We start from the raw sequence: 72089 nt of genomic DNA on the forward strand, positions 1-72089 counted from the left end.
ACTTAATCTGTTAATATTTATAAAGCAAAAGAAACAATTTATTGAAACTAAAGCAAAACAGAATCTGACACATAATACATTGTATATGACACATAATACATTGTATATAAATATTTGATTAAAAAATGAATAAGATCCTTTTCCAGCAAGAATGGTATAACTTGCACCATAATTCTCCTGCAAGTAACACCTATAAAGTCTGGAAAAATAGTAAAACAAACAAAGAAAAACAAAATGAAACAAACAAAAACACTAGTTACAGGTAGTGGAGAATAATCCAAAGCAGGCAGAAACTCAGAAAGTGGAAGGAATCCACTCTTGAAAGAAGGGATTTGCACCACATGGCATTTAAGTATGAACAACTTTTTGTAAGTGGGGCACCCCTGTTCATGGACAACTTGGAGTCTCTACAACTCAAAACCAAAGGTGTAATCTTATTGGCATGAACAGTCACAGAATGTATGTCAGGGTTATAAAAGCATCTAGAATGTGATGTAGACGAAAGCAAGAAATAGAAGGCCCAGAGAACTGAGCAGACATTTCAGCTACTGCCACGTCAAAAAGACAGCAGAGTTAGCAGCCTTTTAAAATGAGAGTGAAAATCAACACTCTTCAGAGGAAGGTAAAGGCGGGGTATCTACAATGTAACATCCACAAGTCAAGCAAAAAATGGGAAAATGTGCCCTAGAGTGAAGAGTCAAAGAGTAAAAGCAAATAATAGACACAGACTCTAAGGTGACTTATATGTTAAATAATCAGACTAGGATGTTAATGGGCTCCCCTGGTAACTCAGATAGTAAAAATCTGCGTGCAATGCAGGAGACCTGGGTTCAATCCCTGAGTCCGGAAGATCCCCTGGAGGAGGGCATTGCAACCCACCCCAGTATTCCTGCCTGGTGAATCCCATGGACAGAGGGGCCTGGCTGGCAGAGTCTGACACGACTGAAGTGACTTAGCACGCATGCACATACACATACCATGCTGAAAGTAACCCTACTAATCACAGTTCAAAATTTAATTTGCCCTCTTTTGGCAGTAGTGCACGCTTCAGTCAGTTCAGTTCAGTTCAGTCGCTCAGTCGTGCTTAACAATTCTTAAATTACCTTCACTATATTTTAGGCTTGAATAAAAATATGGAAGGTCATGGGATTCAGGTTTCTCACTACTGAGAAATACTGTTGCCATATATTAAAAAAAAAAAAAAAAAAGAAGAAGACTTGAATGTATCTTGGAGTATTGGACTGGAATTGAAAGTATTGATATAAATTTAAACAGTTTAGTAAAAGAGCCAAGAAACAGTGACATACCAGTAGCAATGGGCATATCTAGCACCTTGACTTTGCTTTCTAAATACCGACCTTTACTAAAAGGATCCAGAGCTTTTAGTAGCAATTACTGATTGGCTTCCCTCATAGCTCAGTTGGTAAAGAATCCGCCTGCAATGCAGGAGACCGGGGTTGATTCCTGAGTCGGGAAGATCCCCTGGAGACTGGATAGGCTACCCACTCCAGTGTTCTTGGGCTTCCCTTGTAGCTCAGCTGGTAGAGAATCTGCCGGCAATATGGGAGATCTGGGTTCGATCCCTGGGTTGGGAAGATCCTCTGGAGAAGGGAAAAGCTACCCACTCCAGTATTCTGGCCTGGAGAATTCCATGGACTGTCCATGGGGTCGCAAAGAGTCGGACTCGACTGAGTGACTTTCACTTTCTTTCACTTTCACTGATTTTTCCGGGGCATGGTAGGAAAAATACAAGATGAATGTAGAATATCCTTTTGCACTACAGTCTAGTAAATACTCAAAGAAATATGGGTATATCAGAATACAGAGCTTAACCTGGGGAAATGTGAACATCAAAATAAATGATGGTATTTATGGGTTATAATTGATTAAAGAAAATAATCCATCAGTCTATGCTGTAGAATGTGAACAACCAACTGATTAGGATTTACAACTTTCAATTATTAAATATGTATTATAGGCTAGGGATCATATGTATTACTTCATTTGGTATTTTTATGGTGATGTTTCAAGTTATGCATAATTATTCTTTTTCTACATATGAAAGCTAGAGAGTGACGATTCTATGTAAATTGTCTCCGAATATATATCTAACACTAGCCAATCCAGGATTTATATCCCACTATGAAACCCATTTTTCTCTGCTCTGTACTATTGTTTCTCTCAAGTAAACAGCTATCTAAATCATTGTTTCATTGAATTCACTTGATTTGAAGTAATTTTATTTTGATTAAAGTATAAATGTAAGCAAACTTTTTAAAAATAAATGACATAAAATGTGAAACACTCTACTTTTTCATCTAAAGAAAACAATTTTAAAAGGTATAAAAGTACTCCCTATCCTGGGTATATTTTAATAACAAAAAAACCCTGAGCATTTTGGAAGATTTAAAAATTTTTCTATGATCTCCTAGTTATTAAGATACCTAGAGTAATCAACATCACATGCACCCCCCCCCATATACACACATGCATACCTCACATATCCATGCTTTAACTTCTTGCCTTTTAATGAAATAATTGTAGATATCACTCATTTTGAAACACAGATAACTGTTAAGTCCTCTTCTTTTAGTGAGTCCTCTTTTTACGTTTTCAGGTAATTTCTTTATTGAATGGAAAATACAAACTGGCTGCCCTAAATTTGCCTGCCTAGAACCCATGTATTTTAAAAGTTGTCCCAAACAATCTGATTTATAACTGACCTCAACTGGATCTATTTGGAATTGCTAAAATAATATAATTTGTAGCAAATTAAAATTCTAAGAGAGACGACAGCCTAGGGACTCTGCAGGACTCTCAATATGTTTAGAGGTCCAATAAACACAGTTTCATATAAACAAAATATTTTTGGTGCTAAGATAAAAATTCAAGGTTTGAATTACTTTTAAATAAAATTAAAATAAACCAATTATAAAATACATTGTTTTGCTAACAAGTCTCTTTTTAGGTTAAATGCAAATGATAAAACATTTGGCATTTCTATTTTCTTATTGATATAATATATGCAAAATTGCTTTTGATTTCTATTTGTCCTTTACCTGTTTTAATAACCAATCATATTTGTGATTACTCAGATCTAATAGATGCCTTCAAAAAGTTGTGTTTTTGATTTACAGCCATCTTTATTTTTAAACAATACAAACCATTGAACAAGGAAAGGGAAATTTTTGAAATAAACAAGCTAGATGCAAAAAAAAACCCCTCTGGATAATAACCATTGAATATTTTGTGCATATAATTAGACAAAAATGAGAATGTAACCATTTCACTTATAAAATTGGCCCTTACCATTTCAAATATTTTGTGGAAACCCAGCTCTAATCTGCCATCTCCTAAAAGTTCCTAATTTGGACAATTGAACAAGACCAAAAACTGGTATCTTTCCTTCCTAACGCATTTCTCAACTATATACAACTGAGCATTCCAGTCAGAAGCCTTAAAATTTAGGTTTAAAAAACATTCTCATTTGACTCTTTACAGTAAGATACTGTTTCCTGATCACCTAATCTTATTAGTATTGATTTCAAGAATATAGCCTTGTGTCTAGGGGTACAAGGAGTGTGTGTGTGAGAAGTGAGTATTATTTAATCAGATCAAAGTGATATGAAAAAAAAGTCTAGAGTAAATCTGTTTCTTTTCTAAAACTTGCTTGTCTCTAAATTTTAAGTGGCAGTTAGTTAGATCTAAAATGTTTTAATAAATAAACCATGCTTGAAACACTAGAATTTCAATATTCCTAAGATTTAAAATGAAACATTTTTACACTGAAGTTTCAAGCTCCTGATACAGTCTTTATAAGTGTGGATCAGGTAGTGATTTCTAAATTGAAGAAAATGATTAAGACCAAACTACTGTAAAAGAATTCTGTTCAGAAAGTACAGCCATCTGGTTGTGTACGTGTAACTCACACCCCTTGTCTAGATGTGTTCCTTCCTCCTGCCAGGCAAAACTGTTTACTTATCAGCTTGAACTCGACTAGAAATAATAAAGGAGAAAACAGATACATTTCCCCCCAAAATATGGTCTTTGTTACTTCATTTTATTAGCATACAGTAATATTTATATTTCTGAATACAATTTTCAAAAACTCACAAAACAAATGTGTATCAGATACTGTTGATATTGATGTCCCTCTCAATATTTTTGACCATCTGTATGAGGTTTCAGCAGAGAACATTTTCTAGCATGGTGAACACCTTCATTCAAAGCACCAGCAAAAGAAAATCACCAATACAGTATACTAACGCATATATATGGAATTTAGAAAGATGGTAACGATAACCCTGTATGTGAGACAGCAAAAGAGACACAGATGTATTGAACAGTCTTTTGGACTCTGTGGGAGAAGGCAAGGTCGGGATGATAAGGGAGAATGGCATTGAAACATGTAAATTATCATATGTGAAACGAATCGCCAGTCCAGGTTCGATGCATGAGACAGGGCGCTCAGGGCTGGTGCACTGGGATGACCCAGAGGAATGGGATGGGGAGGGAGGTGGGAGGGAGGGTCAGGATGGGGAACACATGTACACCCATGGCGGATTCATGTCAATGTATGGCAAAACCACTACAATATTGTAAAGTAAAATAAATTAATTAATTAAAAAAAAAAAGAAACTCACATTAAACATAAACACAGGGCTTCCCTGGTGGTCCAGTGGTTAAGAATCTGTCTGCCAATGCAGGGGATGCAGGTTGGATCCCTGGTCCGGGAAGATTCCACATGCTGCAGGGCAACTAAGCCTGCGCACCACTATTACTGACCCTGCAAGATAGACCCCACAAACCACAAAAAAAAAAAAAAAAAAAAAGCACCAGCATCTATTTTTTCTTCTCCATTTAAAGATTTTTTTTCCAGAACTATCAGCTTGCTCAGTTGTAAGCTGATTCTGCACTGTATCTAAGCTCATGCACCTCTCTCCATATAACTTTCAATTAGTGAGGGATGAGAACCAGTAAGTAAATGATCCCAGCTGCCCCAGACACCCTAGCTAGCAGGGAGGCAGTCCCATTGTTCTTTGGTAACTTACAGCGATCCCTTTCTGGGGGACCCAGTTGCTCTCAGCAAAAGCTACTCATTATCACCACCCCCCTCCCTGTTTTGATTTTGTCCTATTTTTTTTCTTCTATCTTCCTCCCTCATTTTGTTTCCTTAGATCACCTCTCAAATAAATGACTTAAAACTCAAATCTTTGTCTTGGCCTTTCCTTTTGAAAGAACCCAACCTAGCAAAATGATTACTCAGTTAGAGAAACAATGTAATACTGGCTATGATGCTTTCATGGAAAAAGAGTGTAAGATATCATTTGTAGTATAGCTTCAATCACCATTACCAATTCTTTGACTGCTATACATGCCCTTTTCTCTTTGCCTTGCTGTGCATAAGGGATGCCTTGCTTATCTGTGAAGTTTGATCCAGTGCTTCAAAACCTCTATGATATACTCTCCTGTAGTAATGCTAGACTCATGCTGAAAATATTAAACATTTCTATTTCTTAAATAGAAGCCTTTGTAGCAAGTTTTCCCAAAGATTAATATAGTTCACAGCCCTAAGAGATTTCTGTAGGTAATACTAAAAGAGCTTGTAGTAAAGAGAACAGTAAAGACCTATTAGGGGGTGCACATTAGAAAGCTCTAAATAACATTTATCACTACATTCCTGAGCCTGGATTTACATGTATTATCTAATTTCTTCATGATTTGACATTTAGCCATTTCTTAAAAAAAAAAAATCAATCACCTTACCAGGGAATACATCTTGATAAATGGAAAGTTAAATTTATCTAAAATCTTTTCAGGCTCTTCACTACACAGAGGGCCTTCCAACATGAGTCAAATCACTGGCCAGTGGTCACTTTCTATGGAATACAGGGCTCCATCTCCTAACAACCAAGTGGCTGGGTCATTCCTGTTTGTGATACAATTTGTCATGTAACTTTCATTGCCTGCTTGGCTTTTGACTAAAGCTGATTTGATAACTCATTTAAATGAAGCAAGAGAATCTCTTGCCACTGCCATATTTTCTGTGTCCTTCTTGTCCATTTTCACTTCCTAGTCATTATGTGTATATTTATGTTTGGGCAACTTGCACAAGGACTTCCTTGTATCAATAATACTCTGTTCTTCACAGTAAGATCTCTAAGATCTAACTTATCAGACAGCATATCCCATTCTCCCTGTCACTCTTATCTAGTCTATTGCATTCAAGGAAATATGCATCTGTCAGATCTTGCTTGTCAGATATTGCAACACCTTGAATGTTTTGCTCTTCTATTAGAAACTTAAGACTATTGCCTGTAGATCGAAGTGATGTGTTTAAACACTGTTAGTGTCAAATCTTTTCTGCATTGAATATTATCCTCTGCATTTCCTACATTGCAATCAATTATTTCTGGCCCACAGACTGTTTCAGACTATCTCGGTTTAAGCATCTTACTAATCAGTCACACCAAGAAAGTTTTACCACAATATGAGGGTCTATACTACTGGATGCCTCTAACATGTGTGATACTAACCTTTTTGCTTCTCTTCTCTGAAGGAAATATAGGCATATTCTGAAAAATGTTTCCTCCTAATAACAATTTGGTGGTGAATATCTGTTTTTAATCCTCCAAATTGTCAGAATGTATTTTTACATTCCACAGTATGTCTAGCCAATGTTTATATATGATTTTTATTCTACAAATGCATTTGAGAAAAGTGATCATAAGGTCTTGAATTACAGCCCCAATTCAATTGGTACAACAGAAGAATCATGGGGAAAGATTTTCAAATGTGTACCAAGTGTCAACAAGGGCAAGGGTTTTCTGTTTTGTTTGATATTGCTCTATCACCAGTCCCTAACCTAAAATATGTTTTCAAGTTAATTGATTTAAAATTGGTTAATGGGCTCGAAAATCTTTCATGTCCTATTCACCCTGAAAAGTTGATTTCTTCCAATATGTCTTATAAATTAGATTGATAATTTCCACATTTCAGCTTAAATCTTGCCTTTATTCTAAAATAGCATGGCCCGTATTACTGCTGCATCATAGCTCTCAAGTTAATCTGTGAGTTTGTTTGCTAGTATGTATATGATATAGTGACCAGTAATAGCATTGTAATATTAAAAAGAAAATCATAACTGAAAAAAGAGTTCAGAGAGGTGCTGAAAATTTTGTGAATGTGGTGCCTGCAATCAAGTTCTTTGATCAGTACCAGCACATGGCTGCTAGATGCCACATCTTTTTGGTGTCTGGAGCTCTCTTGGAATTTTCCCAGCCGTCTTCATGAATCCTAGTTTTCTGTTTTATGAACACTGCTCTTAATCTCTGACATACCAGAAGAGAGATAAATAATGCACAAATGATTAAAATAAACACTATGTAATTTGAAAGTGTGTTTCACGTTTATCTACTTCCATGTTTGATAAAGTATGTTGTAATGTGAATGTGCTGTGTTTACCCACAGGATGCCCTGAAACCCAGTGCAAAGGCAGTGTTATGTCCCATGGTTCAAATTTGTAGAACATTATTGGACCATCTCACTTTATACCAGTATTGACTTTTACCCTCTTTTCAATTTCTAAGTCTCCCACAATTTAACCATCATAGCTTGATTTCTGCTACTTGCTTGTTGTTAGCTGCTTTGGGTGATGACTGGTTCAGCTTTTCTTGTTTTGATTCTCAATGCTTCTTTGCATTTAGTGCCTGAATCTTCCTCCTTCCAGCCACTGATCCTGGCAGCTGCTACACAAAGACAAGTGTAAGTCCCCAAAGGAGAGGGAACCCCCCCCCATCCACCCACACACACACACACACACACACAATGTAATTACCTCAATTCTTTTCTTTACCTACACAGTTATTTTTCAAACAAAATATTATGCATAATTTTGATTCCTAAAAAAATAGTAAGTTCAAAATGGTAATCTCTGTCAGTTTAGGTTCTCCTAGAAGCAGACACTAAGACAGAACTAGAGGTGCGAGTGATTTATTAGAGGATATACCTGTGAAGGAAGAAGTGGCAAGGGGGCAAGAGTAGGAGTAGAGAGACATAGACCATGAATCCTGTCTGATACCACAGAAGGGAAAGTGGAAAGGAAAGAAGATGAGGCAAGAAGGCCTGAGACTATATTTATATTTCAGGGCTTTATATTGCTCACTAAAGGAGTCATGTATTGGGCAAGAATGGGCATACTATAGTTCCCTGGTTAAGGTCAGTCACTGGCTAGAAGCAGTCCTGGGGGGAGCTTGCCCTCAGGGTAAATGTGGTGAATCCCAAAGCTGTGGCGTCTGGAGACCATCAGCTAACTTCACTCCTTGTAGCTTCCACATATTTTTACATTGCACCATTTATTTATTGAATATTTTGGAAGTATATAAAACATGTGGTTCTAGGCACTAGGGAAGCAGCAGTGAATAAAACAGATGAGGTCTGCTATCCTTACTCTCTGGGTGCTTACACTATGGTGAGGTGAATAGATATTAAACAAATGAATAAATATATTCATTGTATGACAGATGCTGACAAACGATATTAAAAAAAACCATGAAACAGGTTAGTAGGAATGAAGATATAGTTGACTATCTTACATAGGATATCGAGGAAAGCCCTTTTGGATAAAGCTGCATGTGAGCAGAAACATATAAAGATCTATGGAATCATTCACAGAAATATCTGAAGGAAGATCATTCTTGGCAGAGGAAACAATAGTTTCTCAGACCCCTGAGACCATAATATGCAGCGTAAATTGAAGGAACAGTAGACAGACTTCTGTACCTGGAGCCTGGTGACTGACTGAAGAAAAAAATAATGTGAGATAAAGTCAAAGAGGTGGAGGAAGGTGGGGTTGTAGATCATATAGAGTTTTGCAAGTCATGGTAAGGACTCTGGATTTTGCCCTGAGTGAGATGAGAAAACATTGAAAGATTCTGTGCAGAACAATGGTCTGATCAGAGTATGATTTAAAAAGGTTGGTAGAGAGGAGATTAGGTTGTGAGAAGGTAAGATTAGAAAAAGAATGACAGTTTAGATGGCTTTTAAAATAATGCAGAAGGCATAAGATATATAAGGTATTTTTTTTCTGCTGTGACAGGCAAAAGATTGGATGGGTTTTTTTTATTTTTTACTTTTTTGAAAGTAAAACCAGCAGAGTTAGTTATTTGATATGAGTTGTCAGGGAAGGAGAAGAGTCAAGAATGGTTCTCATATTTGGCTTGAGCAACTGGTAGTGTAGAAATTCACATTCTCTGAGATGTGGAAGATTGTAGAAGGAATAGGTTTTAGTCTTCAAAATCAAGAGTTATGTTTCTGATATGTTAAGTTAAAATGTTTACTTACTTTATCACTTCAGTGAATAAGACTACTTTGATATAAAGATACAAATGAAAGCAGTAAGGCATAAAGACAAATTATTTTAAATGGATGTCTTTAACTTAGTATTTTGGTATGATACCAGTATTATCATCACATCCATTTTTGTATTTTTTAGCTATACATAATTAAGAAATTCCTGAATCTCACAAATATATAGGTTTGCTTATATTTCCAGAAATTTGAAGATGGAACTTTTACAGACCTAAACGAACAACAAAAAGAGAATGATGGATGCAATTTTCTTCATCAAAAGATCTTTTCAGCTTCATCATCAGAAAATATGCTAGGGAAAGTTTTTATTTAAAGATATTTTATCCATTCAGTGATATTAACAGATACACTGATAGTTTATTGCCAAATTTGTAATATTTAAATTTTCTTGAGGCATTAGAATTGAAGAGTATCATCAGGAAGTAAGTATCCTTTAATTTTTACTGTTTGCTCCTACTCCTGATTACAATAGAACAGGAATGGATTAAAATTTAAAAGTCTCAATTCATGTGTTCAGTCTTTAGTGAATAATGTAGGTCTAGGTTTATAGTATCTCAAGTGGGATAGTGACTCTGAGTCATTTCTAAGCATCTGGAATTTTAGCTTTAAGGACGCTCCAGTTTACTAGTCACTAGATCATGATGTCCTTCAATATAGGACCGGTAGTTTGTTCCTCTTACTCCAGTACCTACCCCGGGAACTTGTCTACCCAAAATTCAAAGAATAAATTCTTTTAAAATTACCTATTTTTCTTATTTATGAACTTGCACTTATTTTTTATTAGCCACTATTTCATTTCCTGCCAGTTTTGGTAACCTCTCTTAGTTCCTTTATATTGCTTCTTTCCTTAGCAATTTTACACACAGTTTCTTGATCCTTTCACTTTGAAGTTTAATTAAATGTTGTTATCCTCTTTTTCAGATTGTTAACAAAAATATTAAGATCAGGTAGAACAGCATTTAGTCAGGACTCTCCTGAGTGAGCAGCCTCTAGACTGCAGATAGCATGTTCATTTAAGTTACTCTGTTAGTGTTCATTTCAAATTACCTTCAGTGTATTTGGAGTAGAATTTTCATTTTAGACCAAGTTGTTCTAATTATCATGTTAACATATGACTTTAAGCATTTAATTCACATCATAACCTGGCACTTTCTAAGGATTATAATTAAGGACTAAAAATTACCCTGACAGTGTTTGTTGAGTTAGCATCAATATTGGCAAAGTTTAGAGTAGGAAATAGATCCTAATGCATGGGCTAATATAATAATAAAATATATAAAATAGGCAAAACATAAATACATAGATAATTTATAAAGAATGGTGAAGAACATCTTACTGTCATTCTTCTCCAGGGGATATTCCCAATCCAGGGATCGAACTTGCATTTCCAGCATTGGCAGGTGGATTCTTTACCACTAAGCCACCAGGGAAGTCCCTTTTGTGTTACATTTATGTCACCAATAAATGCTTGCATATTTATGAACCACAATGGAAAGAAATATAAATTAGGTCGCTGGTGTTATATTCTTTGCTCAAAAATGTAATATAGTGAAATAAAGATATATGAGTTTTTAAATAATTTATGAAGAACACATAAAATAAATATAATAAATGTTACAACATAGGAAGAAGAATACATCAAGATGAATAACTCACAAATTTATTTGTATTAGGATAATGAAGACTTACTTTTTTTAGACGAGAAGGAAGGAGATTCAGAAGCCAAATTAACATCTTAGTAGCTCTTGAAAAAGATATTTATGAAATTTTAAGAAATATAAAAACAAAAACAAAGAAGAACATTGCATGAAGCAATTTCACGTGTAGTGTAGAAACAAACACATCAACCAACCAACTAAAACTCTAATATACTAAAGGCATCGAGGTATGTGATACAATATGATAACATAAAAATAGAGTTATTTCAGTGATGTTTAGAAAGTAAAATAAAAACACTGTTTAAAGGGTGAAATGGTTTAATGTTACCAGGGTCCTGAAAGAATAAAAAGGCGAGAAACCTGGGTTTGATCCCTGGGTTGGGGAGATCCCCTGGAGGAAGGCGTGGCTACCCACTCCAGTATTCTTGACTGGAGAATCCCCATGGACAGAGGAGCCTGGCCGGCTACAGTCCATGGGGTTGCAAACTGTTGGACGTGACTGAGCGACTAAGCCCAGCACTACACATCTCCCATGTCCTCCCATCTTCTCTGTCACAGAAAATAGAAGATACCAGTAAGAGGACATTGATTTCCAAAATAATCAAGGCATAGAGATTGCTAAAAGCTATCTAGATTTTTTTTAAATGTAAAAAACTATAAGTTGGTAAGACTGATATTAATCTAAAATATAAATATACAGTAGATTATTAAAGAGATTGTCAACATTTAAACATATAGGAAGTAATCCCAAGGATGTAAGATATAATCAATAAGAATAATGAAAGTGAAAGTAAATATATTTGTTGACTTTAAAATATTTTCTATATCAAGGAATATTGACTGGACAAGTAAGGTTGATTTCAAAGATTAATGCAATTTTTAAAATTAAGGTATATTAGTTATAAGATAGTAAAATAGGTACATTCATAATTAATTGAAATATATTGTTGGTATAAGAAAATAACATTTTAATAATACCGAGAAGATTTCTCACATAACATAAAAATATGGGAGAGGTAAAAGTAGTATATAAAGGTTAAAATTTTTCCATTTGTAGAAGCACTGCAAATTTAGCTAATAATCCTTAAAGAGTTTCAATGTACTAGGTGATCTGTTATTGTATAACAAATTACCTCAAAATTTAGGTCCTTAAAATAACATTTATTATCTCACAATTTCTGTGACTTAGGAATCTGCACATGGTTTAGCTTGACATTTCTGCTTTAAGTTCTCTCATGAGACTATACTTAAGATATTGGCCAGGACTCTGGCTTTCAGGTGAAAACTTAGATAGTTGTAGAATTGCTCGCAAACTACTTCAGATAGCCTTTGGAAGGCCTCAGTTTGACCAGAGACATTAGCTCACTGTCATATGGTCCTCTTCACAGGGTTACTCACAACATGGCAGCTTACTTCCCCCAGAATGAGAAAAAGAGCAGGGATGAAAGCTACAGTCCTTTTGTAACCTAAATTTGGAAGTTATATCTCATCATATTTGCCAATGTGTCACCCAGTCACTCAATGCAATCCATACTGAAGAGGTAGAAGATTCACAAGGATACAAGGACAAAAATATGAGAAAGTTAGAGTCATTGGAGGTGATCTGGGAGGTTGCCTACTGATCTTCAATTGTTCACATCTCCCCCACATGCAAAATGCACCCATTCCCTCTGAAGTTTCACAAAAGACTTACTTTGTTACATCATCTCAAAATCCAAGATCTTATCACGTAAATTAAGTTCTGGCATGGATGACCCTTTGGGGTGTAGTTCTTTAAATCCAGATATTGCTGTACAGTCTTTCTCATTTTATAAACCTGTGAAACTAAAGCAATAAGCCATCTGCCCCACACATCCAACATAAAATGGTGATGCGATCTTGAGATAAATGCTACAGATGCTCCTGTTAAAATGGGGGAAAGTGGGAGCCATTCACTGTTCTATAGAAATTCTGAAATCCACCTGGAAAGTGTTAGGCATTCCTTTATGATGTCTATAGCTCTCACCTCCACCCTCTGAACTCTATCTTATGCAATGAAGGAGCTGGTTAAGCTGTATCTGTGAGGTTGTTGGTCTTTATATTAGATGTTGGTGGAGCTGAAAGTCCACAGGTCAGGTTTTCAAGTAAAGAAAGTGGGTGCAAAATGTAGAGAGTGAGAATAAGTTGGAGCTCACAAGCACAAGTGTGAGACAATCAGGACAGACCAGAACTATGTCTGTTGTTGTTTCCTCTGAGCTTGGTAAAGTGAATATCCTGCTAAAGCTGGGGCTCTTTGTCATTGAGATAAATGTGCACACCCGAGTCAGGAGTTGGAGAAGCTAAAGAATTGTAGGAAAATAAATATTAGTTGTTTTTATCCACCAAGGGCATAGTAATTTGTCATAGCAGCCTCTGAAATCTAATACAAAAGCCAAGGTCCCTAATAGCACCCTATCAAATTATGCCATATCTCTGTTTGTCTTGCTCAGTCTTGCCTTATTTAATATACTTTTCAATGACATTAATGAGGATAAGAATTAAGTTTTTGACTGATGAAAGCTTAGTTTCTCCTTAATTTTAGATACTAGGAGCAATCTCAACTATGATTATCCACTAGCACCATCAATTTTTTTATGTACTAGAACTACTAGCAGATGTACTATTAAACTTATATACAAACAACTTGATTCGTGCTGTCTATTACAGAACTTTAATCACACATTGATGATGATATTCTGTTCTTATGTACAAGATTCAACTGAAAAATGCAATATGAAAAAGGCATGACCTAATAAAAAGGGTAAAATTATTCAATTTTTTTAATGTACTCAAGCTAAGTATGAGTCATCATTTTGACTGAATTAAATAACAGTGGTCATGGTAAGGGAATGAGGCTTAGATTTAAGTAAGTACCTGGAATGATATTTTCTACCCAGGGCATCTCATATCCAGGAGTAGGGCCTTTGGAGAAATCAAATGAATAATTACAAAGTCTCATGGTGGCCACCAAATTGGGAAAGCAAAAAGATAACCTTGAGAGATATTTCATCTAGGCCATTCCTGTATCATTTATGCACCCTAGAGCCAATGCATGAATAAATACTGGAAAATCATACATTTTTTTTTGAAACTCCATACTGACTACTCCCTTAAATTAATATAAATTTTACTCATCTAGGATATAATGTAATTATATTTTTCCATTTTCCTTACTGCCATAATATTCTTGCCCTGATTCCCTGAGATTGCAGGAATAAAATAATAAGGAGAGAGTTAGGAGGCTAATAGCATTATCTTCTTCTGCCTCAAAGCCCTTGATAATTACATAGGTGAGATCCTAACTACTTATTATATTTGGTTCTTCCTAATTTCATCCATTCTTTGGAACTGAGGTTTGGGAGGAAGAGGTGATCAATTCTCTACTTTCATGTTTTGATTTCTTATTCTAAGGAAAACAGATTCTTAGTTGATCAAGTCACATGTGCACTTCTTTGATTGCTATATTTTAAGGAGGACATTATCAAATTGAAATACCAAGAGGAAAATAGAATTTTTAGGTACTGAAAAATCAGGTTTTATGAGGATTGATGGATGATTTGGGAGGTATTTGGCCTGCATACTAGGAAAACTAAGGCTGTTCAACTGTATATTATGTATAAGGGCTATCACGTGAAAAGGGATTTATTCTGTGTAACTGTAGGTTTCAGAACTATGTAGCAATAAATAGAATTTTAAAAGAATCAGACCAGTTTAATACAATACAGACATTTATAATTGTCCAAAAAAATCAAGCATGTTGGAGAGTAGTGACTTTCCTGATGCTAGAAGTATTTAAGAAAGATCAGATTGTCTTTTACGTTTGTTATAAAGCAGGTTAATGCACTTTATAAAATATATGAGCTGGTTACATCTAAGGCAGGAATTTTAAACCTAGAATATATGCTCTGCAAGAGATCTTCACATTTTCCTTAAACAACCTATGGTTACGAAAATTTTAAGTGTATTTCGTTGTGCATTTTTCTAAAGAGAAGGCTTACAGCATTAATCAGATGCTCAAAAGAGTTTTGACTCTTGAAAAGGTTAGAAATCCCTGCTGTAAGTGCCTTGCAACTCTACAGTTCTAACATTCTGTTCAAAGTAATAATGTGCCTTTAAATATGTATCTCTATGGTAATTATTTTTCTTTTGTCTTTTATATGTTTAGAAAAATTCTAGCTTCTTCCACCCACATTGTTGTCAATTTGTTCTTTTTTTTTTTGGCCTCTGACCAGTGTTTATTTTGGTGTTGATTGGTTTATTTGTGATAGTAAAGTATATGACTTCCACTTATAATTACTTTAAGAACATACTTTGTTTACTTTTGAGGTTATGAAGCATCTGTTGTATCAGAAATATGAGTTTACATAATATATTCAGTGTCTTTGGAGCTTTGAAATTGTTAAATAAAAATATTAATAACTGTCACTGTGGGCAAAGTCAGGGGAAATAGATTTCTAAACTATTAAATACAGCTGAGAGACTCTTAAAAATAGCACTTGAAATGAGTTCGAATGAATTGAAAGATCTTTTTATGAATTTATATATGGAAAAAAATGTGTCTCTGAGGACAGAATTGTTCCCTAAGTACACAATATCAAGAACTTTAGTGCACTTTGTCCTTCTTTATAATTATTGCTGGGAGTTGAAGGGCTCTGTTCTCTGTTAGCCACTGGGGAAATCAGAGGAAAATGACCTTTAAATAAATAATTATAAACTAGGTTTCACTGCAATCTTCAATCGCTTCTCTCCCTTTGAATACACTTTTAATATTTTTTTTCTGATTATTCCGAAGAGTAGATTTTGAATAAATTTGGGCTTTGAAGTATTTTAGAAAGATTTCCATCTAGATTCCGCAAATCTGTTAAAGAGAGAGGAATATAAACTGATGCAGCAGCTTAAGTACATCTGGAATAACCAAGAAAGAAACACATTAAAGTTAATTAGAACCAAAAAAAAAAAAAAAAGCAGCTTTTATCTCATACTTATATGGATGAAAAGATGATTCTAAATTATAACTTTTCTATAGCTAAATTGGCCAAATGCATATCCAGGGAGATACAGTTTTTCAGCCTTAGATTTCGAGACCACTCAGCTAGTTATCTACTTCCATCAAGATAAGCAGGTACACTGGGACTTATAGCTAACTGTGGATTGTTGCTTCTTTCCTCTTTCATCAGAAATGAGAACATCTGTAATCATCACAACAGGATGCTGACCTGTGCCTGTTGGATGGTATCCAGCAAAGATCTCTAGTGGGCTAAGTTTGGGTAGCCCCGCATGAGGAGAATAGACAATTACTGAGGAATGGCTGAGAGGAAGTAAATTCTGAGTCTATAAAATAAAAATAACCTACACTGTAAAATAAACTAGAAGATGTGATATAAATTTGACAAAGAAATGAGATATCCTTAAGGATAAACTTAAAGATGTATTTCATAAAAAGTAAACTTAAGAACTTCAGAAAAAAATGTATCATAATTTGCATTATTGTTACACAAAAATGTACCAAGTAAAAATACATTACACTCATCTCATGCATCCAACCTGGGCTGGTGATCTGTTTCACCCTAGATAATATACATGTTTCGATGCTGTTCTCTCGAAACATCCCACCCTCGCCTTCTCCCACAGAGTCCAAAAGTCTGTTCTGTACATCTGTGTCTCTTTATCTGTTTTGCATATAAGGTTATCATTACCATCTTTCTAAATTCCATATATATGCCTGGTGCACTGGGAAGACCCAGAGGGATTGGGTAGAGAGGGAAGTGGGAGGGGGGATCAGGATGGGGAATACATGTAAATCCATGGCTGATTCATGTCAATGTATGACAAAAACCACTACAATATTGCAAAGTAATTAGCCTCCAACTAATAAAAATAAATGAAAAAAAGAAAACATTACAATCGAATTGGAGCTTAGTGTCCAGCCCCAAGGAAGTGCTTTTTAAGAGGAGATAGAAGAATGTGGGAGAGGGCTTAGTTTATATTTCATGATGAAGATAAAATGATAAACATTAAATGACTGCATTTGTGTTTAAGTATGGACACTATTATTGTGTGATAGGAAGTGGAAGGGAAGGCAAATCCAAGAAAAGAGATATAAAGAAGAGAAAGCAAATTATGAAAGAGAAGGATATTTAGAAACACTTTTAAAAATGAAAAAAGAAGACAGAGGAAAGAGGAGATGAATGAGTGAGGCAGAAGAGACGTGAACAAAAAGAATGAAGACATTTTATGTTTTGGTGCCTGGTTTGGATTTTACCAACAGACATTTCTCATCTTGCATCTGCAGTCCTAATTTTCTTATTAGATTATCTGCTGTAGAGTCACCTCTTCCTTTGGCAAAAAAAGAGGCAACAATGACTTTTTCAAGGATAGCCCTCACTAGGTTTCCACACTGCTCTCAAATTATAACCATAAACTGTAATTCACGTGAGATAAATGTGTATTTATTTTAAAGTTCCAACAGACAAAACCTACAAAAAGAAAAATATATATTTCTCAACAAAAATAGGGATCACTTTTAACTGCTTATAGAATTTAACTGCTAACCCTAATTTGACTGCTTATAGAATTGGTGCTGTGCTCAGTATACAGAAGAAATAAGCAGGATATAATGAAGCCTTCTAGATAATAGTTTAGTATTTCCAACATCTCTTTCAGTTTAACCCTAAATTATTGTGGCAGTCAATAATATGAACTCAAATAGAAGTTAACCCTTTAAAATGCCCACTCATATTATTATTTTTTTCAACTTTAAATGGAAATTTTTAAAGAGGTAATTTTAAATTTACATGAAATTATAAGAAATAATAAAAAGATTCATGTACCATTTATCCAGTTTCCCCTGTTAGTAACATTTTGCAAAGACTATAGTACAATATTACAATATTGTCGGCATTGATGCAATCCTTTCAGCTTATTTAGGTTTCATCAGTTTTACTTGTATGTGTCTGTGTGTGTGTATGTGCACTTGCTCTTGTGTGTGTAGAAGTTTGTGTGTGGTTAGCTTTATACAGTTTTATTATATATGTATTTTTTGTATCTGTCTCTACATTCAAGATGCTAAACAGTTACATCACCATAAAAATTATTTGTATTGACTTTTGATAGCTATAAATCTCCTTCCCACTGACTATACTCCCTTGCCAGAAGCCACTAATCTATTCTGTTTCCAAAAATTTCTCATTATTTTCTGTTAATATCCCAGTCATATTTTTTTTACAGCAAAGGAGAAATTGAGGGCATATATAGATAAAGAAACTCTTCCCCTTTAGAAGTCTGGCCAAAAGAAGGAAATACTATGAGTTTTGTGAATTAATAATTTTTATCCAGGTTGCCATAAATAATATTTGACTTTACTATATATGTAAAATAATTAAGTGGACTCTGATACAAAACTAGCACTTGCTAAATCCTCTTTACTCCTATTATCTTATTATTAATATTATTGTGATGAATTATAAATTTATATCTAATTTATATCTTATATAAATATATATCTTATATAAACTATATGTAATTTATATCTAATGTATTCTTGTATTCCCTTGAACACATTACTACATCACTGTGCCTTTGATTTCTCTGGAGTATCTGTCACTATTCAATGGTATAATATTTGTTCTCAAAAGACCTAATTTTTGCTTTCCCTGGTGTGATTCCGTCCTGCGCGGCTGCTCTTTCGAATAGTAGTCGTTTAATTCCGTCCGGCTTCTCTCCCACATAAGTGCGTGCCGCCAACCCATGGAGGATTCAATGGACATGGACATGAGCCCCTTGAGGCCCCAGAACTATCTTTTCAGTTGTGAACTAAAGGCTGACAGAGATTATCACTTCAAGGTGGATAATGATGAAAATGAGCACCAGTTATCTTTAAGAATGGTCAGTTTAGGGGCTGGAGCAAAGGATGAGTTACACATTGTTGAAGCAGAGGCAATGAATTATGAAGGCAGTCCAATTAAAGTAACACTGGCAACTTTGAAAATGTCTGTACAGCCAACGGTTTCTCTTGGGGGCTTTGAAATTACACCACCTGTGGTCTTAAGGTTGAAGTGTGGTTCAGGGCCTGTGCATATCAGTGGGCAGCACTTAGTAGCTGTGGAGGAAGATGCAGAGTCAGAAGATGAAGAGGAGGAGGATGTGAAACTCCTAAGTATATCTGGAAAGCGGTCTGCTCCTGGAAGTGGTAGCAAGGTTCCCCAGAAAAAAGTAAAGCTTGCTGCTGATGAAGATGACGATGATGATGAAGATGACGACGATGATGATGAAGACGATGATGATGATGACGATTTTGATGAGGAAGTTGAAGAAAAAGCTCCAGTAAAGAAATCTGTACGAGATACTCCAGCCAAAAATGCACAAAAATCGAACCAAAATGGAAAAGACTCAAAACCATCAACACCAAGATCAAAAGGTCAAGAATCCTTCAAAAAACAGGAAAAAACACCTAAAACACCGAAAGGACCTAGCTCTGTAGAAGACATTAAAGCAAAGATGCAAGCAAGTATAGAAAAAGGTGGTTCCCTTCCCAAAGTGGAAGCCAAGTTTATCAATTATGTGAAGAATTGTTTCCGGATGACTGACCAGGAGGCTATTCAAGATCTCTGGCAGTGGAGGAAGTCTCTTTAAGAAAATAGTTTAAACAGTTTGTTAAAAATTTTCCGTCTTATTTCATTTCTGTAACAGTTGATATCTGGCTGTCCTTTTTATAATGCAGAGTGAGAACTTTCCCTACCGTGTCTGATAAATGTTGTCTGCGTTCCATTACCAAGAATGTGTTGTCCAAAATGCCTGTTTAGTTTTTAAAGATGGAACTCCACCCTTTGCTTGGTTTTAAGTATGTATGGAATGTTATGATAGGAATAGTAGTAGTGGTGGTCAGACAGATGGAAATGGTGGGGAGACAAAAATATACATGTGAAATAAACTCAGTATTTTAATAAAGTAAAAAAAAAACAAAACCTAATTTTTACAAATCCCCTCTGAACCCTATTCATTTTCAATATGGTGGATAACACCGGAGTCCAGATCCATTCCTCAGGATTGATTCACTCATTCTTCCAGCTGCTCAGACTGTTGGCCGCTGACAGCCTTCTGTGTCCTTTTCAAGACTTGACCTTCTGCTACAGTATGCTGTTTTATTGTTGGTCATATACCCACCCTTCTGGGGGCAAACCACATACAACTACTGATCAATGCAGGAGTGGAGGTATAAAGTCAAGGTTCCCTCTTTCTCATTTCAGCCAATTCTCAAGGACATTCCAGCATCAGAGCTCACCCATGGAACTGGCTGAGGCTTGTCTTGAGACTGTCAGAATCCTTCCCTATCTTCTTTTAGTTTCAGAGGTTACCCTCCAGTAAACTTACTGTACTCAAATATCAGTTCAAGAGTTTACCTCTCAAGAACCCAACCTATAAAAACCATTCTCTACCACCCTTTTAGTGTTTTTCCTCTGTGTTTTCAAATATTCGTATGAAAACTTTTATAGGATTTGGATTTTATCAAAAGTAATATTACCCTTCAAGTATTAAACAAGTTATATTTACTTCGTATTCAACACTCTTGTCAAAATAGTAATTCAATCAATAAACACATATTAACTGAGAAATTAGTATGCACCATGACTTTACAAAATTCTGGGGATACAATGATGATAAACACCAGAGACATAGACATTTTTAGAAGTAAAATGTTCATATAAGCTTGTGTTTTCTGTGTTGTCTCTTTTAACCTGGTTAGCTTAAACTACAATTCCTCTGTTTTTTCCTCTGCCAAGAAGGAAGATTCCCTGTATCCATAAAGGCAAAATCAGCATTGCTTCAAGTAAAACAAGGCAATGAAGACTTATCATACTAGAAAGTGATAAAGAAACTTTTTCATTAATTTGCAGACTTTGTCAGCTAACATGTTTCATACTTGATACCCTTGAATTGTTAACTGCATCCCTGTGTCAAACCTCTCCAGAAATGAGTGGTCCACCTGCTCTTTACGTGTGTCCCTTCTGCATCTTTCTTCTGTCTCCCATATACTTTTAGCATGGAACTGATTAATATCAGAAAACCCTTAACTGTAATATTGATCTGAAAATAGGAAAAAACTCTTAAAATTGAGCATAATGTATCCATGTTGGTTACAGTGGATTTTTTGGATCCAAGTATGGACCTAGTTATACATAAAGAGGAGAACAATAGGGCAATTACAAGAGGTATCCATCAATAAGGGGTGCCAGAGAACAACATCCCTGGAATCTTACAAATAGAAAGCCATGTATTTATCATTATTCTTCCCAGGGAGAATATTGTATTTGGTTGAAAAGAAAATAATTGGAAAAGGAGAAAAAGTGCTTGGGATGGGACTCGGGGCAGGGGTGGTGGGAAAGATACTCACATACCAGTGTGTAGTCACTAATGTGACTTCCTAGGAAGTCAGGTGTGATCCACTGCATTCATTCATTCTGTTGAGCAGAATCTGCAAATTTGGGGGCTAGGGACAAATTTATTTTTCTGCTAGTTTTCCCTGTCAACCTTTTTCCATAAACCATTCGGGCTCACTTATGACAAAATGAATAGATAATAAAGGATAATGGCTTGAAGGGACAACATATCTTGGCCTTATTTTGCTTGGGACAAGCAGGTAGTAGCAACTGCTTTTACATATGAAACATCTGTATTGACCAGAGGGCAGGAGATTATGTTTCAGTTTACTTTGGTGTCCTTCAGAATCAGAAGCTGTGTTTGAGGAAAACAGCATCAATTCCCCTACAACAACTTCCAATAGAGTGAGAATGATAGAGAGAGGTTAGAATATGGAAAAAACAACCAGCTTCATACATGCTGCATGTAATAACCCCCTATCTTTCTAAAGGAAAGCTATGGTGACTATTTCACGCATAAGCCATTGTGGGTTTGAATAACATACTTGTCTCAGGAGGAAAAGTCAGCATAGCTTATATATATATATAAAATTTACCCTCAAATGTTAAATGAAATTTTGAAATAATGAAATACTTAAATTTCATAAAATGCCTGAAAATGTTTATTATTCACTTAAGACTGAACACTTAGTGAAATAATCAGTGCTTAATTTTTTAGGTGACATTGAAATATTTGAGTATTGTTGGCCTTATTTCTTCCCTCTTTGCTCAGCATCCATGTGGTAAAACTGACGTTGAAGAATTGTTTTATTTTTAATTATGTAGTATATACCTTTATATTCAGAGAGTAACCTCTGAAACTAAAAGAAGATAGGGAAGGATTCTGACAGTCTCAAGACAAGTCTAAGCCAGTTCCATGGGTGAGCTCTGATGCTGGAATGTCCTTGAGAATTGGCTGAAATTAAAAGAGGGAACCTTGACTTTGTACCTCCACTCCTGCATTGATCAGTAGTTGTATGTGGTTTGCCCCCAGAAGAGTGGGTATATGACCTACAATAAAAATTACATATAAATGATAATTTATGAAATATAGCTTTTAAAAAATTATCATTATTATGATTCAAAATACAGAATATACTAAACTGCAGACTTTTAACTTGTGGAGAAGGCTATGTCCCAACACAAAATATAACCTTTTATAACCATTAATAACAAATGGGAATAGTGGTTTTCTATAGACAGTCTCCGTGGACTTTGGAAATACAGGACCTCTGAATAGCATTTTGGAATATATCCTCGCTGTAATCTTCCTCTCATTATGATGGATCTGCCCGCCTTGTTCATCATTTAGTATTATATTGTTTAACTGGCTGAATTCAAGAAAAGAATACAAATTTCTATAATTAAAATAAATTTAAGTGGACAATAGGGAACAAGTTAATTTTAAACTATTCTGTGTATAACTGACTGGATTTTGAAAAGCTTCGTGAATGTTTTCTAAATTTTCTTAGTGTCCTGGGTGAACTTGATAAGCAACTATTATTAAGGCTAATAATGATAGCGTATTCAAGTTGGCAACCAGCAGAGCCAGAGTTATCAGGCTTGATTTCAGAGCTCTCAGAGACCTGAGACTTGGGTCAGGTGGGAGGTCCTTACAACTTCCACTGTCTATAGACGAGCTATCTCTCTTTTCTCATATTTAACTCCTGGTGCAAAGGGCAAGCAGAACGGCTCTTTTCTAGGTCTCCTAATCTTAGTCAATCAAACAGTTTTCATTATTTGATTTGGGTGCCTGTATTCAATAAAGGTTGGAGAGACTACTCTCTTTGATCTTCAGGATTGTTTACTTTCAAATGGAAATTATATTTCCAAAGTCAGTAACTTAGATACATCAACTTAGAGATGGAAGAACCTTAGAGATCACCATGAGAGGATGATCTTAAAGCAACTGCTTTTCCTATTTAATATCATATTTTCAAACTATAAACATATCAGTGAAAGTTTAGACACAGAAAAGCCTTTCTCAGCATCAGCATCATGAGGAAACTCATCCAATGTATTTTGTGGGCTTTTTAATACTAATGTATTTTTCTTCCAAAGGCCTAAAAATGAACTTTATCAATGTGTTTCTTCTTAACTAAATCCTCGAGTGATGCTATATGAAACAGGGAGAATAAAATATAACCAATTTCATAATGATACACCACTCCAGACATGATTGGATTACATAGAAAGGCATCGCAGTGAAAACCTATAACATGGTGATTGATAAGTGGTCTATATAGAAATACAAAGATTTAATTAAGAATTTTACAGAATAAGTGTGTGTTATATCTTTTAGATAGAATTTCCCTCCCATAATATATTCACCTTAGCTTTTCCCTTTTATAGTCAAGTATTTTCTGCCTTCCACCCTCAGTGAAGCATTTCCTTAATAATTATCAGAACTAACATTGTCAAGTTTCTACGCCTCATCTTCTCAACATTACATCTCCCAAACTCTTTATTTATGCTCTTACCACTTAGATATTAGTTAATATAAATGTGTTCCTTTAACTTTTTACTGATCCAATATTTTCTAAATTATTCTAATAATAATTAGAAACATTTCTGGATTTGGAGTGAAAATATCCATGCTAAACTCTATCTCAGCTAGCATTTGAAATAAAATTGTTAATTCACATTTACTTAGAGTTTTAATATTCTCATTTATAAAATAGAGATGGCATCTACCTTATAATTTTGTTATATAAAACATGAACTCATATAACAAATAATTTGTGCAGTAAACATACACTACAGTGATAAACACAGAAACACGTAAAATCCAAGTATGTCTAATAACCAGTGAGTAATTATAAAATCAAAACTTTATTCTTTTGCCCTACTAAAGCTATCATTAATTTTATGATATCATCTACCATTAGAGGTGTCATGGATTCTAGGAATTATATATGTAGCTGAGAAAATGCTATTTAGTCACAACTTACACAGACATGTTTGCTTCCTAAGATCTCAGCATGGTATTCTTAGATGTGTGGCCATTTGTTAAAGAAAATACATTGATAGACTACAATCACATGATAGAGAAAATCTTTGGGGCACCCTCTGGAAGGTCAGAAAGAAACTAAATAGCTCTGTATGACAAAGTATCAATTCTGAGGTGCCAAAATTGTTCAGGAAGAAGATGAAATGGGCTTTAAGATGTGGGAGGATACCCTACACAAAAGTGAGATAGTAAGGAGAGATTAAGGATCAAGAAGGCAAGAAAATGAAGCTAGTGGGTGAGGAAAGCAGGTGTAAAATATCTAAGGATCCTCAAAAAGGATATAGACACTGGATTTTATTCTACATGAAATATGACTCATTTTATTTCATCCTTAAAGGTCAAGGTGACTCAAGCAGGCTAGGAGGTACAGAGCATCTTAGTAGTAGACAGCTGTGTCACATTGGACTCTATTAGTCAGTAGGTTAATCATTTTATTCCATTTCTACAGCACCATATTGAAATGGATGCTAAGACATAGTACCATATAAAGATAAACGTTTACATTAAAAATTAAGTGGTCATCTATATGTAGGAAAATGCATAACCATTCAGATAGGTAAATCAGTAATGTCTAATACTAAAAGTGGCCAGTAAATCATTGGAGAATGGGAAGCCTTCACCACTTTGACTAAAGGTCTTACTCTTAAATATTTGAATTAATATATAATCAATTTTCTGCTTTAGAGAAGATTAATGATGGAGTACATTATAAGTAACATATAATAATAAAAATGAGTGATCTAAATAAACATTTAGTAGATGAGATTTGTTTCCTATGATCTTAAAGTGAAAAATGAAAATTTTTTAGATATGGAGAAAGGTCATATTTTCATGAAGTTATTGTTTCTTACTTTGACAACTCTTTATAATTTTTTTCCTTTAATGATAGCAGTATGTTTCATAAAATCATACTTAATAAAAGTTAACAAATAATATTTAATATCAATATTTAAAAAGTGAGCTTTAGAGTGAAAACATTGAAACACATTTTTTCTCATACATCAAGAATGGTGTTTTTATTTCATAGTATTAAAAAAATTATTTGATTTGCCTAATGCATAGTAACTGTCTTTTTGTTTAGATGCAAACTGCAAGTATTAAATTGATTTTGATATTACAGTTCTCCTTTGTGTATTTAGAATATTTAATTCTAAAAGCATTAGTCCTTGAAATTGGCAAACTCAAAATTACATTTTTCCCAAATATATTGTTTATGTTAAATAAAAAATTTAAATGTTTTTCATTTTTCATACAAATCTCAAAATCCTTTCCAATTAGTGGTTTACAACATACTTAGGAAAACTAAGCAAATGTAGACGTTGCCTTCTGCATTTAGAGATGAAAAGTTGGAGCTTAGAGAGATTAAGAAATTTTTCAAATGTGTGCTTCTCAAATTTCACTGGATTTATGTCACAGAAACCTGGATTCCTACCATTGTTTCTCATTAGTTTGCAATGATTAGTAATTCTTAGTCTAATTACCTATAGCCCCTGTTTTCACACCCTTCCAATTTCATAGGATTCCTAGAAGCTCCTATTTTCCACCAGCAGATTCTAAGTAATACAGGAAATGGTAATGATGTAGATCTTCTACATCAATATAGGTTTGTGACATTCAGTGCTATTTCTATCTTGAATTGACAATGTTATTTTCTCCTAAATATTAGGCTTGCAATTAGAATCTGCTGCCCCTGGTGAGTCTGTATGCATATTATACTAGGGCAAATGTGAAAATAAACTATTTCCACACATTTTATACCCAAAGATAACACTTTGAAAAAATAGTGAACTCTGGGGACGACAGAGGATGAGATGGTTGGATGGCATCACCGACTGGATGAACATAAGTTTGACTAAACTCCGGGAGTTGGTGATGGATAGGGAGGCCTGGCGTTCCGCGATTCATGGGGTTGCAAAGAGTCGGACACGACTGAGTGACTGAACTGAACTGAACTGAACATCTATTAGAATTACTTTAATCCTGAAAGCAGAATGTAGTGTTTGTTAGAGCTATACCCTCATTTTAGTTACTGACTTTATTTGACATTTGTGAGAGGGTCCAGTTTATTCATTTTGATTGTATCAGCCACATCTGGGGCTTCCCTGGTGGCTCAGTGATAATAAGGAGATAATAAAGGAGATAATAAAGGAGACCCAGGAGATGTGGATTTGATCCCTGGGTTGGGAAGATCCTCCAGAGGAGGAATGGCAACCCACTCCAGTATTCTTGCCTGGAGAATCCCCATGGACGGAGGAGCCTGGTGGACTCCTAGTTCATGGAGTTACAAAGAGTCGGACACAACTGAGCAAGCATATGCATGCACAGCTGCATTTAGAGTATCTCCTTAAGTAGGATTTTATTCCATTTATATGCTGTCATTTGAGCAACGTGCTATGCCAAAAACGTAAACTTCTCATTATCATTACTACTATTGTTATTCCCATTTGAGAGACTTTTAAAACTGAGTTTTGGGGATATTGAGTGACTTGACTTGTTGAAGAACACACAACTATGTACATATTAAAATAAAAGCTCAGATCCTGCTATTAAAAATACGGGATCTTTCTACCATAATATCCAGCCAAAGCAAGATGTGATAGAATTTCAAGCAGCAACTCAAAATATTTACAAACGTTTACTGTTTGTCAAATGCTGTGTAAGTTTCCAAGTGTACAAAAATTAGTAAAACCCCATGCCTTCCTTCAAGATGTTTATTATCTAGTAAGAAAGACAGAATACTCAATAGATCACAATGTTAACTATATAAAAACTAGTGTAGAATGAAGAAAAAGACTCTGACAATAGTTATATAAATGTTGTTTGTAGTATAGCCTTTGGAGTCCTAAGTCTGAACCCTTACTGTGTGATTTTGGACACAGTTTAAACTCCATCTTCATTCCCCAGGTTTTATATCCAGTAAATCAAGAGAACCCTGCATTATAGTTAAGGTAAGTATTAGCAAGGTGATTGATACATGGTACATACTCAATAAAAGTTACTTTAACAAAAGTTGGGATATGAGGAGAGGGGGAATATTTGATCATTTTATGTCTACCTACATATTTGAGCAAATAGAGTGAGGGGACATGTATAGTTAGACACTGGAAAGATGTTATGTTAAGATGTAGAAAGAACAAGAATCCATATTACCATGGTTATAAGAACTGTTATGGGAAATAGGGGAACAAGGGGAACATGGACTAGGGGAGGAAGATAAATCTCGACAGATAGTTTGGGATTAGCTGCCTAATTAAAATAAATAAGATGGAGGAGTTGAGGCTATCTCTAAGATTTCCATTTTGTCCATGTATATAGATACTGATAACATCCCTGTATTTCATCAAGTGTGGATACTATATATTTCAAGTCATAACAGTAATTTAGTAACACCTTTTCTGGGAAGTGAAAGTACATATTGCATTATTCTATTCTCCAAAAATCACTTATATTTACAAATGTAATTATATGTACAAACACACACACACACACACACACACATATATTCTCTTTTTTAAGTATCTAACAGTATGAAGAGAAGCTGGTTGTTTTTCAGCTTGATACATTTTTGAGCGAAAAAATCATCATAGTAAAGCACATTAATTGAGTGATTAACATGTGTCAGAAATTGTCACAAGGCCCTTATCTCTTAAAACTTTGAAACAGCCTTACAAGTAGTATATGCTCATTTACATACGAGAAAATTTAGAAAACATTACCAAGATTATTTTATAATCTAACATTGATTTTTGTCTTGTCTCCAGACCTAGACAGTCCTTAGAAGAATTTAACAGAACTAAAAAAGTGAAAGCATTATGATTGTTTTCTATAAGACTCAAACAGGGAATAGAAGTCATGGTATTATTTTACAGCCATATGTTTAATAAAGAGGCCATTTTATTAGAAGGGACACTAATTAGCAATATTGTTTCACTTTCTTTTCTTATCCCATTGAAATATCAATGAAAACCAGAGACAAATGCTATATTAGTTATCTTATGATCTCTAGAAGAATCACCAGTACAAATGAACAAAACTAAGAAAGCAGACATGGATGATGTAGGAAGCAGTTTTCCCTTATGTTGACTACATATCTCTTCACCCAAGTATTAGAGTCTGGAATCCCTCATAGCTCAGTTGGTAAAGAATCCGCCTGCAATGCAGGAGACGTGGGGTCAATCCCTGGGATGGGAAGATCCCCTGGAGAAAGGAAAGGCTATCCACTCCAGTATTCTGGCCTGGAGAATTTCACTTTCTAACTAGAAACACAAACACCATCACAATAACTCTTTCTAAAGTCTCTCCATTCGTATCTTTGACTTGCATCCATAATCAGTCAGTCTTTCCATGTCAGCATTTTTGTTAGCTTTAGTGTGGCATAATTGATATATAAACCACTGAAGATATTTAATGTATACAGTTTTATGAGTCTGAGCATATCATACACCTGAGCACACACACACATGATACTGTCGCTGCAATCAAGGTAGTAAATATATCCACCTCCAAAATTGCCTTGTGTCTTTTATTTTGCAGTAAGAATACTTAACATGAGATTTACCCTCTTAGGCTTTTAAGGGCAGAACACCATATCATTAACTATAGGCCCTGTGTTGTACAATAGTTCTCTAACACTTATTCACCTTGCATAATTTTATACCCATTGAAGACCAGCTCCCAATTTTCATCTTTCCCCAACCCCTGGAAACCACCATCCTATTTTCTAATATAAGTCTGACTATTTTAGATATCTCATATAGGTAGAATTATGCAGTGTTTGTCTTTCTATGACTGACTTATTTCATTTAACTTAATGCCATTCAAGTCTATCCATTTTGTCACAGATGGTATGATTTCCTTCTTTTTTAAAGCTGAATATTATTCCATTGTATGTATATATATATACATTTGGGAGCTAATAATAGTAATATAATTAGGTCAGAAGTTAAATGGACAGGCTAATTTCATATCTGAATCTTGAATATAAAATAATCAATACATTAAGATAGAGACAGAAGATAGAATGGCCTAATAATTTTAAATTAATTTTTTATTTTTGTAGTACACTTATTTATTTTCCAAATTTTGTAGAGTGGGATACTATTGACATTTTATATCAAGAGGGTGATATAATCTGATATATGTTGTAAAAATAATTCTGGTTACTGTTTTGAGAATATATTTAGACAGAGGTACTGGCCATTCAGGAGGGAGGTGATGGTGACTTAGAAATGCAATTTATCTAATCAGGTGATAGAGTTGGTATGTTGGGAATGAGGAAGGATGACTCCTAGGGTTTGGTCTTGCCTGGCTGGGAACCATCTACTGAGATGAAAATGACTGAAAAAGAAAACATTTATAAAGGAATACCAAGCATTCATTTGGGGATATAAGTTAAACATTTTTCTGGTTCATCTCTGTGGATGTCTCAATGACACAGATGGATATATTAGTCTGAAGTTAAAATAGAAAGAGAAGAGAGGTGAAGGAGTCTGTTTAAGAGAGAGACATGTGGGATTTATTGGCATATTAAAAGCAGCTAAACCTATGGAATATGTAGAATGAAAGATAAGAAAGACAATTTCTGAGAACTGATCTCTGAAATTTAGAGAAAAGGTAGAGGAAGGGAGCCAGCAAAGAAAATCAAGAAATCAAAGAGGAATCGAAGAGGTAAGAGCAAAGCCATACCAAGACTACAATAAAATTATGTTAAGAAGGATAAAGTGAATGAATATATCAAATGCCGTTAAGAGGTCAAGGAAGATGAGATTGGAATAGTGCTCAATAGACTAAGCAAAATGCAACTAATTGGTCACCTTAATAAGATGAACTTCGTATTAGTCATCTCATAAGTGAAAGAAAGATAGTGAAAGTGAAGTCGCTCAGTCATGTCTGACTCTTTGCAATCCCATGAACTGTAGCCTACCAGGATCCTCCATCCATGGGATTTTCCAGGCAAGAGTACTGGAGTGTGTTGCCATTTCCTTCTCCAGGGGATCTTCCCAACCCAGGGGTCAAACCTGGGTCTCCCGCATTGTAGGCAGATGCTTCACCATCTGAGCCACCAGGGAAGTCCCATATCTCATAAGTAACAAAATAAAATACTCCTCAAGTACCAGTGAGTGTCCTGCAGGTTATAGTCTGAGGTTTTACTATAGTAATATTTTCTCAAGAATTTATATAGCTATGCATAGCTAGATCCCAGAGAAAAGGGCCATAGAAAAGAGGTTATAGGGTGATTATGGAGAAATAATAGAATTGCAAAGAAAACCAGGGATATCCAAGATGCTACTGCCAACCCTAAGATAAGAAAAAGAATGTTAACAATAGCTATTTTTATTGTCATGCAAATAAATGTAACAGTACGTATGAACCATAAACATTTTGGGAAACTAAACTTTATCTATTATTTTCATTCAAAAATAATTATTTTATCATGCACCAGATGTTGTGCTAGGAATTGGATGCAAGGTGAAGAAGACAGATTTAGAATTTTCCCATTGAGCCTTGGAAGGTAGATATACAACAGAAAAAGAGGCAGAGCATAATAACAAAGAGGACAGTATTGTAATGGAAAATAAGGGAATTTAAAACAGAGAAAAAGGTTGGAGAGAAACTAAATGAGTAAGGTGGTCAAGTAAAATCACTCTACAGAGACACAAGCTGATACTGGATGAATGGAATCAGCCAAATGACATTCTCTACATTAACGCATTGTTGTTAGTGTTTGCATAATTCAAAATTTTGGGGTAAATTTTCCTATTTTACCTCATTATTGGCTCAAACGATTAAGAGTCTGCCTGCAATAAAGGAGACCTGGGTTCAGCACCTGGGTTGGGAAGATCTCCTGGAGAATGAAATGGCAACCCCCTCCAGTATTCTTGAAAGGAAAATCCCTTGGACCGAGGAGCCTGGTGGGCTACAGTCCATGGAGTCGCAAGGAGTTGGACACAACTGAGTGACTAACACATACACGTACTCAAAATGATAACTTGCTAATTATAAATAAATGAGGTCACCTATGGAAAATTCTTAAAGAGATGGGAATACCAATACACCTCTGTATGCAGGTCAAGAAGCAAGAGTTAGAACTGGACATGGAACAACAGACTGGTTCCAAATTGGAAAGGAGTACATCAAGGCTATATAGTGTCATCCTGCTTATTTAACTTATATGCAGGGTACATCATGTGAAATGCCGGGCTGGAAGAAGCACAAGCTATAATCAAGATTGCAGGGCAAAATATCAATAACGTCAGATATGCAGATGACACCACCCTTATGGCAGAAAGTGAAGAGGAACTAAAGAGCCTCTTGATGAAAGTGAAAGAGGAGAGGGAAAAAGTTGGTTTAAAGTGCAACATTCAAAAAACTAAGATCATGGCATCCAGTCCCATCACTTCATGGCAAATAGATGGGAAATAATGGGAACAGTGAGAGACTTTATTTTGGGGCTCCAAAATTACTGCAGATGGTGACTGCAGCCATGAAATTAAAAGACACTTGCTCCTTGGAAGAAAAGCTATGACCAACCTAGACAGCACATTAAAAAGCAGAGACATTACTTTGCTGACAGAGGTCCATCTAGTCAAAGCTATGGTTTTTCCAGTAGTCATGTATGGATGTGAGATTTGGACTATAATGAAAGCTGAGCACTGAAGAATTGATGCTTTTGAACCATGGTGTTGGAGAAGATTCTTGAGAGTCCCTTGGCCTGCAAGGAGATCCAGCCAGTCCATCTTAAAGGAAATCAGTCCAGCATATTCATTGGAAGGACTGATGCCAAAGTTGAAACTCAAATACTTTGGCCACCTGGTGAGAAGAACTGACTCATTTGGAAAGACCCTGATGCTGGGAAAGAATGAAGGCGGGGGGAGAAGGGGACAACAGAGGATGAGATGGTTGGATGACATCACTGACTCAATGGACATGAGTTTGAGCAACTCCGGGAGTTGGTGATGGACAGGGAAGACTGGCGTGCTACAGTCCATGGGGCCGGAAAGAGTCAGACATAACTGAGCAACTGAACTGAACTGACTGATGATATATTGATATATATCAGTATATTCTCTAGTGAAGCTAAGAAGTTTTCAGATCTGCCCTTAAGCTTAGAATGAATAGTTTCTAAGTATAACTGAAATATTTGAGGTTCTGTAGTTTTTGTTCATGGAATCCACTACAGACGGCCATATAGTTAAAAGACATTTTTCAACTAAACTTTAATATGTATTATTATTGATATTTATTAATTTATTTATTATAAGATTGAAAGCTCAATTAGAACTGTATAAGAAATGCTTTCAAGTCTTCATGGTATAATAATTGACAAATAATTAAAAAACAGATTTTGAAACTTATTAGACACATTTTTGATATACTTTAGATGGATTTTGCTGAAAAACAGAGCAAAATAACACCTTGCAAACATTTGTATTGATGTTCTCCTGAGAAAATTTTGGAAGCATTAAGTTTTGCCAGACTTCATTGTTGTCTATTTGAGAAGCAGAAGATGTTTTGATGCTTAAAACAGGTAGAAATTATCTTTAGAACTTTTGAAATTTTAATTGATAGTTACTGCATGAACGTCAGTGAAGCAACAATGTTTATTTCATTAAAGAGCCCTAGCTTATTAGTTACAAGGTAACATCAATATTTTGTGGTAAGCGAGCATACACAGTTCTGAGATATTTCCATTTATTTCCATTTTTTTAAATTGAAGTATAGATTTACAATATTGTACAGTTTATTTGTTTATTTGGCTGTGCCTCGCAGCTTGTGGGATCTTAGTCCCCCACCAGGGGTGGAATCAAACGTAGGCCCTCCGCAATGAGAGCATGTTGTCCTAACCACTGGACAGCCAGTAAGTTCCCTCAAGTAGTGTCTTAAATAGTCAAATTGAACATATTTTTTTTTTCAAATTGAACATATTTTTAAATGGACACAGGTGCCCAATTGTTTGTATATTTAGGAGGTCTACAGAAAAGAATATTTGAATCCGGTTTTGTGTGAGAAATATAATTCATATATCTTCAGAATGCAATGTAAAAGGAGAAAGTGAAATTTGGGGGCAGAGGGAGAGGTAAAAAGATTATTGACAGTTTACTTAAAATGAATTTAAAATGAGACATTTTAACTGAGCACCAGATACCATTCTTGTATGTGAAATTTTCTTACTCTTCTGTACTTTATCCCAGAAAATACCTGGCTTTCACTTTATTGCAGTTAACTACTGTGCTGTGTTCACTCCCTGAGTCTCTCCAAATCTGTGTGACCCTATAGACTGTAGCCCACCAGGCTCAAAGGAATTCTCCAGGCAAGAATATTGGAGTGTGTTACCATTTCCTCCTCCAGGGGATCTTCCTGACCTAAGGATCAAATCCATGCCTCCTGCATCTCCTGCATTATCACACAGATTCTTCACCACTGAGGCACTTGGGAAGCCCACGGTTAACCAGAGGTAAATGCTTTTGGACTCGCTCTGGTAAAGAACAGTTTATATAAATCATAGGAATGATAACATGGTACCAGTAACTGAATCTCCTCAATGTCTCAATGCGCACTGAACATATCTATCACAAGTAGAACTGTTGTTAGGAAGTAAAAGACACAAGTTATAAATTTGAAAAAAGTTTCCCCTTCTTCTAGTATGCTGAAAAGAATTCCCAGTATTTCCACTCAATTATAATGTTAATTTAAATGTCCAGAGAGAAGGATCTTTGATCTTCTTAGCTAATTTGATGAATGCAGACAAGTATTATAAAGAAAAGTATTAGAGTATTAGATAAGATATTTGAAGGATAAAAATTGATTGAGATATGGAAGCACACATTCACAATGTCTTTGGAATAATTATTTTTACATATTGGATCATTTTCACCATCACACATATTGTAATTTTTTGCATTGCAAAGTGACCTCACCTTTTACTTTACCTTGAAATTTCCCTGCTCAACTTTGCAAGGAAATTCCTTAAAGGTTTTCTGTCATTAGATCTTATGTACTTTTCCAAATTTCTAATTTCTATTGAGCCCACTCTAATCAGGCATCTGACCCAACAATTCCACCAAAATATTTTTATCAAGGTTATCTGGGCATTGTTAAGGCTTACTACTAATTCTTTGTCTTCATATAATTTGGATACAAATGGTCAGTCCTTCCCAGATTAAATGTTTTCTTCACTTTGTTTCTGGAACACCATACTCACCTAATTTGCCTCTAAATTATTGGCTGTTTTCAGTTTCTTGTCCTCATTCTTACTATTGTCCTACTTTCTGGATTTCAGTCTTAGATTTATTTGTATTTCTTTTCCCTACTTCTTTGATAAATTCAATATTTTCATAGTTTTTAATAATGTCTATATCATAATAATTTTCAGTTCAGTTCAATTCAGCTGCTCAGTCATGTCCGACTCTTTGCGACCCCATGAAATGCAGCCTACCAGGCCTCCCTATCCTTCAAAACTCCTGGAGCCTACCCAAACTCATGTCCATTGACTTGGTGATACCATCCATCCATCTCATCCTATGTCGTCCCCTTTGCCTCCTGCCCTCAATCTTTCCCAGCATCAGGGTCTTTTCCAATGAGTCAGCTCTTTGCATCAGGTGGCCAAAGTATTGGACTTTCAGCTTCAACACCAGTCCTTACAATGAACACCCAGGACTGATCTCCTTTAGGATGGACTGGTTGGATCTCCTTGCAGTCCAAGGGACTCTCAAAAGATTCTCCAACACCAGCAGATCAAAAGCATCAATTCTTCGGTGCTCAGCTTTCTTTATAGTCCAACACTCACATCCATACATGACTTCTGGAAAAATCATAGCCTTGACTAGACGGACCATTGTTGGCAAAGTAATGTCTCTGCTTTTTAATATGCTGTCTAGGTTGGTCATAGCTTTTCTTCCAAGGAGTAAGCATCTTTTAATTTCATGGCTGCAATCACCATCTGCAGTGATTTTAGAGCCCCCCCGCCAAAATAAATTCAGCCACTGTTTCCTCATCTATTTGCCATGAAGTGATGGGACCAGATGCGATGATCTTCGTTTTCTGAGTGGTCAGCTTTAAGCCAATTTTTTTACTCTCCTTTTTCACTTTCATCAATAGGTTTTTTAGTTTCTCTTTACTTTCTGCCATAAGGGTGGTGTCATCTGCATATCTGAGGTTATTGATATTTCTCCTGGCAATCTTGATTCCAGCTTGAGCTTCCTCCAGCCCAGTGTTTCTCATGATGTACTAGGCATATAAGTTAATAAGCAGGGTGACAATATACAGCCTTGATGTACTCCTTTTCCTATTTGGAACCAGTCTGTTGTTCCATGTCCAGTTCTAACTATTGCTTCTTGACCTGCATACAGATTTCTCAAGAGGCAGGTCAGGTGGTCTGGTATTCCCATCTCTTTCAGAATTTTCCACAGTTTATTGTGATCCACACAGTCAAAAGTTTTGGCATAGTCAGTAAAGCAGAAATAGATGGTTTTCTGGAACTCTCTTGCCTTTTCGATGATCCAACAGATGTCAATTTGATCTCTGGTTCCTCTGCCTTTTTTAAAAACCAGCTTGAACATCTGGAAGTTCACAGTTCACGTATTGCTGAAGCCTGGCTTGGAGAATTTTGAGCATTACTTTATAAGTGTGTGAGATGAGTGAAATAGTATGGTAGTTTGAGCATTCTTCAGCATTGCCTTTCTTTGGGATTGCAATGAAAGCTGACCTTTTCAGTCCTGTAGCCACTGTGAGTTTTTCAAATTTGCTGGCATATTGAGTGCAGCACTTTCACAGCATCACCTTTTACAATTTGAAATAGCTCAACTGGAATTCCATCACCTCCACTAGATTTGTTCGTAGTGGTGCTTCCTAAGGCCCACTTGACTCACATTCCAGAATGTCTGGCTCTAGGTGAGTAATCACACTATCGTGGTTATCTGGGTCATGAAGATCTTTTTTGTACAGTTCTTCTGTGTATTTTGCTGCCTTTTCTTAATATCTTCTGCTTCTGTTCTGTCGATACCATTTCTGTCCTTTATTGAGCCCATCTTTGCATGAAATGTTCCCTTGGTATCTCTAATTTTCTTGAAGAGATCTCTAGTCTTTCCCATTCTGTTGTTTTCCTCTATTTCTTTGCATTGATCACTGAGGAAGGCTTTCTTAGCTCTCCTTGCTATTCTTTGGAACCCTGTATTCAAATGGGTATTTCTTTCCTTTTAGCCTCTGCTTTTTGCTTCTCTTCTTTTCACAGCTATTTGTAAGGCCTCCTCAGACAACTATTTTGCTTTTTTGCATTTCTTTTTCTTGGGGATGGTCTTGGTCCCCGTCTCCTGTACAACGTCACAAATCTCCATCCATAGTTCATCAGGCACTCTGTCTCTCATATCTAGTCCCTTAGATCTATTTCTCACTTCCACTGTATAATCATAAGGGATTTGATTTAGGTCATATCTGAATGGTTTAGTGGTTTTCCCCACTTTCTTCAATTTAAGTCTGAATTTGGCAATAAGGTGTTCATGATCTAAGTCACAATCAGATCCCGGTCTTGTTTTTGCTGACTGTATAGAGCTTCTCCATCTTTGGCTGCAAAGAATGTAATCAATCCAATTTTGGTGTTGGCCATCTGGTGATGTCCATATGTAGAGTCTTCTCTTTTGTTGTTGGAAGAGGGCATTTTGTAGGACCAGTGCATTTGCTTTACAAAACTCTATTAGCCTTTGCCCTGCTTCATTCTGTACTCCAAGGCCAAATTTGCCTATGCTAAACTGTCCCAAGAAACCTTTCATTAAACTTCAGATTTAAAGCACTAGTGATTTAGATATCTAAAAAGCGTTTAAAAGTCAACCTGTCTGTACTGGATTGTTCTATTTTCAAGTTGGTTAATCTTGGAACTACAATGTATGAAATTCCTTTTTCTCTATGGCTCAAAGTTAGGTGTCCAAAGTATGAACTTGCACAAAATTTAGGAGACTATTATTCTCTGAAGATTATCATGGTTAAATATAGTGATATTAATAAATGGGTAGAGAATTTTCTGGTAATTTGCAGCTTATTCTTATTCTCTTCTGCTCCATATCTATCTTTTTTTTTTTTTTTTTTTTTTTTACTGCCTGCCCTTGAACTATGCTGGTGCAGATCATCCCTGTTTTGTTGCTCCAGATCTAATCTCCTCCTATTCATTTTATCATTGTAAGTAGCATCAATGGCCTCCTTTGTCCTCTGAATTCTAGTTAGTTTTAGTCAATTAATGGGCCTGCTAGAAAGTTGGACGATAGCAAGAAAATGAATTCTTGATATTTATACTTCTGGCTCCCAGTCTTCTGAGCTGTCAATGGCTGTGTCTTCTGAAGAAAGGCACGTTTTATTTTGTTTGGAATTCTCCTATATTCATAGCTACAGATGTACCCAGAGATCTTTCTGTTAAGTACTACTTTCCTTTTTCCTTCAGGTCTATGGTGGTTACACTTTTCCAACATTCTTATCACCAGGATTCTTCACCATAGCTTTTTCATTTCTCTTGACCCTGCCCCAAACTTATCCTGTTCATAATCTCTTCCTTAAACTCCCCAGAGTTTCCTCATTTGAATGTGCCATCTTTTTCCTATTGAGATCTAGACTAATATATACTGTATATTTTTCATATTACAGATGACACTTTCATCCCTTGAATTGTGATATATTAGAAAGATCTGTATGAATTATGTCATATTAATGTGGAATGAATTTAACTTTTACAACTGTATTGGAAAATGTCATTCATATAAAGATATTCATGATTTTTAATTTCACATTAATGTCTGATAGCCATTTTCTTTTGCTCTTGATTTTCTCTGCTGATTTTCCATTAGTAAAGAGAAAATAAATATGCATATAGTGAGTCTAATACTCTTGCAAAAACATAGTCTGGAGCTCTAAATTCTAGTCACAACTCTGCCATTAGAAGTTCTATGGCCTAGAATAATTTGATCACTTGGGAGCTGAATTTTTGTAATCTGTAAAAAGAGATTTGAACTAGTTAGTCTTTAAGCCTCCAATTCTAACATCTAAGATACTAAGAATTTTCACATTTAATGTTTTGAGATGGTTTTGTAATCTGTAAAAAGAGATTTGAGCTAGTTCGCCTTTAAGGCCTCCAATTCTAACATCTAAGATACTAAGAATTTTCACATTTAATGTTCTGAGATGGTTAATTGTTCATCAGCAATGGGATAACGGTTACACAATTCAATAGAATTTCATTATATATTAGCAGAAACTATGCTGTGTTAGCAGCGTCTCCAAACATTTTAGCTTAAAAATATCACAACAGCTGAAAACAATGATAATAAGATCATATCCTCTCAATTACAAAACATACCAATTCATTCTCTCTACAACTAACGTCTTGCTCTTTAGTTAATAATACCATTTCAAACGTGTCTTCATTCCTTTCTACATAAAGTTTATTTTTATGTAAGAGCAAGGAAGCTATTAATATTTTTCCACATTGAGAGTGAAATCAGCAAAATTGTGCAATAGGAGTTTTCTATTTATACAATCTTTCCTCCCAAAGAACACCAATTTAGACAGTCACCCATGAACAAAAGTACTTTTGTAGAAATCCAGGAGTCTAATGAAGGGGTTTCCACACACTGTTGAAGCAGAAGATCTGAGATTAGATGCACTCAAGAGGATAAAGAGAATGGTTTCACTTTACTCACATCATTCTTCCCCCATAGATCTCATTAGAGACCCTCTCAGCCTCCAATTTCTCCCATAGGAGACAGTGAGTGTGAGAGGAAATGCCACACGTTCCAGCTATGTGGGACACTGTCAAAAAGGTTTACTACTGTCTCACCTCACTAGGAATATTGAAGTGCGCTTCACAACTGAGGAGTGGAGAGGAGCTGGGAGAATAGGGGACAGAGTTTGAAAATTATCAAAGGGACACAGATTCTACTACTGCTTTGCAAACTCCATCAGAAAGCCCACCCATGAGCCAGTGGGAATGCTTCACCTGAAAATCACCCCAACTGGCCCAGACACACCCAATGCTATGTGGGCATTGCCCATGCATATCCCCACCCTATGACCTGCACCTGACAGCAGCAAATACAAACCTTTGTAGATAGCAAGCGAACATGCACAGAAAAGCCAGACCAATTATTTGAGTTTTAGAAAAAGGACACAGATTAGAGCATTCAGTACTGTTTTATGGAAAGAAAATAGCTGACTGTTCATACATGATTTGGCTTTGCAAGATCAAGAAGGTCTACATTCATCAGAATTCCTACCACCCATAGGAAGGAACAAGAAGTGTAGAACAGGGATATCTGTAGAAAAGGTCTGATAAAGCCTCAGAATCCCTATCAGGGATCAGAACAATTCTTTTATAATATAGCTATAAGTTGTTTTATGTAATTCTCATTATAGCCAGAAAGCAAAACCCTAAAATAAATTCCTAAAAGACAAAGAGAAAGGAATCAAAACATACTAAAACAAAATCAACTTATGAAGGAAGACCGCAGGAGAGGAAGAAAAGAACCGAGGAATTACAAAAGAGCTGCAAAACAATAATATGGAATTAGAGAGTCCTTGTCTATCAAAGACTGCTAAATGTAAATGGGGCTTCCCAGGTGGCTCAGTGGTAAAGAATCTTCCTGCTAATACAGGAGACGTGAGAGGCACAGGTTTGATCCCTGGTCTGGGAAGATCTCCTGGAGAAGGAAATGGCAAGCCACTCCAGTATTCTTGCATGAAAAACTCCATGGACAGAGGAGCCTAGAAGGTTACAGTCCAACATTTTCTAATCAAAAAGCATAGAGTGGATAAGTGGATTAATAAAAACAGACTCAAACTATATGCTGTCTCTGAGAGACTCACTTAAGCTTTGAGGACACACATAGCCTGAAAATGAAAGGATGGAAAGCTTATACCACATGAAATAGAACCCAAAATATAGCAGAGCTAGCTATACTTACATCAGGCAAAATAAACAAAGTCTTAAACTTTATCAAGGAACAAAGAACATTGTTACATAGTGATAAAGGGGTAAATTCATCAAGAGGATATAACAGTTTTAAAAAATATGTACTCAATATTTACCCAAATATGATAGGCAAATACTAACATATCTGAAGGGAAAAATATATAGCAAAATAATAATAGTAAGGGATTTGAATATCCCACTTTCAAAAATAGATAACTCAGCCAGACAGAAAATCAGCAAGGAAACAAGTTACTGGTATTATACTTTATATATAGGACTTAAGAGACACATAGAGAATATTCCACCCAACAGCAGAAGGATATATGTTCTTTTCAAGTACATGTAGATCATTCTCAAGGACAGATCATATGGTAGATCACAAAAAAGTCTTTGTAAATTTTTGAAGACTGAGCTCATACTAGGTTTTTCTTCTGATCACAGTTTGAAAAGAAACCAATAACAGGGGGAAATTTGGAAAAATCACATATAAGTGGAAATTGACAACACAGTCTTGCACAACCAGTGGGTCAAAAAAGAAATCAAAAGGGAAAAAAAAGTATCTTGGAAGAAAAAAATGTAAACACAACATACGACAAAGTTATGGGATGTAGCAAAAGCAGTTCTAAGAGGGAATTTTATAGCGATACATGCCTACAATAAGAAAAAAAGAAAAAAGATCTCAAATAAACATTCTAAATTTCTTTCTCAAGGAAATATAAAAGAATAAATTAAATACATTAACAGAAGGAAGGAAATAAAGATTAAAGCATAAATAAATAAGAGGTAAGAAAAACAATTGAAAAAAACTCAACAAAGCTAAATATTGTTTTCTTTATGAACAAAAATAACATTTTTAGCTAGACTAAGGAAAAAAGAATCAGGCAAAAGCAAAAAATGGAGGAGGAGGCATAATAAATGATAACACAGAAATGCAAAGCATCAGAATACTGGAGTGGGTAGCCATTCCGTTCTCCAAAGGATCTTCCCATCCCAGGGCTAAAACTTGGGTCTCCTGCATTGCAGGCAAATTCTTTACTGCCTGGGCCACCAGGGAAGTCCTCATAAGAGACTACAATGAACAATTATATACCAATAAATTGAACAACCTAGATGAGATAAATTCCTAGAAGCATACAACCTGCCATGACAAGCATGAACAGGAAATCTGCACAGATTAATAATAATAGTAAGCAGACTGACTCAGTAATCACAAACCTTCCAACAAAGAGAAACCCAGGATTTGATGGCTTTACTAATGAATTTTCCAAAACATCTGAAGGAGAATCAATACCAGTGTTTATCAAATAATTCTAAAATATTGAAAAGGAGGAAGCACTTCCCAATTTATTTTACCAGACCAGTATTACCTAGATACCAAAGCCAGATCATGACACTACAAAAAAAAAAAAAAGAAAAGAAAAGAAAAGAAATTTATAAGCCAGTATCCATGATTAACATACATACAGAAATCCTCAAGAACAAACTAGAAACCAATTTAAGAACACACTGAAAGGAACATACTCCTTGATCAAGTCAGATATGTCTTTGGGGTGTGAGGAAGGTTCAACTTAAATCAATAAATTTGACACACCATATTTTTTTCAAAGAGAAATTTTTACTGAAGTATAGTTGATTTACAATATTATGGTGTTTCAGGTTTATAATATAGTGAGTCAATATTTTTATAATTATACTCCATTTAAAACTATTATTAAATATTGCCTACATTCTTCATGTGTATAATATATCCTTATTTTTTATTTATTTTGTACATACTGGTCTGTATCTCTTAATCACATGCTCCTATATTGCCCCTCACTGATTTGCTCTTCCTACTGTTTTGGTCTCCATATCTATGAGATTGTTTGAGATTGTTTCTGTTTCGTTATACTGATCTTTCTTTTATTTTTTATATCCCATACATAAGTGATAATATACAATATTGAACTTTCTTTGTATGCCTTATTCACTAAATATATATTCTCTAGGCCCAACCAAATTTTTTTAAAAGGCAGACTTTTGTTCCTTTTAATGGCTGAATAATATATTGTACATATTGTTGTTGTTTAGTCACTAAGTCATGTCTGACCCTTTTGTGACCCTATGGGCTGTAACTTTCCAGGCTCTTCTATCCACAGGATTTCCCAGGCAAGAATACTGGAGTGATTTGCCATTTCCTTCTCTAGACATATCATGTTAACAGAAATAAGGATATAAATCAACAAATCAAGTATAGAAGGAATGCATGTCAACATGATAAAGACCATATGCAACAAATCCACACCTAACATCATACCCAGTGGTGAAAAGCTGAAAACTTTTCCTCTAAGATCAGGGAAAAGACAAGGATTACTTTTACCACTTGTATGCAACATAGTACTGGAAGTTGAATAGGCAAGAAGAATATGTAAAAGCCACCAAATTGGAAAGGGAGAATTAAAATTATTTCTGTTTGCAGATTATGTTACTCTATATGTAGAAAACCATAAAGATGCCACACACAAAAAATAAAGTGTTAGAACTAACTAATAAATTTAGTAAAGTTGCTGGATAGAAAAATCAAGATAGAGAAATCAGTTGTGTTTCTATACCCCAAAAACAATCAGAGAGAAATCAAGAAAACAATCCCATTTCCTGTAGCATTATAAACAATAAAATACTTAAGAAAAAGATTAATGAAAGTAATGAAATACCTGTACACTGAAAACTATAAGACACTGATGAAAGAAACTGAGGAAGATGCAAATAAATGTAAAGATATATCATAGTCATGGGTTGGACATACATACCTATAGAGAAGCAAAGAAAATAATTTTATGTGACTTCTCAGAAACCAAATAAGCAATAAGAGAATAAAGTGAAGCATTTTAAAATGTTTATAAAAAAAACTCACCAACCTAGAATTCTGTGTCTTGTAAAAGTATCACTCAGAAGTGAATTAGAGATTTTTTGAGTCAAACATCGAAAGTATTAGTTGCTAAAAGACTTGCTTTGCAGAAAAAAAATGTGTGTTTTGCTTTTTTTTGAGAAGGAAAATGGTGTGATTAGAAGCTTGCATCTAAATAAAGAAATAAAGAACATTAGGCAAGGCATAAATAATGCTAAAATAAAATTTTAATTGACTTAAAAGATAGCAGTTTGTTGAAAATAATAATAAAAACAGTATATTTAATGACTACAGCTTATGCATAAGTGAAATGAATGACAGCAATTACACAAGAGATGGTAAAGGAATATGGGATATTGTTATTATCAGGGTACTTGTGCTTCTTGGAAAGCAGCATTATATTATTTGAAAGTGGGCTGGGATCAGTTGTAAATTTAAATTACAAAATCTAAGGCAGCCACTGAAAAAGTAATGAAGTATAATCAATATGCTAAGAAAGGAAAGAAAGTGGAATCATATCAAATTGTTGGTTAAAACCTAAAATGGCAGAAAAAGAGTGGAAAACAATATAAGTACAGAAACCAAGGTAAATGAATAGAAAACAACAGATATTAATTTTATAAAAGCAATATCAATAACCATGTTAACTTCAACAGTATAAATATAGCAGTTAAAGACAAAGACTAAAAGACACACATGCAGGTAAACTAAAGGCATGTGGAAAGAGGTACTACACTAACACTAATCCAAGGAAGCTGGAGTAGAGAATTAATTTCAGATATAGTCAACTTCAGAAAAAGGAAAATTACCACGGTTAAAGAGAGACAGTACATGATAAACCTGGCTTAAAACTCAACATTCAGAAAAACTAAGATCATGGCATCCAGTCCCATCACTTCATGGCAAATAGATGGGGAAACAGTGGAAATAGTGACAGACTTTATTTCCTTGGACTCCAAAATCACTGCAGTTGGTCACTGCAGCCAGAAATTAAAAGATGCTTGCTTCTTGGAAGAAAAGCTATGACCAAACTAGACAACATATTAAGGAGCAGAGACATTACTTTGCTGAGAAAGGTCCATCTAGTCAAAGCTATGGCTTTTCCAGTAGTCATGTATGGATGTGAGAGTTGGACCATAAAGAAAGCTGAGCACAGAAGAACTGATGCTTTTGAACTGTGGTGTTGGAGAAGACTCTTGAGAGTCCCTTGGACTGCAAGGAGATCAAACCAGTCAATCTTAAAGGAAATCAGTCCTGAGTATTCATTGGAAGGACTGATGCTGAAGCTGAACCTCCAATCCTTTGGCCACCTGATGGGAAGAACTGACTCATTTGGAAAGATCCTGATGCTGGGAAAGATTGAAGGCGGGAGGAGAACGGAACAACAGAGGACGAGATGGTTGGATGGCATCACCGACTTGATGGACATGAGTTTGAGCAAGCTCCGGGAGTTGATGGTGGACAGGAAACCCTGGAGTGCTACAGTCCATGGGGTCACAAAGAGTCAGACACAACTGAGTGACTGAACTGAACTGAACATGATGATAGAGTCATCAAGTGCCCAGGACCTAACAGCTCTTAATATATATACGCTTAAAAGCAGAACACCAAAATACTTGAGATAAAAGCTATTCAATGTTTCATTTCCCACCTTCCTCCTTTTCATTTCACCCTTAAAACTTTCTTTCTAAATCACAGCTCTAGTCAGTTATTCCCTGTTTAAAACTTCAATGACCCTTCACTACCTAGAGAAGTAAGAATAGCGCTCCTGACTTTCAGGCCAGTGTTCAGTATGACAATTCATTCCATTTTCTACATTTATTTCTGCTATTTATTTTATGTCAAATAGACCCTATGCTTTCCCTGTCTCCAGAGGTTTTGTTCACACTGCTTCCTACTAGTGGCTTCTTATCTCTGTTGCAGACAGCTCAAATCCTAAACTTCCCTTTGAACATTTGAAATGCTGTTTTAAGTGCTATGCCATATTTTGAATATTTTTATTTACTTGTGATAACTCCCTGTTCTGAACATTGCTAGAGTTTTATTGAATGTTTTTTTTATTTGTAAAGTCTAATATGCTGTCTTATGTCACAGTTATTTATGAATATGTTCTCTTATTATTCTCCTGGAATATAAAATGTTTGAGGACAGGATTCAGTCATTTTAATACATTCTGTACCATATATCACAGACTATCACACATAGATGGTGTTTAAGTATATTGGTTGGGTATACTTTTTTTTTTAAGTTTATTTTATTTATATCAGTGACAGCAGAAAATGCCATCCTTTTTCATGAAGATTTCCTGATTATTCAAGTCATTTTTTATTTCTCTCTAGTCTGAAATTTGCTAGTACCCAATCTTTGCACCAGTTGTTTTAGCAGTTAACTACTTATTTAATGGTGAATGTGCCATCCCCAGTAGTTTAAAATTTGCTTGAGGACCAAGGCAGTTTTCATTATCTCTTTTGTCTTCTTTACAGTGCCTTGAATACATAAGTGGATCCATGAATACTTGTTGAATTAAATTCAACATAGTACGGTTTCATCCTTCTTCCAAAATGCCACATATTTGACATGCAAATGAAACATAAATAAATTAATGGATAATTGTGAAACTATTATGTAAGTTGCACATAAAATTCAGCTTCTTTGGAGGAGTATTTCTCTGCACTCATCCAGATAGTCTGCCAAACCTATTGTAGCTTCATTTACTCTAAAATTATTTATTACAAAGCTACAGTTTGGTATACAACTATTATCCTGAATAACCATTCATTTGTTCATCCATCATTTAAGTCTTTATTTCATGAAGATTTTCCCTAATTACTTATTTCTTTGTACTTTATAAGATATATAAGTTGTATGTATCTTACCTGCTATCTTGCCTTTGCCTTCTTTCTTGGTTGGACTCCAGTCGCAGTGAATTATCCTCAAAATAATAAGTATATTTGTCAATTGATAGAGAACTTACATGTAAATATGTGTTCCTTAAAGTTTTTTTATAATTCATGATGTGAGAAATACATTTTCATGAGGTACTATAAAGGCTGGTTATAATACGAAGAAGAAAAATGTGATCACCTCTTTAAGCCTTCATCTGACATTTATAGGTCTTTATAGGTTTATATAATATGTGGCTCCTTCTTGAAATTTATAGTTATTGAAAGCTTTATAGTTAATAGAACTCTGTATGATTATGTTACAGAAAATTAGTTAGATTTCAAAAAACTCCTTTATAGAATACATTTTGTCTACCATTGAAAGTTGCATAAATCCAGAAGCAAATTCTAATGCTTTTGAATGATCACATTGTGATATTCAGAAATTTTCAGTTACTATTTACTTATTAATTTGATATGTCCTGAGTGTTAACATCTGGTCTGGACCATTGAAAAGATGGTGAACAATATATATGACAGAAAATCACTGACCACAGTAAGGAAAATTTTTTTGACATACATGCCACATTTGTGAATAATGTCAGTATATTTTCCAAAGAGCTGGAGTTGCTCAAAATCATTACTCATCAATTAGCATTAATTAATATGCTTTTATTGATACACAGTCACAGAAAAACTTCTTCAGGAATTTTAAAAAATATTTCAAGAGAAAATTGCAGGGAAATTTGCTAAAAGTGATTGAAATTATCACTGTGGAATCTTCAAGTTTAAAAGACAATGATGAAAGAGCATAAATTATATTGTTTTCTCATGATGACCAGATATTGAAATAGAAAAACTTCATGAAAATGGGCCTCATTTTCATTATCATTTTAATGTGCTTTCAGATATATGCAATATTCTTGCTGTATTGCTAATGGTGTTCTTTCAGGCCTGCCTTTACACCCATTGCCCTTAAATTGTTGTTATAACTTTTTATAGCAATTTTTATTTAAATGCAAAGCCCTACAGGGCTAGGCATTACTGGCTTTTTCTTTTTATGTACATATTTAGAATACAATTTGACTTAGAATTTCCTCTATTTATTGATTTTACGATGAAAATAAAATGTCTCAAATATTTTGTAAATACCATTATTTTTGTTTTCAATGCAAAATATCAGACTAGAAAATTAACATAGAACTAAATTTTTTTTCAAATATTGGAACTTTTTAAAGATTATTACTCATTTACTGTCTCTTACTGTTCTAAACAAAGCCTCTATTTCATTGTAATGTCTGGAATGTATCTCCTCAGTGAATATATACTTTCACATTGCTTTAAAACACTATTCTCTTTATAGCTGTGAGCATCCTTAAGATTATGCTATGGTTTGTTACGTGAGGTTAAGATTTTCACTATGTGAATTCTTACTTGCTTGTAGCTTTTAACGACTGCCCTAGGTGGACCAAAATACTAATAAAAATATCAATAAGAGCCTCCAACTAATAAAAATAAATGAAAAAGAAAGAATAAATGTTCTGTCCTAATCTGCTGTTTCAAAAAACTGAAATATTTCACTCTGTCTTTTACCCTTCTGTTTGGGGTTCCACAAGGTATTGTATCATTATGGTTTGTTTCCTATTTCTTATTATCTATGTATTGAAATTCTCCATCTTTTACCTAAATTTGCTTTCTTTGTCCAACTTCATTGCTAGCCTATCTCAACTACCTTTTTTCCAAAGAATGGAGAAATCATAAAGGAAAATCCATGAAGAAGAAAGTGGAAAAGAAAGAAGGTCATAAAAGTGGTGACTCATAGAAGATTTAAAGCAAAAGAGAACCTCAGAACTTTAATTTCTGGTTAGGATGGAGTAAACTTATTTCATTGCATTTCTCTTACTATATAGAGCTATAAGTGCCTCCCAGGTTGTGCTAGTGGAAAGAACCCGCCTGCCAATGCAGGAAATATAAGAGACACGGGTTTGATCCCTGGGTTGGGAACATTCCCTGGAGGAGGGCATGGCAACCCACTCCAGTATTCTTGCCTGAAGAATCCCCTGGACAGAGGAGCCTGGCAGGCTATAGTCCATGGGGTCACAAAGAGTCAGACACGACTGAGTGACTTAGCAGGCACACACACACACAGCTGTAAAAACTGGATAGGTAACTATTTGAACTTTTCAAAAAGTAAATACTAGCAAGCAGGTTAGGGAAGAAGATTAGAATTTGATATACACCCAATTTGGTGGCACATTTGCCACTTTTTCTGTACCAGTGTCTTCCCACCAGCGACAGCAGTCTGATGCCAGTGAATTGAAGTGATGCCAGAGAGCAGGAAATAAAAGAGACCTCCAGGAGAATCCCTGTAGCTATGTTAAAGGAGAAGGGGAACTCCTAAGGTTCAAGAGAATGTGAAAATCCCTCATATATATATGAGCACGCACATATATTTATACACACACACACACACACACATATGTATAATTTTAATTTTCTCTCTCCTTCCTCTTTCCACTCCCCAGATAATAACATGGTCATTTTGGCAGCAGGAACCAAAACTCCAATGGAGGGGAACTTCATCTCTGTTCATTGTATTTGTGGTTTCAAGACTATATGAGACAAAATTTTTTTTCTCTTCCTTCCTACACTTTGGATCCTCTCATACAGGTAAAATTGCAGAAGTGCACAGCAGAAGCAGGAAATTAAAGTCCAAATTTCTGGACAAGGATTAAAAAGAGGAGCCTTTGAGGGAAAAGAGAGATCACTGAGAGAGAGGAGCTTGGGCCAGTGATGTTGTTTGTGAAATCTTGGACTCATTCTTCAGTGGCTTATGCAGTGGAGCTGCTCCTATTTATTTAGCACAGCATAAACTTTGAAAACTGAACTAATGAGCAGATGAAGGCCCAGGTTTCACATTGACTACACACAGTGGGCAAATCAGAACAGCACTAAAAATGCTTTGAAAACTGTCATTGGAACCACAGCCCACAGAAGGTAGAATGGAAGTTGTGGCTTGACACTAACCAGATTTATTGCCTTCTAAAACTAAAGATCAACATTAATATCAGAATCTAAACAAAACTCACTGTTTATAAAATATTCAGAATATCTAGGATACATAAATGAGGTAAATATCGGTGTGCATAGAACAGGAGCAAATGCCAAGATGACACAAATGTTGGGATAATCTGACAAAGGTTTAAAATAGCTTTCATAAAAATGATACGGAAAGCAATCACAAATTCCCTTAAAATTAATGGATGAAAAAGGTAGGAAAAAATTCAATATATAAAGAAGAATCAAGTGGAAAATTGAGAACAGAAAAATGTTTAACTAAAAAAAAAAGAAAGCAAGAAAAGCAAAAACAAGCAAAAATGAACTTGATAGAAAAGATTGTTGTTTAGTCGCTAAGTCGTATGCTGCTCTTTTGCAATCCCATGGACTATGTATAGCCTGCCAGGCTCCTCTGTACATGGGATTTTCCAGGCAAGAATACTGGAGTGGGTTGCCTTTTCTTCCTCCAGGGGATCTTGCTGACACAAGAATTGAACCCATGTCTCCTGCTTGGAAGGCAGATTCTTGACCACTGAACCACCAGGGAAGCCCAATAGAAAAAAAAATAGTTGAATGGAAATAACAGAGGGAAGAATCAGTGGACACAAAGGACTTAGTAATTTCATCAAAATTTTAAAAGTTTAAATCCTTCAATTTAAAGACCAAATTTGCCAGACTAAATAAAATCCCAGCTGTACGCTGTTTAAAGGGGACTTGACATTAAGTAAAATAAATAAATTAATTAATTAAATAAAAGGAAGGCAAATTTTTAAATAAAGTAATAAAGGTATGCATTGAAAGCATTAAACAATAAACTTATGTAGCTATACAAATTTCAAACAAATTCTTTCAAAATCAAGAATCATTATTAATTGTAAAGAAAGGTATTCCATAATGATAACATAATTAATCAACTAGGAACACATAACTATCCTTAATTTGTATGATCTTAATTACATATTCTAGGAATATCTGAAAGAGAAAATGACAAAACTAAAAAGATAGAGAACTTTACAGAGTGGGAATTTTAACAAGCCTTTTAGTACCTGCAAGGCCAAAAATCAGTAAAGATATTAAGAAACAGAAGTGAATTATCAAACTTTATCTAATTTTCATGTATAACATACTGCATGGAATGTTCGTAGAAATAGCATCCTAATAAAGTTCATATTTCTAAAATTATAGCATTCATAAATTTTCTAAAATTAATTATATACTCATCTTAAGCAGGTTCCAACAGAATTTATAGGATTGGAATCAAACCTGGGTCTCCTGTGCTGCAGGCAGATTCCTTACTGCCTGAGCCAACAGGAAATCATATATTATCTATGCTCAGTGGAATTAAGAAAACATTTTGAAACAAAATAATAAAACCTCCAACAATTTCAAAATTAAGCACTACATCTCTATATAATCTAAGATTCATAAAGGGGACAAAATATAAATAGGACATAGGATGAACCAAATGGTACTGAAAATATGTGTTAATGAAACTTGTAGAATGCAGCGACAGTGTGACCAGACGAGGCCAGTACCAAACCCAAGTTGAGCTGTTTGAAAGGCCAATACTAGAGAGACAAATGTTAGTGGAAAGGGAAGAGCTGTTTTATTCACGAGGCCAACCACCTAGGAAGATGGGGAACTAATGTCCTAAGACCATCTCTAGGTTGCCAGTTAAGAGAGAAAGATTTTAAAGGTAGTCTGAGCGAGAGGGCTGCAGGGTACATGAGGAACTTGTGTGCAATTCTTGGATTGGTTAGCATCAAGAATGTATCTTAAGTATCAGGCATCTTCTGCAGTTTGTGTGTTTGAGGTTATCAGTTTTCATCTAGTGGGGATCTGCATCCTATAAAAACAGCTTAGGAATGTGTGTCAGATCTTTATCTATATCTTTCAGGGAACTGGGAGTTCAGTGACTCTGCTAGGTATCTGGCTTATAGTCTAAATTGTTACCAGTTTCCTGGCTCAAGAGCTATTCTTTGTTTCTGTCTCTTCACATTTCCTAATCAGTACCTCTTGAGCCAGCCTTTTTAGACTCTGGTGAGGCCTGGGAGCCTAAGTCTTTTCTGCAAACATGAGGACATAGTGGGGATTCTGTCCTAAGCAGGCCCCATAAAGTCCTGTTGGTTATAATCCCCTCTTTTCTTTGATACTTCTCAATCCTGAGGAGGGACAGGTACAGGATGAGAAAGGGAATTTCTTGTTTCTAAATTTTAGATATGGGAGGTTGATATGAATTTAGAAAAGGAACTCAGTCTTAGGGGACTTAGTTTTAATCCTCAGTCCTATTTCAATAGTAGTGTGTAGAGGAAATTAATAGCTTTAAAATATATATACTAGAAAAGCATAAAAAGTTAAAAATTCATTATTTCTCTGCATAGCAGAGAAAGTAGGACATAAGTTATACATGACCAAAATTAATAACAGAAAACAATATAAAACTTTGTATTGTATTTTTGTTGAAAAAAATCAACAAAGCTAAAAATAGGCTTTTGGAAATTTTTAGTCCATTTTATAACACCTTGGCATAACTGATCAAGAAACAGTGGAAGAAGGTTTAGTTCAGTTCAGTTCAGTCACTCAGTCGTGTCCGACTCTCTGCGACCCCGTGGACTGCAGCACACCAGGCCTCTCCATCCATCGCCAACTCCCGGAGTTTACACAAACTCAAGTCTATTGAGTTGCTGATGCCATCCAATCATCTCATCCTCTGTCCTCCCCTTCTCCTCCTGCCTTCAATCTTTCCCAGCATCAGGGTCTTTCCAATGAGTTGGTTCTTCCCATCAGGTGGCCAAAGTGTTGGCGTTTCAGCTTCAACATCAATCGTTCCAATGAATACCCAGGACTGATCTGCTTTAGGATGGACTGGTTGGATCTCCTTACAGTCCAAGGGACTCTCAAGAGTCTTCTCCAACACCACGGTTCAAAAGCATCAATTCTTCAGCACTCAGCTTTCTTTATAGTCCAACTCTCACATCCATACATGACCACTGGAAAAACCACAGCTTTGACTAAATGGACCTTTGTTGGCAAAGTAATGTCTCTGCTGTTTAATATGCTGTCTAGGTTGGTTATAACTTTTCTTCCAAGGAGTAAGCGTCTTTTAATTTCATGGCTGCAGTCACCATCTGCAGTGATTTTGGAGCCCCCCACAATAAAGTCTCTCACTGTTTCCACTATTTCCCCATCTATTTGCCTTGAAGTGATGGGACTGGATGCCAAGATCTTAGTTTTCTGAATGTTGAGCTTTAAGTCAACTTTTTCACTGTCCTCTTTCACTTTCATCAAGAGGCTTTTTAGTTCCTCTTCACTTTCTGCCATAAGGGTGGTGTCATCTGCATATCTGAGGTTATTGATATTTCTCCTGGCAATCTTGATTCCAGCTTGTGCTTCTTCCAGCCCAGTGTTTCTCATGATGTATGCTGCATATAAAGTTAAATAAGCAGGGTGACAATATACAGCCTTGACATACTCCTTTTCCTATTTGGAACCAGTCTGTTGTTCCATGTCCAGTTCTAACTGTTGCTTCCTGACCTGCATACAGATTTCTCAGGAAGCAGGTCAGGTGGTCTGGTATTCCCATCTCTTTCAGAATTTCCCACAATTTCCCACACAGTCAAAGGCTTTGGCATAGTCAATATCAAGAATAAAAAGGATATTACATGCCATTTTCAACACAAAATAATATAAATTATATATATAATATATGTATTATATATATAATATAAATAAATTTATGACATTTATTTTGAACATTTGCCATAATAAAACAGAAATATAGGAAAGAATTAATGGCATAATATTTATAGTTAGCTTCTCACACAGAAAATTTAGGATTAGATAACTTGCTTTAAGAATTCTATCGAGCAGCTCGGGCGGCGGGAGGAGCGGCAGCGGCCAGGCTGCTCGGCTTCGCGAAGGCTCCCGGCGCCGCGGCCCTCGGGCGCCCGGCTCTCGCCCGCCCCGCCGCCACGATGCCCAAGAGGAAGGTCAGCTCCGAGGGGGCGGCGAAGGAGGAGCCCAAGCGGAGATCGGCGAGGTTGTCAGCAAAACCGGCTCGTGCAAAAGTGGAAACGAAGCCAAAAAAGGCGGCGGGAAAGGATAAATCTTCAGACAAAAAAGTGCAAACAAAAGGGAAAAGAGGAGCAAAGGGAAAACAGGCGGAAGTGGCCAACCAAGAGACTAAAGAAGACTTGCCTGCAGAAAATGGAGAGACTAAAAACGAGGAGAGCCCACCCAGCCTCTGATGAAGCAGAAGAGAAAGAAGCCAAGTCTGATTAACAACCACACACTCAGTCCTGTCAGTGGTCCCTGTTTCCCTTCTTGTACAATCCAGAGGAATACTTTTATCAACTATTTTGTACATGCAAGTTTTTTAGTAGCTCTAGAAACATTTTTAAAAAGGAGGGAATCCCACCTCATCCCATTTTTTAAGTGTAAATGCTTTTTTTTAAGAGGTGAAATCATTTGCTGGTTGTTTATTTTTTGGTACAACCAGAAAATAGTGGGATATTGGATATGGGAGGCTTTGATTGTCTTGGGTGTCAGCTTAACATTCCATAGATGGGGGGTAGCTTTTATATCCTATAATACAAAAGCATACTAAATGGCAGTTTGGGGTCAGTTGTGCATTCAATGTCTTGAACACTTTAAATTACTTTTCTTCCCATATTGTTTTGGTAGAATTATTTCCTACAGCAAACCACTTTTTGATCTTGGCTCTCCTGGTCAGAATTTTGTGCACTATGCTATAACATCTTTGGTCGTGGTAGTCCAGTTTTCCTAGTAACTTGGTTAATGTGCTGTGAACAATTGACAGTTTGGGTATGTAGTGTATATGATATTAAATTGTGAATCAGTGGGAGTTATGATGTAACAACATATCAATATTTGAAGATATTGGTACTTGATATCCTGTTAAGGAAAGTTGCTCCAAATTTTAAGCTGGAAAGTCACTGGAATAACTGTTAAGAATCACAACTACATGATATTTTAGATTTCTGGTACGTATGTGAAGAATTGTGTACAAATTGAAATGTCTGTGTAGTGATCCTGAAAACAACCAATAAAATCTCAGTTATAAAAGAAAAAAAAAAAAAGAATTCTATCAGTGAATTAGGAGAGAAAATTTTGCATCAAAGAGGTTGTTTGAATATTTCCTTTGAATGTTTGAGCAGAAATATTTCCCAACTCAACTGATGATGCTAGCAAAATCCTAATTCCCAAATCTGACAAACTTATTTTAATAAATGGAAAAATATCCTGCTCCATCTCTTTTACAAACATAGATACAAAACCCTAAGTAATGTCAATGTATGACAAAAACCACTACAATATTGTAAAGTAATTAGCCTCCAACTAATAAAAATAAATGGAAAAAAAAACCCTAAGTAAAGTATTGCCACATTAATTAATGGTATACGAAAAGGGAAAAATCACTCAGTTTATATTTATTGCCAGAACATACGTTCACTTTTAACATTTATATATCTGACAACAAAATTTACTATATTAATATTTGGTTCTTCCTCACATATTTGGTTCATCCCATCTTCTAAAATAGTAGTTTTAAATTTCTATGCCTATATTTCATGATGAATTTCACGATCAAAATACTTTCGATTATCTTGTTAAAAATCCCAGAATCATATGGCCGTCCTGATCAATTCTTTCCTGAAAACTACTTCAGCTGCAACAAATATAGGGAAAAAAAGCTATTAATTCTTTTTCTCATTTGGATTTTTTAAGTAATATAAAACCAATTATACACTCAGTTTTAAGTGGGCATAAACTCCCGATCAGCAGTTACATTTCCCATTAGTCTTTGAAGATGCCTGAGGCAATTTGACTAACTTTTGGCTATTGGAAGATGAGTAGAAGTGATGTATGCAACATTCTGCTCACATTATTTTAAAAATAAAGTTTGTTTCTCTTTGCTTTTTCCTTTGCCCTTCTTATAGGCTAGATCAGTGATTGATAGGGCCATAGCATCAAAGCTGACTGTGCTGAAGAGGACAGTACCAGTGGTGGGGGTCAGGAGAAGAAACAGAACAAAATAGAATTAATCTAGTTACTTTCATGGCATTGTAGATCTGAGTAGCCTGCTCACCCTGGACAGCCTATGTATCGATAGACTATTACATATAGAGAAATAAAGCTTTATATGGTCTAAACTATTATATTTGTGATTTTCTTTATTACAGCAGAGTGATTTATACCCAAACTAATAAGTAACAAAAGTAAAAATCTACAATAAAGACATTTAATTATTATGCAACAAGAGATTTAGGTGTTTCCAGATTTGGCAAAATGCCTCAGTAATGGCAGCAAAGAGGTAGGCTTTTTTCCTATGTATCCCTTATGCCAAATTCAGCATATTATTCTTATTTTTATACTCCCATGGTCCAAAAGTGACTGGAGTATCTCCAAGTATCTTCTCATAAAATAAATTTCAACTGAAGTTAAAAGAAATATATATTTTCTCTCAAGTCTCTAGTATTCTTTACCTTATGGCTCTGACTGTGCATTAGTGGGTTACTTTTCCACCATCACAAAACTGTAATGATATTATTTTGCTTGGATAAGGTAAACCACAGTTTCCCTAATGCTTGGAAAATAACATACATATTGTTACTTGAACAAATTGGATTTCCATAGACTAAGGAATGGAAGCTGGCTGGCTCTTGGGAAGGCTACCAACAGTGACATTCCATTTATTTCCTAGTTCAATACTCATATAGGTGGTTTTCCCCAATGCATCATACATACTATATTTTTCTTAATATTTTTCAATGGATTTATACCTTTTCAAATTGAGAAATACCACAGACTCATCATCTAGTTACCAAATCTAACTTAAAGTGAATGATGTCTAGTTTTTACACTTGTTCAATAAGTCCAGATATGGCTCCTCTATATAAAAAAAATAAATTACCTACTCCCAATATATTCATTATACAATGAGGGAAAAGGAATAGACAACTTCACTTGAGTAGGGGAAGGAGCAAGAAATTCACAGTTGTTATTCGTCCATGATATGTATAATAACTTACTAGAGAGGATTAGTATTGATTTTCTGCCTTCAGTAGGACAAGCTCCTTGTTGATGTGATGGATTAACTATATTAATTGATTTTTGAATATTGAACCAGCCTTGTTCATCTGAAATAAATCACACTTGGTCATGGTGTATTATTCGTTTTATTTGTTGTTGGAATCAATTTGCTTATGTTATGTTGAGAATTTTGCATCTGTGTTCATTAAAGATATTGACCTGTCTGCAATTTTCCCTTCTTGTATTCTTATTTGCTTTTTAAATTAAGGCAATGCTGGCTTTATAGAATGAGTTAGAAAGTATTCTTTCTGCTTTTATTATGTGTAAGCGTTTTTAAGGAATTGATATAATGTCTTCCTTAAATGTATGATAGAATTCACCAGTGAAAACATGTAGGCCTGTTACTTTCTCTTTTGGCAGGTAATTAATTAATAATTCCATTTTTTAATAGATATGTCTTTCAGGTGATATATTCCTCCTTGTGCTAATTGTTGTAGCCGTATCTTTTAAGGAATTGGTCCATTTCATCTAGGTTATCAAACTTGTGGGCATAGAGTTGTTCAGAATATTCTTTTGTTATCCTTTAGTGACTTGGGAACAATAGTGATATTCTTGCTTTCTTTTCTAATATCAGGAATTTGTGTCTTTTTTTGTTTGTTTTCTTTCTAGGTTAGCCTGGCTAGAATTTTATCAGTTGTATGGATCTTTTCAAAGTACCAGCTTTTGATTTCATTGCCTTTCTCTATTGATTTCCTATTTTCAATTTCAATCATCTGTTCAGTTTTTCCCCCTTTATTCCTTTTGTTTTAGGTTTATAATGCTCTTTTCCCTCTAGTTTTCTAAGGTGGAAGCTTAGGTTATTGTACTAGATATTCATTCTTTTCTAATTTATGTATTTAATGGTATATTTTCCCTTAAGCACTCTGTTTACCAAATCACAGAAATTTTGATAAGTAGTATTTTCACTTTCATTTAGTTCAAAATATTTTAAAATTTTTCTCTTGGATTTTCTTAGATTCACATACTGTTTACAAGTGTGTTATTGACTTTTCAATTATTTTGGGATTTTTTCCAGCTATCTTTTTGTTATTTTTTAGTTTAATTCCATTATGATCTTATAGCAGATTTTGTATGGTTTCTGTTTTTTAAAAACGTGTTAAAGTGTGCTTTATAATACAGAAAGTCGTCTGTTTTGTTGGTTGTTTCATGTGAGCTTGAGAAGAATGTGTATTCTCTGTTGTTGCATGAAGTGTTTTATAAATGTCAATTAGATCCAGTTGATTGATGGTGCTGTTCTGTTCAACTATAACCTCACTATTTTCTGCCTGCTGGTTCTGTCAATTACTGATAGAGAGGTGTTGAAGTCTCCAACTATAATAGTGGATTCATCTATTTTTTCCTTGCAGTTCTATCAGTTTTGCTTCATTCATTTTGACATTCTTCTGTTAAGCACATGCATGTTAAGGACTGTTATGTCATTTTGGAGAAATGACCAGTTTATCATTATAAAATTTTCCTTTTTATCCCTAATAATTTGCCAAGGGAATTGTCTGAAGTAGCTGGCAAGCTTTTTTTGGTTAGTATTATCATGCTATATCTTTCTCCATTTGTTCACTTTTAATATATAGGTGTATCTTTAAAGGTAATTTTCTTATACACGACATGTAACTGGGTCTTGTCTTTTTATTCACTCTGTCAGCCTCTCTTTCAGTTGGTGTGTAGAACACTGCCGTTTAAAATAATTATTGATATAGTTGAGTTAATATACACCATCTTTGTAATTTCTATTTCCGTTGGGTTTTATTTGCATTTTGTTTGTTTGTTTTTGTTTTTTAGGAGGGTCTATTTTGCTTCTCTGATTTTAATTGAACATCCTCACTTAGCATGCCATTTGTGTTTCTTTTGAAGACCTTTTTGTGGTTTCCCTAGAGTTTACAATATATGTACCACTTTAAGACCATTTTCAAATAGCAATCCATTGCTTCAGGGGTAGTACAGGTAGCCTATGACAGAGTATTTACAATTCTTCCCTCCCATCTCTTAAAAAATTGCTATAATTCATTTAATTTATTGATAAATTATAATTACTTAATACATTATTGGTATAATTATTTTGAAAGTTATCTGTTGTTTTACCCTCATATATTCCTCCTTTAATACTTTTGTTTTTTTACATGAATTTTAAATTTTGGCTTGCATCCTATTACTCCTATTTGAAGAATATATTTTAATCTTTCTTGCAGGTCAGGTCTACTGGTGACACAATCCTCCAGTTTTTCTTTGTATAAGAAAGATTTATTTCTTCTTCACTTTACATTTTTTAAAAATCTAGGTGAAATTTGTTTAACATGAAAATAACCATTTAAACTATGTGATTCGGTGGTATTTTAGACAATTATATTTTGCAATGACCTCCTCTATTGAAATTTAAAATATTTTCATCACTTTAAAAGGAATTTCCATAGCCATTAAACAATCACTCATCATTCTCCCCATTCCCTGGCCCCTGACAACCACTAATCTGCTTTTTATCTCTATGGAGTTACTTAATTCTGGATATTTCATATAGCTAGAATCATACAACATGCAAATTTTATGTCTTGATTCTTTCACTTAGCATGATGTTTTCAAGTATCCTTCATTGTATTAATTCAGCGTCCTGCTACTTTGCTAAATTCATTTGTTATTTCTAACAATTTTTGATGGACTCTTTAGTATTTTCTATGTATAACATCACATCATCTGCAAACAGATGCAACTTTAAGTTTTGTTACATGCAATACTTGAAGAAATCATCTCACCCTGAAAATATGGGTAGTCTCCAAAGTTATTTATCCTAATGAACTAGGTTAATCCTAGTCAAGACACTTAGAAGTAACTGTCTTTCTCTTATGTTAATAAAAAATAGTTAGATGGTGCACCTAAACTAAGATGAAAGAAACAAAATCAATTAAATCAGTTGTCACAATATTTGAATAGGCTGTGTGTACATGCTGAGTCGGTTCAGTTGTGTCCGACTCCTTGCTTCTGCATGGACTGTAGCCTGTCAGGCTCTTCTGCCCATGGGATTTTCCAGGAAAAAATACTGGAAAGGGTTGCCATGGCCTCCTCCAGGGGATGTTGCCAACCCAGGGTTCAAACCTGAGTCTCTTAGGTCTCCTGCATTGGCAGGCAGGTTCTTTACCACTAGTGTCACCTAGGAAGCCCTTGAATAGGTAATTCATCCTAATTGTCAGAAATTAAAATGAAAAAAAAAATTGGGGCAAATATTTATTACCCTAAAAGTGACTTTAGAAAGGTAATACAGATATGCTGAACAAAGAAGGGATGAGAAATTATTTGCTAAACAAATAGGAACAAAAATCGATCACAAGAAGCAATATTCATATCATAAAAGGCAACATAGAATACTAGTGCCAAAAGCATTAATTATGACAAAAAGGGAGAATGTTCCCCTACACCAAGATGTGGATGCTATAATCCCTGTAATTTTGTGAATGTTACCTTAAACTAGAAAAGAGACTTTACAAATGTGTCTAAGGTTAAGAATATGGAGAAGGGGAGCTCATCTTGAATCATCTGGCATGGCTAAACATAATTACATGAGTCCTTGAAAGCAGATAACCTTTCCTGCCTCTAGACATAGGGAGATTTGACCACAGAAAGATGAAAGAGTTATATGTTACTGGCTTTGAAGATGGAGGAAGAGGGCCAAGAACCAAGGAATGTGGGTGGCCTCTGGAAGCTGTCAGTGAAGCTGATTCTCCCTTAGAGCCTCCAGGAAGGAGTGCAGATGATTTCAATCCAGAGAAACTTGTGTCAGATTTCTAATCTACAGAACTGTAAGATAATAAATGTGCATCATTTTAAGCCACTGAGTTTGTAGTAATTTTTTACAGCAGTACTATAAAACTAATACATATTTCTGCAATAACACAATTAATAATCAACAGAGAATATAAAACTGCCACAATTTTTATGCACCAAACAAAAAAGCAATAAAATACATAAAGCAAAACTTCCTAGACAATACCAAAATACCAGAAACATCGTAGTAAAGTATTTCAATACACTTGTTTAGGCCAAAAAAAAGTATGGCTGCTTGGGATTTAAACAGAATATAAATATTTTTTTTAATGGTAGAAGGAATGAAATGGATGGATTACCCTCTATCAGAAGATAAGTTTTTACCCTCAGTAAGAGAGTATACATTGGCCACCTGATGAGAAGAGCTGACTCATTTGAAAAGACCCTGATGCTGGGAAAGATTGAGGGCAGGAGGAGAAGGGGATGACAGAGAATGAGATGGTTGGACGGCATCACCGACTCAATGGACATGGGTTTGGGTGGACTCCAGGAGTTGGTGATGGACAGGGAGGCCTGGCATGCTGCGGTTCATGGGGTCGCAAAGAGTTGGACATGACTGAGTGACTGAACTGAACTGAACTGAAGAGAGTATATATTAATCTATTCAATTTGTATACAAATCGAATACAAATTTGTTTACAAATATTGGTTTTGAGCTTGGCTACAAAGAAAAAGTTAAATATATTCTCCCAAACAGATTTTTATAGGCCGTATTCTCAGACCATAAAAAAGTCAGATGTCAAAACAAAAGCAATGATTCAAAAAATGGCATGATACCCTGAAAACATTTTTTTTCTACCAGAAGATGATGAATAGTCATCTAAATACCTTATGGATTAAGGCATAAATATATAAATTTTGAAACAAAATAGCATCATATAAAATTCCATTGTGTTTAAATGGAGTTCCATTTGGGCTTTTTAAGGCTGCATATTTCAGCTATGTAAGCGTACAGCTCATGTGTGATTAATCCTGTCCTTTCTGGGTGATTGCTATTCTTGTTTTATTGAATAGTCCTTGCTTCTTTAAGATAGATATTAGTATTCTTTCACATAGCACAGGAAATGTACCTCTGCTTTATTTTGATAATCTTATTTATATAAGGTAGGCATTATGTAAAACACTATTTAGAAATTGCAGCTTTAAAATTATCACTTCAGAAGAGATAATTTCACTTTTTGAACAATCCAAATGTATAAAAAGTTCAAATAAAAAGCAGACATGTTTAGATAAATTGGAAATTGCTTATATTTTGTACGTATATATTTTTGCCACAAACTAATTTTTAACTGCCAAGAAACCAGTGACAGTTTAAATTTTAAACTTCAAAGAGACTGAAATGGTAATAAAACATCCTCCTCTCCCATTTCCCAAGTATCCGATAACTGTTGGAAGGTATGTGATGTTCTGCACAATGAGATACTTTTGCACAACTGTTTTAAAAATGATTCTGTATATTCCCTCAATTCACTCACAAATCACTCATCTTATGGAATAAAATGAAAGTGTCAAAATGGGATTGCTTCTCTTATGGGCTTTTAGAGTAATTTGTTTACTACGTAAAACATTCTTATCCAAACAACAGGAAAAATAATCAATTAGAGGTTTGAAATCATCCACCATGATGCTATTTTCAGTAAAGAAACCAGGAACTAGCCCGGTTAAAAATTGACCCTTGTTAAAAATCTGCATTCTTTTTTTTTTTTTTTTTTAGGTAAACTTTTATTTATTTATTTATTTATTTTACATAAAGCATACCAAGACTTAAGCATAAGGCATGATACCGTAAAACTTCTAGAAGAGATCATAGGCAAAACATTCTCTGACACAAAATCTGTACCAACATTTTCTTAGGTCAGTCTCCATGGCAATATGTATATAGTATATGTGTGTGTGTATATATATATATATATATAAATAAAACATATATATATATTATATATATATAAACAAAAATAAAGAATGAAACCTACAAACTTACAAGCTTTTACCCATCAAAGGACACCCCAAATAAAATAAAAGACAACATACAGAATGAAAGAAAACATTTGTAAATGATGTGACTGACAAGGGCTTAATTTCCAAAACATACAAACAATTCATAGAGCTCAATAACAACAAACAATCCAATTGAAAAAACAGCACCAGAACAAATAATTTCTCAAAAGAAAAAAATATAAATGACAAATAGGCACAGGAAAACATGCTCAACGTAACTAATCATTAGAGAAAAGCAAACCAAAATTATGATGAAGCACTACCTCACACAGGTCAGAATGGCCATCACTAAAAAGTCAACAAATAGCAAATGCTAGAGAGGAAGCGGAGAAAATGGAACACCCCCACACCGTTTTGGGGAATAAAGTTGGGTACAGTTACTATGGAAATGAGTATGAAGCTTTCCCAGAAAACTGAAAAGACAATAGGATATGATTCAGCAACTTCACTGCCGGGCATATATCCAGACTAGACTAAGGCAAAAACCACTACAATATTGCAAAGTAATTAGCCTTCAACTAATAAAAACAAATGGACAAACAACAACAACAGCAACAACAAAAATAAAATAAACTCCCCCCCCAAAAAGATACATGAACCCTCATTTTCATAGAAGAACTATTCATAAGAGCCAAAATAGGGAAACAACCTAAATGTTCATCAACAGATGAATAGATAAAGAAAATCATATATTCAGTGGGATACTGTGTGGATCACACCAAACTGAAAAATTCTTAAAGAGATGGGCCACCATTCCTGTCTCCTGAGAAACCTGTATTCAGATCAAGGAACAACAGTTAGAACTGCAGATGGAGATGGACTGGTTTCAAATTGGGAAAGGAGTACATCAAGGCTGTATATTGTCACCCAACTTATTTAACTTATATGCAGAATACATCATGCAAAATGCCAGGCTAGATGAAGCACAAGCTGGAATCAAGATTGCTGGGAGAAATATCAATAACCTCAGCTATGCAGATGACACTATCCTTATGGCAGAAAGTGAAGAGGAACTAAAGAGGCTCTTGATGAAAGTGAAAGAGGAGAGTGAAAAAGCTGGTTTAAAACTCAACATTCAAAAGACTAAGATTGTGACATCCAGTCCCATCACTTCTTGGCAAATAAATGGGGAAACAATGGAAACAGTGAGAAACTGTTTTCTTGTGCTCCAAAATCACTTCAGATGGTGAGTGCAGCCATGAAATTAAGACATTTTCTCCTTCAAAGGAAAACTATGACCAACCTAGACAACATATTAAAAAGCAGAGACATTACTTTGCCAGCAAAGGGCTGTCTTGTCAAAGCTATGGTTTTTCCAGTAGTCATATATGGAGAGTTGAACTATAAAGAAAGCTCAGTGTTGAAGGATTGATGCTTTTGAATTGTATTGTTGGAGAAGACTCTTGAGAGTCCCTTGGACTGCAGTGAGATCAAACCAGTCAGTCCTAAAAGAAACCAGTCCTGAATGTCGGTTGGAAGGACTGACGCTGAAGCCGAAACTCCAATATTCTGGCCACCTGATGAGAGGAGCCGACTCATTAGAAAGTACCTTGATGCTGGGAAAGATTGAAGGCAGTAGAAGAAGGGGTTGGCAGAGAATGAGATGGTTGGACGGCATCACCGATTCAGTGGATATGAGTTTGAGCAAACTCTGGGAGATGGTGAAGGACAAAGAAGCCTGTCGTGCTATGTAGTCCATGGGGTCACAATAAGTTGGACATGACTGAGGAAATGAGCAACAACAAATGCGTTTATCTGTTTAGTCACTCAGTCATGTCCAACTGTTAGAAACCTTATTGAGCTGTAGCCCACTAGGCCCTCTCTTAATGGGATTTCCCAGACAAAAATACTGGAGTCAGTTGTCATTTCCTTCTCCAAGAATTCTTTCCAATCCAGGGATTGAACCCATGTCTCCCGTGTCTCTTCTATTGCATGCAGATACTTTACCTGCTGAGCTATCGAATAAGCTCATTTATTCTAATTTATGAAGTACTCAATTCAGTATTACAGGAAAAGAGAGTCGTTTCCAATTTTTGGCTACTGAAAACAATGTTGCTATGAATATTCTGGGATTTCTGTGTAATAATTTTGTTTTAGAACTTAACAAGGGGTGGGATAGCAGGGCCATAGCACATTTCTATGTTCTGTTTTAATAAATATTGTCAAACAGTTTTTTAATATATTTGTAACAATATAAAAGCCAAGAAATTGAATAAATTTCTTGCCTCACATCCTTATCAATACTTTGTATCAACTTCCCCTACAGTTTTAGGCCTTTTGGTGGGTATGTAGTATTGTCTCTTCTTCTTGTTTTTCAGTTGCTAAGTTGTGTCTGACCCCCTGGGACCCCTGTACCGCAGCACATCAGGTGTCTGTCTTCTACTGTCTCTCAGAATTTGCTCAAATTCATGCCCACTGAGACGGTGACGCCACCCCACCATCCCATCCTCCGCCACTCTACTCTCCCTTTGCCTTCAATCCCTCCCAGCACCAAGGTCCCCCCCAATAAGCCGGCTCCCCACACCAAGTGGGCAAAGCACCGGACCCTCAAGTTCAGCAACAGTCCCCCCAGTAAACACCCAGGGCCGATCTCCCCCAGGACTGACCGGCCCGATCTTGCAATCCAAAGGTCCCTCAAGAAATCCCCTCCTATTTCTTGTGGGAGATTTTAATTTTTTAACATGTGGCATGTGGAAATCTTAGTCCTGTGGCCACTAATCAAACCAGTGTCCCCTGCAGTGGAAGCATGGAGTCTTAACCAGTGGATTGCCAGGGAATTTCTTTGTATTTTTTTCTTTTTTCCTGATGACTGCTGCTTCTGCAAGACTCTTTCCATTGATCATTAGCCATTAAGATGTATCTTTCTTAGGGACATACCTACAAGAGGGCTGATGTCCATTTTTCATTGAAATGTTTGTCTTTTAAAATTTGATTTTTCCTTCTAGGGTGAAACAGATCATCAGCCCAGGTTGGATGCATGAGACAAGTGCTTGGGCCTGGTGCACTTCTTAAAACCTACATGCTTGACCTTCTGAGACTTCCAGATGTGGTTGTGTTAACAACAAAGAATAAAATAGCTGGCAAGGTACATCTTACCATCTAGAGAAAGCTGAAAGCAGAGTGAATGGTATAAACTAGTAGGGATGCATTAACTTTTAAGATTTAAATATCATTTTAAATAAAAAATGCATTAGATGTATAACCTATAAACAACATATCCAGTTAACGTCTATAATTACTTCACATTTAAAAAAATATTTTCTGGAAGAAAATATAGGCAGTTACCTCACTGACATCACTTTTCTTTTAGTGATGTTTTGTGGATCTGATTCCAAAGATAAGGAAAACAAATGTAAAAAATAAACAAGTGAAACTGCATCAAACTAGAAAGCTTCTGCACACTTAAGGATATTATCATCAAAACAAAAGCTCAGCCTACTGAAAGGGGGAAGATATTTGCAAATCATATATTCAATAAGTGGTTAATATCCAAAATATATAAAAAAACTCATACAACTTAGCACCAAAAAATAAACAAAATGGGCAAAAAAGAATCTGAATATGCATTTTTCCAAAGAATACATACAGATGGCCAACAAGTACATTGAAAGCTTGTTGCTGAGCTGTGAAAGACACCAGTATTCTTGGCCTCCAGAGAAGAGGAATTCAATCTGGGGCCAGTGGCGAGGCTTGATCACTCAGAGCTTTTGTGTAATAAAGTTTTATTTAAGTATAAGAAGAAGAAAGGCAAAATCTAAGGTAAACACATAATTCATAAGCATAGCTTAAGAAAAACAGTTCCATAAGAAAAACACACTGGTTAGTTCAAGGTTTGAGAAAAGTTAAGTTCAGGTGGAACCAGGTTTCGTCACAGCAACGGAATTTTAAAAGAAACCTCCTTTTAATTTTGTATAGAGAAGGGAAAATAATCTGATACTTGTAGTTTGTTTCCTCCTGCCACTTAAGAGAGAGACAAAAAGCATCTGACACTTGCAGCCTATTTCCTCCCTTTGGAGACCCCTCGCCTTCCTGCCTGTTACCCTCTCAACATGAAAAGTTGTTCAACATCACTAATTATTAGAGAAATACAAAACAAATCTATAATGAAATATCACTTCACACTTATGAGAATGGCTATTATTGAAAAGAAATAACAAACAGAGAAATTGTAGGGAAAAGGAAACTTTTATACACTGTTGGTGGGACTATAAATTGGTGCAATCACTATGGAAAACATGGTGGAAATTCCTCAAAAAAATTAAGAATAAAACAGCCATATAACCCAGTTATCACGCTTCTCGATATTTATCTGAAGAGCACAAAGACACTAATTGTGGGGGGGGGGTGGTGAAGATACATGCACCCCTCTATTCATTGTAGCATTATTTATAACAGTAAAGTATGGAAACAACCTTAGTGTCCATTGACGAATTATGTAGAAAACATGATTAACCATAGACTGACCACTTCAGTCTTCTTAAGACATTGTATTTAGGTTTCTGGTAAGGATAGCCATAAGCTAGTCTTATCTATGACACAGTATAATCTAAGTTGCATTAAATCGAAATAACCATTAATAGGAATATGGTTTAATAAATTATGTCACATGAATACTATATATTTTGGCCAGAAGATTCAGGAAAATGATTTTGTCTGGGGAAACTTTCTCTGCTTTCTTGAGTGTGATCTGTACCCTCAACTCCTACCTAATCCCATTTCCATAAAAATATATGTGTCATATATACTTTGACTGAAATTATGCAGAATATCTATGTACATGGAAATAACTTAAAGCTTATGTGCAAAGATTTGTATTTAGCTGGTGGGACCATAATTGATTTTCATTTTCATTCTTCAAAGTTATTTTTGTGGTTTTGAAATTAAGCATTTAAAATTTTTTGAAGAAGTACTTGATTGTGATTGACTGAGATTTGGGAATGGGAGGCTCTAGAGGTGATGAAGGATGATTTTTCAATGTATATATTTACTTTATGCTATTTAATACTGAAATTTTAGCTAAATTATCCGGAGTCAAAAGTGTGGTTAGAGTTAGATTATGAAACAAATACTTGAAAAGCAAAAATATAGCATAATTCTATAAATTTACTAAGTTGAATGAAAATGTTTTTTCTTCTTCAGTTTTGACACTCTGGTAATGACTTCCTCACCAATTCATTTAAAAATAGATACTGTCTTCAGTGATATCAGTCTAAAAATGTTGTGTTACATGCATGTCAATATTATGCTTGCTTCAAAAGCAATGAAATTAGTGAGGTTGAAGTCTCTAACATTGTAAGAGCTCCATTTATGATTTTCATGCCATGCCTGTGCCTGTGTTAACCAATTAGTCATGTCCAACTCTTTGCAACCCAATGGACTGTAACCCACCAGGCTTCTCTGTCCATTGAATTCTCCAGGCAAGAATACTGAGGTGCATAGTCATTCCCTTCTCCAGAGGATCTTCCCAACCCAGGGATAGAACCCTGGTCTCCTGCACTCTACATGGATTCTTTATTGTCTGAGCCACGAGGGAAGCCCTTTCAAGCCATATACATCATTTATCTAATAATATCCCACTCCTTTAACCTTGAATTATTTGTTTAAGCAGAAACACAACCCCCACTGAATTCAAGCCTTCTGAGCATTTTCATTCTCTGTGCATGTTAGGTTAATAGCCAGGTGCCATAAAAAAACATTCGACACAACACACTAGATTAATAGGGCCTATTATAGAAATATTAAAGTAAAATCCAGCACTAGTCAGGGTTCTCCACAGAAACAGAACCAGTATGTGTGTGTGTGTGTGTAGAGAGAGAGACAGAGAAAGAGAGAGAGATTTCAAGAAATTGAAATGCATGATTTTAAGGACTAGCCAGTCTAAAATATCTAGGGCAGACTAACAGTCTGGAAACTCTCAGGTGCGAGTTGATGCTATAGTTTTGAGGTAGACTTTCTTTTTCCTTAGGGGAAACTTTGTTTTGCTTCTAAGGACTTCCAACTAATTGATTGAGACCTTTCCACATTATCATGAATAATATCCTTTGCTTAATGTTGACTGATTATAAATGTTAACCACGACTGCAAGATACCTTCATAGCAACACAGTAGATTAGTGTTTGAAGTTAGTAGGGTACCATAACCTAGCCAAGCTGATGCATTAAACCAACCATCACATTCTATCTCCTGTCAACTTGGCACTTTTTAACCATGTACATATACATATCCCTAATCATACTTAATCTTCAAGTAAAGACAATAACAATATTATACTTACACCTAGCTTCCCTGATGGCTCAGTGGTAAAGAATCCGCCTGCAGTGCAGGAGACGCAGGACACATGAGGAGGGCATGCAACTCGCTCCGGTATTCTTGCCTGAAGAATCCCATGGACAGAGGAGTCTGGGGCGGGGGGTGCTATATTATAGGCCATTGCCATCTATCTTGCCCTGTAGTAAAATTTTTGAAAAGCAGTTCCACCATTCTATCAAGTCAGCTGCTTTGGGATTATGGGGAACATAGTAAGACTAGTGAATTCTTTGATCATGGATCCTATTACTACACTTCTTTTATTGTGAAGTAAATTCCTTGATCAAAAACAATTCTGTGTGGAACAGCATAATGATAGATAAGGCATTCGGTAAGCTCACAGCTGATAGTTGGCTGAAGCTTGTGTGGAAGGAAGGCAGATCTATATCCAGTGTAAATTTGTATTCCATTAAGAACTAAGAGTCATCCCTTCCACGATGGATGTAACCATTGTAATCAACCTGCTACCAGGAATCTGGCTGATCTCCCTGAGGAATGCTACCACATTGGGTGCCATAGTATTGGTCTCCGCTGCTGGCATACTGGGCACTCAGCATTCTGTCATTTGGTGAGTGTGTCTATTCTAGTTATGCATTCCTGAGGTATAGAAATGACCACAGGATAGTGTAGGAACCCACTGGACCGACAGTGGGGATAGGTCTGAAGTAAAACTCCATTGATCACTTGGCCTCCATTAGCCACTACTCTGAATGGTAGTATACCACAGTGACATTTTGGGTGACATTTTCATTCTCCTGGAAATAGCATCAGTTCAGAACCAGTGTCCAGTAATCACTAAAGAAATTGTGTCTCCTTTTCCTCCAAGCAGAGTTACTCTGGTAAAAGGTCATTTGGGGGTAGTCTGAAAGAAAAATTAAAAGTATCAATTTGGGGACAGCATAACAGAGTCTTTCTAAGAGGGGACCCAGACTCCTGTTCATTCAAAGAGCTCTGTGTCTATAAACTGGCTCACCTTTGGGGATTGATTGAGGGATCATCATTCTCTGTTTTAATCGTTGAAGTTAGACTTCTTTTCATTCCACCTAGAGCTCTCCCACGTGTACAGATAAAGTAAGAAGTTTGTAGATTGCCCCCCTTTCTTTTTTCTTCTAGGGATGCCGTGGTTAAATAGCCAATGCCAAAGGTAGGTCTTTGTGAGTTAGACTATTCTAACTATTTCTTTGACTCTGCTTTCCATCATGGTAACCATTCTATCTTATCTTTGGTGAATAAGTGCTACCACTTGGTGTTTGCCACTTTGGGATTCAATTACCATCATTGTACATAGGGATATCAGTTAACCTAGAGCAGTTTTTGCTATAATTGCTAACATTTAGAAAAAAGTAACCACAGAACTCTTCAAGGATTACGTGGCTTCCCGCACAAGTTTATTTCTTAAATTTGTAGTGAAATGTTTGTTTTCTGGCCCCTCCTCAAGTGAGTGAGCATTTCTTACAGGATAAAACCAGGCTAACATTCCAACTTCCCTTAGCCGTTAGATTCCTTCTTCTATAGTATACTAGTGCAGTTCTGGCACTTCTGATGCAGGCATCTTTTGGTATATGTTTCAGCCAACCAACTAAACAAACTATTACAGACCTTTCTAACCCTTGAGCCTTGAGCTACAACACTGAATCCAACATCTCTTTAATGGGCCCATATCAATAAATTCAGGCTGACCCAACTTTGTGTTCCTTTTACCTGATACCTTTATTCTCCACTCTTACACGTATTCTCCACATTTCTGTCCATATAAATTGGAAAGATCATTTAATTCTTTTAAAACACACTTCCTCGTGGGTCAGTCATTTTATCTCACATTTATCTTTCAAGTCCGACTGGAAATTAGGTCTATTTCTGGAAAACAGGCCTAGAAGCAAAGACAGTTAGTAGGCTGGATCCAGAGGAGAATCAGTACTGTCTTACAAAACAATTACCTCATGAGTTAATTGTTCCTCATAACTGTTAATGGTTTCTCAGCCAAAGCAGTGTTAACCTCTTCAGATGGGAGTAGATAGGCTAACTTTTCTGCAAAGGAGGCTTTAGCCAAACCTGGGGATTTGATTTCTGCAGCTTTATTTGCAATCTTCTCATATATACCCATTCCAATATTCAGTATCCCATTCTTTCCTAATATATAACCTCACTTTAACAGAAGGCCCTCCCTGCCAAAGGATGGATAATTCCATTTGTGTTGAATTTAGCCCCTCATAGGATGAGGTTCTGGGTTCAGTTTTCAGCAACAGGAGTCCTGTGGCTGTAGGAGTTAAGGGCAGATGTAGAAACTGATATGGACTGAACTGTGTCCTCCCGAAAATCCACATGCTGAGTCTCTAACTCCCAGTGTGAATGTACTTTGAGATTTGGCTTTTAGGAGGCAACTAGGATTAAACAAGGTCATAAAGTTGTGGTTTTGAACCAGCAGGATTGGTGGCCTTATAAGAGGAAAAGAGAGACCTGTCTCTCTCTCTCTCTCCATGAACACATATCAAGGAAAGACTCTGTGAGGACACAGTGAGAAGGTCGCTACTGTGCTAGTCAAGAAGAATGCATTTACCAGAAGTCATATCCTCCCGGACCTTGATCTTGGACTTCCCAGCCTCAAGAACTCTGAGAATAAAGGCCTGTTGTTTAAGCGAAACAGTCTATGATATATATATTTTTTTTTTAAATAGCAACCTGAATGGAGTAAGACACAGCCTGAACTGACTAATACAGAAAGCTTCAGGCCATTTACAAGGTGCTTGAGCTGGGAATTTGAAGGCCTGTACTCACCCTTTTCTTTCCACACTTTCTTCAGTGCAGTTAGTGTTAGAATAGGCAGATAGTCAGATACCAACAGAGAAAGGGGACACGGATCAAATGACAGGAAACCATACAGCTTGTGAACAGCAGGGGTCCTTGCTCAAAGAAAAGCAGGAACCTCCAGACTGACAGGAAACCACACATTTTGGGTGACAAAGGTCCTGCATGCAGACCAAGAAAGGTGGAGAGTGATGGGAATCTTTGGTGTCCAAATATAACTTGTTGCTCATTATTCTCTCATTATAATAAAATTAGCCTTGCAGATCTTATCTGCAAGTATCCATCAGGCACCGATACCATGACAGTTCCATCAAGACTGAATAAGGGCAAAAATTCCTCCTTCCCTTGAGAAGGTGAAGTTGGGATGAAAATTAGGAAATATTACTTAAAGCCCCACCCTCCCCAATGAAAATTTCACCCATTCATTTCTACACTCCCCCTAACCAACTTCCCAAAGAATCTCAGGGCAGCTGCTCACCTGAATCTGTCCAATCTCCCCTTGAGAGTGTACTATAGCTCAATAAATCCTTGTTTGGCTTTCTTGACCCCCCCCCCCCATCTCATTTCTGAATTCTTTCTGTGACAAAAACCTACTCTCATTAGTAACATGAGGAGTAAACAACCTATCTCATTCTACTTGTTGTTTGACCAAAATTTTCTAAGGTTTCAAATTCAGGTTAGCCAGAAACTTGCCTTTTATAAATATTTGACCTGAAGTATTCAATAGTGATGTTTTATATGTCTCTATTGCACATTTTATCGTAGACTTTTACCATATCTTTACCACTGGAAATAGCCATTAGTTAGGTTTAACCAAC

The 72089-nt window shown here is 35.6% G+C and overlaps 2 protein-coding genes across 2 annotated transcripts; both read left to right on the plus strand.

Moving 5' to 3' along the window:
* Positions 1-18693: 18693 nt before the first annotated feature.
* LOC133051727 (nucleophosmin-like) lies at positions 18694-19997 on the plus strand. The gene has a single exon (XM_061136320.1). It carries the CDS (start codon positions 18792-18794, stop codon positions 19674-19676), a length of 885 nt encoding a protein of 294 aa, XP_060992303.1. The 5' UTR covers positions 18694-18791; the 3' UTR covers positions 19677-19997.
* Positions 19998-53216: 33219 nt separating this feature from the next.
* On the plus strand, positions 53217-53879 carry LOC133051607 (non-histone chromosomal protein HMG-14-like). The gene has a single exon (XM_061136158.1). It carries the CDS (start codon positions 53217-53219, stop codon positions 53487-53489), a length of 273 nt encoding a protein of 90 aa, XP_060992141.1. The 3' UTR covers positions 53490-53879.
* The last annotated feature ends 18210 nt before the right edge of the window (positions 53880-72089 follow it).

Source organism: Dama dama, chromosome X, assembly GCF_033118175.1.
Source record: "Dama dama isolate Ldn47 chromosome X, ASM3311817v1, whole genome shotgun sequence".
NCBI classification, from domain to species: Eukaryota; Metazoa; Chordata; class Mammalia; order Artiodactyla; family Cervidae; genus Dama; species Dama dama.

Excerpts from the sequence above, each read along its gene's own strand:
- LOC133051607 (XM_061136158.1), top strand. The coding sequence starts at position 53,217 with ATGCCCAAGAGGAAGGTCAGCTCCGAGGGGGCGGCGAAGGAGGAGCCC.
- LOC133051727 (XM_061136320.1), top strand. The coding sequence starts at position 18,792 with ATGGAGGATTCAATGGACATGGACATGAGCCCCTTGAGGCCCCAGAAC.